We start from the raw sequence: 72,089 nt of genomic DNA on the forward strand, positions 1-72,089 counted from the left end.
AATTGACAAATCAATTTTTACATTACAGCTGGTAGCCCGGTCTGATGGATTGAGGTGATCACTGCTAGTAATCTTGCCCTTGGTCCTACTAATATATTATTTTCTGATGTGGTCACTATTTTAACACTAATAATATTAGTAGCTTGCAATGATTTTTATTGAGCATAGGTAACTCATATTACAAAAAGTTTGGGAGCCCCTGGTTTAATCCAAGAAACCAGTGGCCGAAGAGGACTGACATTCTCCCTTTTTTCTGTGTAGATCAAATTAGCTTTGCTAGATAGCTGTTTCTGTTTAGCCTAATAGTGTGGCCACTTTGTATACTACGTACCTAATAATCGATTTGCAGCATATATTATCTTTCGATTTTTTTAAATGTTCTGTGCTTGGTGGACTGGACATATTCCTCACTACAACCTTACCAGCCAATTGAATGTTTGTGCAATAATTGCCTCTGGAATGGCATCAGAATAAGAAACATTTGTGATTTGAATAGACATATCATTAACCTATAGGTTGATTTATTAGTACAAATATCACAAAATCGTCTCCTGGAAGTCTGCAATTTTAACAAACAAGCAACCTGGAAACAAGAGTGGCACTAGCCTGCTCAGTGAAAATTAGCAGAAAATGCAAAGGTATGCATTTGTGTATCACTCTACAGGCATGACTTGTAGGAAATAAAGTAAACTTATGCAAGGCAAGTTCTGACTTGTGTCAGAGAAATGGAATACATATACATACTAACTGGCAGCTAAATGTTTCAGGGTAATCCCAAACCTGTTCCTGCCCTAATTTGTGGCTTTGGTACCATCTCAGTTTCTTTATATCTCTATGTGGTGGTCCAAAACTCTACCTCAATAAAGGTATAACAGAGCAAAAATACAAACTCAGGCGTAATTGAACGTTTATGTTAAGTAATGCAGATTTTTAGGGCATGCATATCATCCGGGAGGGTATCCTGTAGCCAAAGAAGAAGAACTGGACCTCTCTGAGGAGGACCTACTGGAAAAGAGTTTTTAAATTTTTTTCCTTCAGAATGTAGGATTGTATTCTGATATGGTAGGTCAATTCGTTCCAAGATTTCAGAATGAAGTAGGAGAAGGTGAGGCCCCCTGGTGTGGCTCACTGTATGTGAGGGATGTGGGCAAGGAGTAGGCTAGCTGATCTGAGCTATCAGGGTGGGGTGTGATTGTGTAAAGCTTGGTTGGTGTGTGTGGAGTTTTAGTGGCGAAAGTTTGTGGATTGTGAGTCAGTGCAGTTTTTGAAATATTTGAATTGCAGTGGGGTATGTTGATTGCGATTCTGGTGGCTGGGTTCTATCTTAATTGTAGTCTTCTGGCAAATTGGTCAGTAATGCCTAAAAAGAGAGCATTGCTGTAGTCAAGCCTGCTTGTGATAAACAATTGCATGATGGATCTGCGGGTGTCCAAAGGGAGCCAATTGAAGATTTTTCTGAGCAATTTGAGAATGTGGAAGCAAGAAGAAGCCACTGCATTGACCTAGTTGGACATAAAGATCACAATGCCCAAGTTCCATGAGGAATTGTAGGGGCAAAGGAGTCGGTTCAACTTCTGAAGTCCTGTAGGACGAGGACCAGAGATTAACACTTTAGTTTTGCCACTGTTCAGTTTGAGGAAATTACTGCTCAACTAGTCAGCTATCAAAGACATTTTCTGATAGGGAGAGGATGAGCTGTGTGTCATCAACGTAGGAGATGATGCTCGATCTGTGAGAGTAGATGATGGTGGGGGGGGCCATATAGACTTTGAACGGGATTCCAGAGATCCAATTGACAGCATTGGATCGGTAAGGAGTTAGGGTGACTGACTCGGTGTGTCAGGAGAGGAAGGAGATTATTCATCATAGGACTGAACCCCAAATGTTGTAAAATATGGCCAGAGGTCAAGTTGAATGGAGGACTACTGTGTGAACTTTGTCCATGATGAAACAAATGCCTCTGCTGTCTCTATGCTGTGGTTGTGTCTGAAGCTAGATTGTGAAGGGCCTACTCAGTGGTTTGCGTTGAGGTGGTTCGCTAGGTAAGTGTTGATGAGCTACTCCAGGACTTTGGCTGAGTAAGGGAGAAGGGAGATGGTTGGTTTGTTAGCCATGGACAAACGATCAGCTGAAGATTTTGAGGAGTGGTAGGATAGTGGTGTGTTTCCAAGAGTCCTGGTAGGTGGCATTAGAGAGAGATATAGAGAGTAGGTTGAGTATCTAAGTGAAAGCTGGGCAGATAGGGTTGAGGCTTTTGGCGAAGTAGCAGTGCGGGCATCAGTCGGAGGGGACTCCTGAGTGGATGAAGGGCATGGTGTTATTGATTTCCATGGAGGTGATATCTGCCCAGGACTTAAAGGTGCTTTCAATGGTGTTGCTGTCTACGGAGTAGAGGTAATCAAGAGTGGAGATGACTGTTTGGAGAGCAAGGTTACCATGGACGATTTTTATTTTTTCAGAGATGTAACCGGCCAGTTAAGTGTAGCATTTCTGGGAGGGGGACATGGTAATTCACAACAAGGAACCTTCTTTGGTGGCATGGGAACTGTGGCAAATCCATTTTGCGAGTAATAACCGCATTAAAGTATTGAGGGTTGTTGGAGTAGCACCACTGTTACTGCAGCTGTTCATGGTTCTTGAGTCAGAGGTCCTCAGTGTTCCAGCTCGCCTGCAACTAGGAGTGAGGAGTGGGTGAAAGTTTCAGAAAGGCCAATGTATCTGCACAGGAGGCAATCCAAGCATTAATGTTCATGATGGCATTCATAATGTCGGTGTTTTGGGGGATCAAGTTTGAAGCTTGAAGATCCAAATGTCCTCAGGGATTTTATTACACTGGTGTTAGGCAGTCTAGGTTGAGGCAGTTCTGGGTTGAATTGGTAGGTGCAGACTGAAGTAGATCAGGGAGTAGTCCATGCAGGTTAGAGAAAAGTGGGACTTGGTGGTCAGTCAGTTCCTCTAGGTAGATGTTGAGGCCACAGAGTAGGATGAAGGAGTTTGAAGCAAGGGTAAGAGGGGCAATACCTTCTGTGAGTGTGATGCTAAAACTGGATTTGGTCCATTGGTAGTGGTCCTCCTAGTACTGGGTGTGCAAGATGTCAAGGTGGTGTTGAAGGCCATGTATTCCAGCCAGATGATTGCGGTGGCCTAGGAGATTGGCAGTTTATATTCTTGTGGTAGATGATGGCAAGTCTGCCTCAGGCCTTGTTGGTTCTGTCTTGTCATGTGATTTTGTACCCAGGCGAGGTTGATATGTCTCATTAATACTGCTGCAATGATATGGTTGCTGTTTGTATATACAAGAATGATACGAACTAAGTGCAACATTGAGAACTGTTTGGTTGGGTGCACTATGCAAAATTTTCAGAATCTCTGTTACGGTGCTAAACCTAAGGGATGATACTTGTTTCCCTGTTTTAAACATGGGAATAGCCACCCAACTCAATTAAAGATGGCTGCCCTAGCTTCCTGATGTTTTCTTCTACGACTGTTAGAGGCCACAAACCCCGGATGAACTGATTGGTTTAAAGGCAGAGCTCTCCACCACATATATGTCACGCCAAATCTCTGGTTAGGCAACTCAGTGTTCAATTTGGAGTGTTCATGTGGGAGTCAACGAGATAACTGTTGACTCCCACAGTTCGGGCTGTACTGTTCCCATGAGGCACAGGGTCAGACTGATTTGCATATAGCCATGTCTGAAATGGGGTGGCTGAGTGGGCTAAAGAATGGTGGTGGATTAAACCCAGATCAGTTGACTGGGGGTGAGTGTTTGATTTGCTCAAACGCTCCGTCCATCATCCCCTTTTGTTTCGGTTTGTTCGCCCTAAGTGTGGCAGGGTATGCTCAGACGTGAGTCCCTTGCTCACTTGGCCACTGGATTCAAGATAGCCTGGCTGATGAGGATTATGAATCCGAAACCGGTCCCAGGATGCTTGTTTCCGGTCCATGGAAGACATGGCTTGGCAGTTCGGGCTGTACTGTTCCCATGAGGCACAGGGTCAGACTGATTTGCATATAGCCATGTCTGAAATGGGGTGGCTGAGTGGGCTAAAGAATGGTGGTGGATTAAACCCAGATCAGTTGACTGGGGGTGAGTGTTTGATTTGCTCAAACGCTCCGTCCATCATCCCCTTTTGTTTCGCTTTGTTCGCCCTAAGTGTGGCAGGGTATGCTCAGACGTGAGTCCCTTGCTCACTTGGCCACTGGATTCAAGATAGCCTGGCTGATGAGGATTATGAATCCGAAACCGGTCCCAGGATGCTTGTTTCCGGTCCATGGAAGACATGGCTTGGCAGTTCGGGCTGTACTGTTCCCATGAGGCACAGGGTCAGACTGATTTGCATATAGCCATGTCTGAAATGGGGTGGCTGAGTGGGCTAAAGAATGGTGGTGGATTAAACCCAGATCAGTTGACTGGGGGTGAGTGTTTGATTTGCTCAAACGCTCCGTCCATCATCCCCTTTTGTTTCGCTTTGTTCGCCCTAAGTGTGGCAGGGTATGCTCAGACGTGAGTCCCTTGCTCACTTGGCCACTGGATTCAAGATAGCCTGGCTGATGAGGATTATGAATCCGAAACCGGTCCCAGGATGCTTGTTTCCGGTCCATGGAAGACATGGCTTGGCAGTTCGGGCTGTACTGTTCCCATGAGGCACAGGGTCAGACTGATTTGCATATAGCCATGTCTGAAATGGGGTGGCTGAGTGGGCTAAAGAATGGTGGTGGATTAAACCCAGATCAGTTGACTGGGGGTGAGTGTTTGATTTGCTCAAACGCTCCGTCCATCATCCCCTTTTGTTTCGCTTTGTTCGCCCTAAGTGTGGCAGGGTATGCTCAGACGTGAGTCCCTTGCTCACTTGGCCACTGGATTCAAGATAGCCTGGCTGATGAGGATTATGAATCCGAAACCGGTCCCAGGATGCTTGTTTCCGGTCCATGGAAGACATGGCTTGGCAGTTCGGGCTGTACTGTTCCCATGAGGCACAGGGTCAGACTGATTTGCATATAGCCATGTCTGAAATGGGGTGGCTGAGTGGGCTAAAGAATGGTGGTGGATTAAACCCAGATCAGTTGACTGGGGGTGAGTGTTTGATTTGCTCAAACGCTCCGTCCATCATCCCCTTTTGTTTCGCTTTGTTCGCCCTAAGTGTGGCAGGGTATGCTCAGACATGAGTCCCTTGCTCACTTGGCTACTGGATTCAAGATAGCCTGGCTGATGAGGATTATGAATCCGAAACCGGTCCCAGGATGCTTGTTTCCGGTCCATGGAAGACATGGCTTGGCAGTTCGGGCTGTACTGTTCCCATGAGGCACAGGGTCAGACTGATTTGCATATAGCCATGTCTGAAATGGGGTGGCTGAGTGGGCTAAAGAATGGTGGTGGATTAAACCCAGATAAGTTGACTGGGGGTGAGTGTTTGATTTGCTCAAACGCTCCGTCCATCATCCCCTTTTGTTTCGCTTTGATCGCCCTAAGTGTGGCAGGGTATGCTCAGACGTGAGTCCCTTGCTCACTTGGCCACTGGATTCAAGATAGCCTGGCTGATGAGGATTATGAATCCGAAACCGGTCCCAGGATGCTTGTTTCCGGTCCATGGAAGACATGGCTTGGCAGTTCGGGCTGTACTGTTCCCATGAGGCACAGGGTCAGACTGATTTGCATATAGCCATGTCTGAAATGGGGTGGCTGAGTGGGCTAAAGAATGGTGGTGGATTAAACCCAGATCAGTTGACTGGGGGTGAGTGTTTGATTTGCTCAAACGCTCCGTCCATCATCCCCTTTTGTTTCGCCTTGACTCCCACATGTTTGGCATACCTAGATTTTGACCAGGCTGCTTGCCACTTGGCTGGTGGATAGTTGATAGTGGCACCTTTGGACCAGTTGGTAAGAATGATGCCAGAATGCCCCTCGCCAGTGGGTTATGGGGACAATTGCTAGTTTTTTTACTTTGTCTACCACTGAGGTTTGACTAGCAGATACAGCTTAACTACTATTCTAATCCTGTTAATTCGCGCATCAACTCTGCAGTGCAGGTCAGTGGTTTTAGAAACATGGCTAGAAGCATGGCTAGAAACAGGGTTTCACTTATGCATGCTAGGTGATAGTGGCATCTCCTTCACAATTGCATGATCATTTGAACCCTCACATCTAGATCATTGTGTTAGTCTCTCTTTTTACCTTGTGGTAACATGGAGTGGGTAAAGGTAACATGGCACAACTTAAATCAACCAGTCCAGTGTAAATTGCTGCACTGCACTATCTGACAGTAAAGTGTTTGTATGACATTATGTACTAAATGTATGTTTGTTCTGTAGGACAAATCGCTCACAAAGGGAAATGCCAAAAGCTGAGTCCTCATCAATGAAGTCCCTGTGATTAGATGGTATTAAACTACCTTATGGTGGATTATGGGCTAACTATCATCATAAACACTCATTGCGTATTTAATGTCCAAAGGACAAGGAATTTGGGATTTAAAATTAAGAAATAATCTGGACTACACAATAAATGAGAAATGTGTTTGTATTTCTGTATGTCTTGGTTTGTTTTGTCTTACGTAACAACTAAATACATTATGAAATATCTGAATGGATCCGGTGTAAGTGGTTTAAGCAAACAAATCTGTTGATTTTACGGGAGGGCTAATTTAATAAGCATTGTAGTGATAAATTATAACTTCATTGAGGAAGAATGTTGTTATGTCAGTAGTCATCCTTATAGAGAATCAATTTTGTTTCAAATATATTAATGCCCAGGTTCTTCAGGGTATTTCAGTCAACCCCAATTATGTTTATGACCAGTACAACTTGGAGATCATTGTGCGGCCAAGTGAGAACTAGGTACTGTGACATTTGTTTCTAGCTTCGGCTAAGCCTGAGAGGTGGAAGATACCGGAAACCTACAAGGAGAGGACTGAGGCACAAGAAGAGTCCCGGAGACCCACGCCACGCCGCATTACCTACCCGCTGTGACCGCTACCACCAGACTCGCCGCCGCCGCTCCGGGACCACAAATCCCGGCAGCCCCTGCGGCGGCGCGTTCCCTGACGCGCTAGACGCGCCAGGAGGGGCCATATTTACAGCAAGCCCTCAGCGTCGCGGGACGCGAGCGGGACGCCCGGGGCTAAGCCCGGGCAAAGGGCGGGCTCTCTGTGGCCCTCCGAGGCCTGAGGAGCCTGGCCTGGCCCATAACCCCTGGCCGGATTCCCTTAGATTCCTTTGTTACCACTGTAAGTCAGCACTGGCCATGAACCATCGGGAAACCAGAAGCATGGCTGCCGCAGGAGCTAAAAAACTCACTGGCACACTGGATGACTTTATTATTCGCACTAATGCATTAATTGATGAGGGAATTATACTAATGGATAGGAGAGTCTCCCAAGACCTGGCAACGGCCAAGCGATCCTCCCTGGGCCTTATCGCCCAGGCACAGACGCCAAATACCGATTCCCGATTGAATATCCAGGCTCTTGTACATAACATCAGGACGACTGGGGTTCCGGATGTTACAGATACCCTTCAGGACCTGGAGGCCTCTCCGAACCTTAACCTCTTAACAGAGAGTGGAGTTGATCAAAGTGAGTTGAACTCAACTAACACGGAAAATGCTATTAATGAAAGGGGCCGGATAGAAGGGGCAATCCCTAAACATAAACGAGAGGCTAACAAACCATCCAATCCTAAAGGGAAGAAGGCCCAAATTGCCCTTAACGACCAAAAGGCCGCTTCCGACCCCCCTATCATGGATAACCCATTAGTAGATCTATCTACTCCCATGGGAGGATCGCATTCCACCAAGAATCGCCTATCCTTGAGCCTCCCAGATGATACTATCATCGATCAGAGCCTAGAGGAAATTCTGGAGCTGAGTGGGGAAGTTGGTAATCCAGAAAATTCATCACAGGAGGGGAACGGTGTAAGTACAGACAATATTACTATTTTTAATATGTTAAAAGCACTGCTGGAACCAATAGAGATGAGACTACGCTGCCTGGAGACTATCCTAATGAACATACACAAGGATATAAGTGCTCCTAGTTTCACTATGAATAATAAACCAGCCCAGGTCATCAATCAACCCAAAATGGCCAACAAGCCGTCTGTGGTGGTTAAAAGAGTTCTCGAGACGAAAAGTGCTGATCCTGTGAATTTAAGTAACACTCCTAAACAGGACTGTACTAAACCTAAGACTTCTGTAATAGTTCAAACCCACACAAATGATCAAACTCAGAAAACGACAAAAACTAATCCAACCCCTCAGGCCTCACTGAGCAATCGCACACCACAGCACTTGAACTCTGATGTTTCCGCCAGAGGCAAAGGCACGGCTCGTAGAAATATCCATCTTCCTCCGGATGCTTGTCCCTACGTGGTTATTCTTACCGGCATTACTGAAATTTCCCCATCAGAAGTAGAGGTGTATCAGGCTCTAAAAAATAAAGTTTGCCATTGGCTATCTAAAAACTATCCTCTCCCCCCAAACATACCGAGTAACATCTTAATGGTAGAGAGAACACCGTGGGTGGGAGGTAATAGGAAAAAATTGCAAGGGGACTGCGTAGTGGTCACCTTTGAGAATACGGAGGCCGTAGAATTTATATGCAATAGTGGACCTCCTAGACACCATGAAAGTACTGTGACTGCTAGACCGCTTTCCTATTTTTATCTGCCAGAAAATCAAGCCGATAACCGATGGAGCTGGCTAAAGGGACCACATGACTTTAACCTAGACAGAGATTTACCCCCCCATGGGAATTACAACACCATGGATGGGAGGAGGGGGGGATGTGGGTTGGAATATGGTAAGGAGACGAAGAGGTAGACCGCATCAAGGTGTCCCCTTTGTTGGTCCACATCACACTCAGCCCTACAATTACCATCCCTTTGTAAACGGGCTAAACAATCCTTTTCATTTCCCAACGGCAAACCGTTTTGATTGTTTGTCAACTACAGACTGGGTCGATTGACAAATACAGGACTCCCCATTAGGACGGAATCATCAGAGCACTCCTATTCAACTTCGTATGGCCACTACTACGAGGGATCGGGATAATTTAAACTTATCTACAATGTCTGACAAAGCCCCAATGTCTGACAGAGCCCCTGTTGTTGGCGAGATCCGGGAGTCGCGTTTCATGCCTAACCATGATCCATTACACTGTAAAATTCTTACCTGGAACGTGGCGGGCTTAAATGCAAAGGCGTTAGACCCCATATGGCAAGGGTTTGTTACACATTATGATATCCTGGCACTCCAAGAAACCTGGGACACTACAACAAGTTTTTCAATAGATGGCTATTGTAGCTTTTTTACACCAGCTGTGTCGGGTTTAAGAGGGAGAGCCAAGGGTGGCCTACTTACATTGTGCTCCCTGAACCTGGTGGGTCTTTTTAAAAAACTAGATTCTGCACCCACGAATTCGCTAGTGGTGGAGTGGACTTTGCCAGACTCACATACTTTTCTGCTTATTAATTTCTATAACTCCAAAGAGGTTTCCTGTGAGAACGAGCATTTGAATTATTTGCTAGACTTTTTGTCAGTCTATAAACAAGATTGCATTTCGGTCCCAGAGATGGTAATTCTGGGTGATTTTAATATTCACCCCTGCGAGGGGGGTTGTTACAACGATAGATATGGAGGATTACCGACCGAGGGCATCCCCCATTTTGAACATACGAAGGAGGGTGAGGGCCTTGAAACTTTCCTTGCGAACTTAAACCTATTTGAACCAGACCAGGGTAAAATCGAGCCTAGAGCACCTACCTTCATCGGGAGAGACGCTAACACCGTCATAGACTATATCTTTGTATCAACCGGGGCTCTGGCAAAGGCATTCGAGTATAGGGTTGTAACTGCTAGCTTTAGTGATCATCATCCTGTCCTCCTAAAGTTGGACTTAGATTGCTTCCGGACTGGAAGAACAACTGGTGTGGCGGGTTCAAGAGTCCTGACGACTAAGGATCAGGGAAGGCGGCTAAAATGGGAGAAGATTGTTCCTGAGCAATTCTTTCAAATATTAGCCCAAGAGACTGAGGATAATATGGCAGTTTGCCTAGACTCAACTGCCTTGGGCTCTGATGTAGTGGCCGCCTATGTGGAAATATGTGCGAGTATCGCCAAGAATTTGGAGTTAAGTTCGGGCACGCAAGGAAGTAAGAAAATTCATAAATGGTTTAATAAGGAATGCTCGCAAAAGCACTCTGCCCTGTTGAAGGCACTAAAACATAAACCCAGAGACAGGTCATTAGTGGCAAACTTAAGGAAAGAATACAAAATTGCAGTTGGTAAACGCAAGAACCAAATCAAGGAGGAAGCCTGGGACAGCTTATTAGACATTGATGTACTGAGAGACAGTAAAAAGTTTTGGCCCATTGTGAATCAGCCTTTTTTCTCCGAGGATGGGAAGACTGACATGGAATGTGTGATTGATGATGATAGATGGCTTTGTCACTTCAAACAGATTTATGAAGCCACGGTACCAACTTCACCGGTCAGGGTCCACGGTCCATCTAAATTGGCCATGGAATTCAATACAACGGAGGTTGAAAGGGAGATTAAAAATACTAGTAAACACAAGGCCCCTGGACCTGACGGGCTCCCTGCTGATCTCTACATTCAGTATCCGCAATTTTGGTCAAAAATACTCACTAATGTCTTTAATGCGATACCTGCAGCTGGTTTCCCGTCTTCCTGGTCAACCTCTATTATTGTTCCCATATTCAAGAAGGGGAACAGGGGGGATCCTGCCTGCTACAGGCCAATCTCCCTGCTGGACTCTGCTGTCAAGATCTTGGGCAGAGTCATTCTGCAAAGACTCGGGGATTGGCTGGAGGAGAGCGGGATCCTCTCTGATTTGCAGTATGGTTTTAGAGCACATAGGGGGACTATGGATCAATGTCTAAACCTTCACCTTATTATTAGCAAATACACCGTGGTGAAGGGGGGGCTTCTTTATTTGGGTTTTATGGAATTATCTTCTGCTTTCGACTTGGTTAACCGTACAAAACTGTGGATTATTTTACGAGATTTGGGTTAGGACATTACCTTGGTTAATTTTTTGCACAACCTTCACCAAAATTTGTTTGCCTCCGTAAGGGTAACAAGGGAGGGAAGATGCACAGAGAAGTTTAGATGAGGGAGAGGGGTCAGACAAGGCTGCATTCTTGCCCCTCTCCTTTTTACCTTGTACATTAACTCCCTGGGGAAATCCCTGAACTCAGCTACCTTGGACATGCCGCGTATAGGGGGGTCACCCATTCCGGTACTCCTATACGCGGACGATGCCGTCCTTATAGCCCGTACAGGTGTGGGCCTGCAAAGATTACTGGATCACTTTGGTGGTTTTATGGAAGCCCTGGACCTAAAGATTAACACAGCTAAATCCCATGTCATGGTTACAGGCTCACGAAAGAAAAACATGAAGCTCAGGACGTTCAGCTGTAATAACTCTCCAATCTCGAGGGTACCCTTTTTTTGCTATTTAGGCGTCACCTTTGACGAGAAAGGAGCTTGGGGTGCCCAACTGAAACTAAAAGAGAATGGAGTTAGTAGGTCCACTGCAGCACTTATACATTTCTCCAAAAGGCTTGGTTCAAGACCCATGGAGGCCATGACTCGCATCTATAGATCCAAATGCTTGGCAATCGCCTCTTACGGGGCAGATATCTGGGGTTATGTTTCAGCCCCAGGCATACAAGTTGTAGAAAATAAATTTATACGTACCTTGTTGTCACTCCCCAAATCATCTCCTACATATTCAATCCATAATGAAATAGGCTTGGGATACGCTACTGATCTCTTAAAAATGTCTCCACTGTTATGCTGGATTAAAACTTGGACAAATGAGGAGATCACACTGAATCATTGCATTCTCAAAGACTGTATGGCCTTGGATAAAGCAGACAGCATACCCTGGCTGGCGTATGTTAGAGCGGCATGCGCGAGGCTAGGGCGCTCGGACATGTACTCTTTACCACAGAGCCTCAAGAAAGAGGATGCAAGGTGGGTCAAGCAGCATTTTCGGAATTTGCTGGAGACAGAGAGGGAAGCGGCTGAGCTTTGTAAGCCAATGGTAAGGACATTATATCAACTCTCGTCGTCCATGGCTATGGAACCTTATTTAAAATACGTTACCAAACCATACCACCGTTTTTTATTAATAAGGTTCAGGTTCAACCAGATACATCTTGTGCTTGGCTCATATACAAAATGGGGTACCCCAGAAAATACCCCACCTTGTTCTTGTGACTGCTTCTCCATGCAGGTTACCCTTCATCTTGTTATGCTTTGCGATCATTACCTGGTGGCTCGTAAAAAATGTCTTTTTCCAATTTTGAAAGACCCAAACTTCGCCCAGGTACGGCCGGCCCTCTTATACCTACAGATGTTGAATTCGGTCAAGGTTACATATAGTGTAGCTTGTTTTTTGGTAGCAGCCGTCAGACAAAACAGAACTAAACTCCCTCCGATAAACAACCTCCAAACCTGAAACTTTGTTGTAAAATATGTTCGGGGGGAAGGTGCAAAATTTACTAGAAAGTGTATTCCCCACATCTACTTTTTATATTTGTTTTCATTTAATAATTTTCTTTCACTTTTAAGCATTTTTAATGCATTTTACAGGATTTGCAATCACCCTTGAAACCTGTTTAATTGTATTTTTAATGGTATTTTATTGTTTATGAATTATGTACTGCTTTTATGGTTTTAATTAACCGAATAAAGTTATTTGACTGACTGACTGACTGACATTAAGATTATGAGAGTGGCTCTGAACAGATATGCTATGCACGCAAAGTGTAAAGGGTCTGTGCAAAGTGAAGCATGATTATTGGCTCTGTGATATGGGACTTACCTAGAGACAGCATATCCTTAGATATCTTCAGTTTCATGTTGCAGTCTGTCACTCACTGTCTACATAGCCACAACCATGACATCTATGCTCTATTACAGCCAGGCACAAATAATAATTTATTATGAAATAAATATAACATATTTAACACATATATTAGTGTGTGTTTTATGTATGAGTTTCAGGGATATTTGTATTTACATTTACATTTTGAAAAAATATCATAGTCTTATATGTGCTTAATATTAGAGTGACATGATTTGACTCCCCAAATCTATGTTCTTTCCTCAATGTTTGACTGTGTGATTTAGTATTCTTACTGGAGTACCGATACTAAATCACACATTCCCCCAGGCATGCACTTCCCCATTGTTCCATAGACTGGAGTTGAAGTAGTAAATGTGAGTCACCATACACTCAATGTATGAATTTTCCACAATATCCGCACATTGTAGTTACAGTAGTGTTTTTAATAGTCTTTAATATTTTTATCATTTTAATGTTTTTAGATTGGGGTTTTTTGTATTATTAACATATTTATAAGATGTTTTGAAGGTATTTCAATCAACAGGTTTTTTTTGCTTTTGATAAATATCTTAAGTAATGGATTCATAAATATAAAACGTATTTGAATATTTTTAAAACGTAATTGTAATTAACAAATATTGTGTTTTGATTTATTATAAAACAATGTACTTTCTATTTACACGCTATTGAATAATCATTTATTTTCAATGCATCATTTTATTCATATAAACTGTTAAAATTATATTAAAGTTACATTTTTAAGATTCACTGTTTTCAAGCTTATAAGGTATTGACTATATAGTATTTTCAAGGAACTTAATTTATGTATTACTATAAAAAACGATGCAACATCTTTTTAGTTTATAATAATGTTCATTATATTAAAAACATGCATTGCATTGCAATGGAAGAGTGATATTTTGGCATTCAATATTTTTGTGGTCGATATACTTGTATTTGCACTTGCACTTATAGTACGTATAAGAGTTGATATATTGGTTATCAATATTTTGACAACAATATTTTTGTATTTTGTGTATGTAGCCCTCAGTTAGTCAGAACATTTCACTTGTTTAGTTTCTTTTGTCTTCCGCATCATTTCAGTCACCTTATAAAACAAATTATAAGTGTAACTAACTTTTTTATAACTCCTGCCTTACTCATGAATTGCAGGAGTAAGCCAAGAATATACCTATCTTAGTTTTGGAATTCAGAAATACAGTAATATTCAGTCACAACAAAATATTTACAAATCGATCCAAGGGGTGTAGGCCCATTATTCCAATAAATTTTATTCAATGAAGCCTATCAATACGGGAGTGATGTTAGGATTATTAGCACCCCGATCAAAATAGAATTTTCCTAGTGCTTAATTTATACAAGAATGAGTGCCGGTCTGTAAAGCTCTGCTCAGAACCCCATGGCTGGGGCAATGAAATGCCAGCATGCTGAGTACCAAGATTGAAATCTTGAATTCACCTCATGCCTCTTTAATACACTACCAGACATTATCTGACCCTTAATCTCACTCTTGCAGGTTCCTGCTTTCTCCATTTATGACGGTTTTTCCATCTTTATCTTCATCCTCTTTTCTGCTTTATCAGTTTTGTTCCTCCTTTGCTTACAGTAATTATCTTGGGCTTACTTATGAGAGCCCTGCATCATTTTTGTACCACGTAAATTGGTATATGCATGACGCAGAACTCTCATAAAGATTTATGAGGCCACGCAAAGCCACCCAGAGTGTCTTTGAGTGGTCATAAATAATGAGTAGGGCGATGCAGCACAAATCTCTTCATTGCATTACTCTGCGCCCAGGAGGCCTTCAATGGGTGTTGCAGCGGGTTTTCCCGCACAACACCAATGGAATTTGAGGCTACCCCAGATTTACGAGGTGATGTAAACCTGGGGAAGCATCAAATCCGGACACCTCCTAAGGAGAAATATGTTTATATCTCCTCATGTGGACAGGGGACAGTGGCAGTGTTCCAGGTCCGCTCGCGGTGCAGTCCGTGAACAGTACGATTTTTAATTGTGTTTTAAATTACTGCTCTGGCTCTTTTTACTTTGGAGAAAACACTGTATGAGAAGAATTGTGTAATCACCACTTACCTGTACTCGATCTTTGGGTCTCCCTGCCTCGGTCCGACGCGGTGTTTACCGTTGCGCGGAGGGTGGGGGAGACAGAGACAGGTACTTCCGGGAGGGCAGCTGTCTAGTTGTAGGGAGGGCTCTGCTTAAAATCAGCTTGGCAGAGCGGCCGCGCTGTGGACAGGGGACAGTGGCAGTGTTCCAGGTCCGCTCGCGGTGCTCTCTGTGAACAGTACGATTTTAAATTGTGTTTTAACTTACTGCTCTGGCTCTTTTTACTTTGGAGAAAACACAGTATGGGAATAATTGTGTAATCACCACTTACCTGTACTCGATCTTTGGGTCTCCCTGCCTCGGTCCGACGTGGTGTTTACCGTTGCGCGGAGGGCAGGGGAGACAGAGACAGGTACTTCTGGGAGGGCACCGGTCTAGTTGTGGGGAGGGCTCTGCTTAAAAACATCATGACACCGCGACGCACAGCGGAAGAGCGCAGCGGGCGCGCCGCTGGTGCGCCAAAGGCGCACCAAAGGCAAGCCCGTATGCGCCCGTCCGCGGCCGACCAGGGTTAGGGGCCAGAACCCCTGCCAGATTCGGCCTGAGACGCCATTACAGCCCGGAGAGGCTCCGCGCTCTTTGCCCAACCTTGGATAAAAAATGTAAGCATAGCATTAATGTTGAGGGGGAGAGTTGGCAATGCAGTCACTGCTCTTTTGGGGCAGAAGCACAAGCAGAGATTAAAGAAGGCGGCTATGCACTCAGGCTACCGCTTATCAATTGTAGATCCTTAAGGAAGCATAGATTTGAAATATGTGACCTACTTTTAGAAGATCAAACTGATGTTCTGTTTCTCACGGAGATATGGCTGGATGCTGACTCTGCGCCTGACATCTTGGAGGCACTCCCTAATGGCTATGGGATCGTGAGAATTGACAGAGTAGCAGGATGGGGGGGAGGCACCGCAATTATTTACAAACATGCCATCCGATGCTCGCTGGTACCTGCTAACACAGTAGATGGGGAGGCAGGCCTGTTTACTATCAGTTTAGCCACTAATTACGTTGTGAAGGGGCTACTGATATACAGACCCCCTGGACCACATCTGCGTTTTACGCCCAGCCTGATTGACTACCTCATTCAACCAGCCATACGGTTTGAAAAACTATTGGTGCTGGGAGACATGAATTTGCATCTTGATGATGCACTCAGCTTTAGGGCACAATATTTACACCAGGAACTTGAAGTACTACAGATAGTCTTAAAATCTGAACTCCCAACCCATAAACTAGGGCATTTGCTTGACCCTATTTTTGCCAACTGGGATGCGCTGGAAACAGAGCTTCCACTTCCGGTGCTGTGGTCTGATCATTTTCTGATCCCGTTTAGGATCAAGCTGCCCATTTAAAAAACTCAGGAGGGAGCCAAGCCCGGAATAAAAAGAAGAAAGTGGTTTGGTTTCTCACAGGGTTCTTTTGACCTGGCCTTTTTGAGGGAGGGCCCTCCCTCCGGGCAGGATGCAAATGGGGTCTGCAAAGCTCTCGAGAGACGTATTATTGCTGCTCTTGACTGTACCGCACCTTGGTCTTCTAAAATGTCCACGAATAGACGTAAAATGGCACCTTGGTTTAGCGAAGAGTTACGTTGCGCTAAAACCACTTGTAAACAGTTGGAAAGGCGATGGAGGAAGGCTTTCTCTGCTCGCCTGAAAGTAGACTACAAACCTAGCCTTAAGAACTACCATTCATTCATTAGAAAGGCGAAGGCAGCCTATTTTAATGATAGAATTCAAACAGCAGAGTACTCTACTAAAGAGATGTTTAAGATCTTTACAGAGATTTCTTCCTTGGCATCCGCTGCAGCACCTTGCGCTGGCTCTGAGGAGTCATGCAACCACATAGCGGAATATTTTGCGGATAAGGTGGAGAGGATTTACTCTTCCTTTCCTAATTCTGCTCGTGATGGGAAAAGAGTGGAAATGGAAGTAGTGGATGTGTCTGAAATGCAGGGTCTTTTTGAATTTGATGTACCGCCTCAGGACATCCTTAAGAAAATTGCCATTGGTTTTAAATCAGGCTCACCTAGGGACCCGGCTACCCCAAAGGTGTTGAGGAGTAGTATGGATGCACTAGAGCCTTTTCTGAGACACCTTTTAGAACTGTCTTTTATTTCAGGGGTGGTCCCAGAAATGTGGAAGGAGGCTGTGGTGCTTCGCCTACAGAAAAAGCCTCATATTAGTGCTGACCAGCTTGACAATCTACGCCCCATCTCTCTGCTCCCGTATTTTGCAAAGGTTGCGGAAAAGATTGTGAATTTTCAGCTTACTGCCCACATTTGCACCAATAACCTTCTTCTCCACTCCCAGTCCGGCTTTTGGGCTTTGCACTCCAGGGAATCGGCCCTGCTGTACTCCACTGAGACCATCCGGAAGTATGTGGACGAAGGACAGACTGCGGCCTTGATTCTCTTAGACTTAAGTGCCGCATTCGACACTGTCGCCCACCATACTTTGCTCTACGATCTGGAGAGAGGGGGTGTAGCTGGCAGAGCATTAAAATGGATGGAGTCATTTTTATCCGAGCTTTCGAGTTATGCAGGGAAACCATTACTCTAGAAACATCAAGCCGGCCAAGGGGGTGCCCCAGGGTTCTGTACTGAGCAATACACTGTTCAATCTTTATGTCGTACCCCTGGCTAAAATCTCGGATAAATATGGAATTAGCGCCTTGTCCTATGCTGATGATACCCAGCTAGTAGTTTCTCTGACCCAAGCTCGGGCAGATGCTGCTCCAACTTTGCAGCTTTCCTCCAAGAACTGGCTGATTGGATGGCAAATAATTGCTTACGGTTGAACGGCAGCAAGACCGAGGTGTTGGTGATTGGGAAGGTTCCTTCTGTTTGGTCTTCGGCATGGTGGCCCCAGTCTCTGGGCTCGACTCCCATACCTTGTGAGCGTGCTAAGAATCTTGTGGTCTGGGTGGATAATAAGCTGTCTTTCGACTACCACACCAGGCTGGTGGCAGGTGCATGTTTTGGCATATTGAAGAGACTGCGGAAAACCCTTGACGCACTTCCCACTGCATCTAGAAAGATCCTGGTCCACGCCATGGTAACATCTCGCCTGGACTATGGCAACTTTTTATATTTGGGCGCAACTGCAAGATGCCTGCAGCGTCTACAGTGCATTCAGAATGCAGCTGCAAGACTAGTTCTCAGGCTCTCTAAAAGGGCCTCAGCGACTGGTGCGATGGCTTCTCTGCACTGGCTCCCCATTAGGGAGAGGGTTAAGTGTAAGGCCTTGGGCGTGAGTCATCGGATCTTACAAAGAAAGGGCCCTTCATATCTTCACAATTTTCTAATACCCTATGTACCGACCAGACTTTTAAGGTCCGGCGGGAAAGGTACTGTACAGGTCCCCATAATTATGAGAGCCAGGATGGGTGGGCGATCGTTTCGATACTTGGCTGCCCAATTGTGGAACTCGCTCCCGCAGACACTCTGTTTGGAGCACTCCAAAACTATTTTTCGGAAAGGTTTGAAGACCTACCTTTTCCCTGCGTCCTAATCCTGTGTGATAGGTGCTACTGTTCTTTACTGCCACTGCAGCGCGGGGACACACTGGCTCAGTGTAACCAGGCACTTTATAAATGTAACTATTATTATTATTATTATTATTATTATTATGTTTTCTTCTTTCCATGTGAGAATGCAGCACACAAAGAACGAGAAAAACGACTCATAGGACTGTTTTTGTACAGGAAGGTGTCCCTTCCTGCACAAACACAACCCTGTACCCAAAGTGCAAGGGTGCCTACGTTGACGCTGCTAGGTTGCCAAAACGGCAGCAGCACAGGCAGAAAAGACAAGAATGCATGCACCTTATTGTGTACATACAGTGGGGCAGATTTATGATGGTAATGCGCCATGTTTACGTCACGCAACTGCGGCGTAAACGTGGCGCATCCCTACGACCCATTTACAACGTGACGCATCTAGGCAGATGCGTCACGTTGTAAAGCCCTGCGCCACTTGTGGGCGTTCCGGCGCAGGGTGGGCGTTCCGGGGCAGGTGCCCTACGCCAAAATGTCATAAATGAGGCTCATAGTGCAGAAAAATAAGTTCTGATGGCCACCACAGGCAACAACTGGGTCAAATCAAGCTCTGAATGTTTCCTCCTTACACACAATGACGGTCTTGGTTCATTAGTTTGGCACCACTTCTACGTTACGCCAAAAGCCAGCTTTGAATCGAAAATATGTAATGTTTCACAAATAAAATAATATTTTTCGAATATAAACAATTACATCGAATAGAAATGTACAGCGTGAAAAACAAGGACGTTTTGTAAAGCATTTTGATTGACTTTGCAAAAGTAGAGCAGCAGATGCACTCGGCATATTGCAAGACAATGCTGAAAGAAGTGTTCTCTTGAAAAAACTTGTGAGGAGCAGTTTTGCTGATATTCTACTTGAAGCAAAAGAGTTTCAAGCGTTCTTCTGATTAAAGTGAAAACCAGATTGTATTCCAAATAATAACCCAAGTTGCAAAAACTTTGAGTCAACCTAGTTACCTAACTTGAAAAGGGAATATTTGTGCACAGAATTCAATTTTGCTACTCGTGAAGAGGAAATGCACAGCTTTCTTAAACATCTTAAATTGTTTTTTTAAGTTTGTAAGTTGTCTATGATAAATGTATCATACTAGGCAAAAAAAAAAAAATGTACCAGCAGGAACATTTTTTATAGAAGGAATCGTTTAAATGTAAACATAAGGTTAATACAGTTTTTCCAAACAAATAAAATACATAGAGAAATAAAAAAAGAATTGCTACTTTAACTCTAATCCCTGTCATATTTCCTTAATTATCTGTAATGCACGGGCACAATTTCGAAAAATAGAAGAAACGTAAGAACGCAGGGGCATATTACCAACAACTAGCGATAATTATCGCTATGTTGGCTTAGCGGCAATATTTTTATCGCCGAGCTGCCGCGATTTTTATCGCTTAGGAACCTTGCTATTATCAAGGTTTATCTCCTAAGCGATAAAAATCGTCCGAAATGCACGAATATCGCTGAAAAGTCAGCGATATTCATGCATTACTGAGCTAATGCTCTTAGCCATGTTATCCACCTACCATTGGATAAAATGGCTAAGAACTGCTCAGGGGCAGGTGTTAGCTTTTGGAGATATTCGCGCTTAGCGCGAATATCTCCAAAAGTTGGTAATAGGAGATAGCGATGTTAGCGATTGTTTCCAGTCGCTAACATCTTGGCACACCCACTTTGCATGTCATTAGTGATACATTTCACTGACATGCAAAGTGGGGCCCAAGATGGTCGCTATCTCCTACTAGCTGTCGCTAACTGGTGTTAGCGACAGCTAGGTAATAGGGAGATAATTTATCTCCGCTTTCTTTGCTTTTAAAGCCAAAAAAGCGGAGATGAACCCCCTTGATAATATGCCACGCAGAGACCAGCTAAAAAGAGCAAAGGAGCAGCATTAGTGTTGTGTGTGTGTATGTGTTTGTGTGTGTGGGTGGGTTGAATCGGGGGAATATCCATACGCTTTGGGGTATATTCACAAGAACGTGTGATAACTACCGCAAGTGTAGCGTAACGTAACTTTCAACATCGCAGCCCATCACGTGAAAATAACCCTGTGTCAACGTGGAATTCACAACAAGGCGGTAGCATGCGATAGACACCATGTAACGCAGCAAATGTCCGAGTGAAAATCAATGCCACGCCGCTACACGAACGCTTTAGAACATGCAATGAGGCCAAACGTGGTGCAGAAAGTTGTGAAAATCAGCCACAGGCCTGAAAATCCCATGCATCTGGTGGGACAATGCACCATAAAAACCACAGAAAAAAGACATCAGAAACAATGCAAAGCACGTAGCACAAGGATACACCCTGACCCAGCGCAGAGGCCAACTCGAACCCCACAACCCCCACAGACTACCAACAAGGAACAACGGGGTCAGGGAAGGCCAAGGTGGAGAGGGAGAGGAAGACAGGGTGCAGACCGCAGGAAAACCGGAGGTGACAGAACACTACCAGCAACTGACACACTAGCCGACCACCTGGATTACAGTCGGAGGGCTGAGGAGGCCAATAGACGCCCGCATGACTACCTAAATCAGGCACCAACCCGCTGCCAACAGGAAGGCAGCAACGGCGACAGGAGGAGACAGTCCAACGCCCACGGAGGAGTTGGAGGAAGCCCAGGCCACCGTCATCAGTGTGGAGACAGTGCAAGGAGTAGGGAGTACGGAGAAGCTCAAGTGGACTTGATAATACATCAACAGGGAGTGCCAAGAACAGGGACTGGGTGGACGAGGGGAGATGGGCACAATGGCATACATGCACAACGAGGCGTAGCACACCACACCCACAAACACCCAAGATCATGTCCCAGATCCCCTCGGCACACACATAGCATGAACAGCACACCCACATTGACGACAACGTGGAACAATGCGCGTAGCAAACACTGCAGAACAGAGGACACAACTGGCTCAACACAGCACAGTACCACGGTCAGGGGCATGCAAATAGCTGTCACACACCCATGTTGGCTGTACATACGATGGCCCTGGCCACTCCGCTTACGAATTGAGTGGGTGACGACAAAGCTACATGTTTAAGCTCCAACCCACTGCCTGCGGTGACATGTCTGCATCTGAGGTACACATCATAATGTTATGTCATAGGGCCCAGGGCCCACATACATACTACAAGACCACAGGGACAAACGTAGGTATCATGGTGAACTGGCTACGGGCACATGCGCCCGGCCCCTTTATTGGCAGGGCCACATGCACAGTGACACCTGTGCTGAATGTTTGTGGGGTGAGTGTAAGCCATTCCGCACGGAATGTCTGGTGCTGGTAACCACTTGAACATAGGACACCGGTGCAACTGAAAGAGAAAACACATGCAATCCAGAGTCAACTGCTGAGTAACATGGAGTGACCCGGAGAAAGTCCAGAGGACAGCCAACATTCAAACAGAAGTGTCCGTGAGCTGCAGCGCACTGGGCTTTGGACACTGGAGATGAGCGCGCTCATGTGCATAAAAAGGCTATTACTGATGTAGATGCAGTGGGGTGTGTTAGACCTGCATCATCTTCCCCATCAACATCACAGGACCCCCACACTGTTTGATGTGCCACAACTGCACAACCGCTCCCCAGCACAAAACTCAATCAGCAACAGAAAATGGCCTGCAGTGCACTGAGCCACTGGCACCTGGAGTGCTGAACAGGGTATCAGGCCGATGATGGCATCCCCGACAGGCCTGAGCAAGTCCAAAGTCTGTCAGTAACACCGCTTCAACGTCTTGCAGATGGCAGTTGGAGGCGGTCCTTGCGGTGGTGGTGTGTTCCTCCTGTAGTGATGCGTCGTCCGGGCCGGTCTGGACTCGCTTTGCTGTGTGAGGCCTGGTGGGATACATTTAGGCCCGGAGCCCGTGTACAGTGCAAGGACAAAGAGTAATGGCGTTGATGACGCCAAGGCCTACGCCTCAGGGGCCAGTCAATGTCTCCGGAGAAGGGGCCCCGGACAAGACTATAACCGAGTTAGTGGCACCGGATGCACTGCGGCTGGCACAGGCACCCAGCCATGGGATGGGTCATGGAACCTAAGTGGGTCACCATCACTGTCCGAGGTGTATGTTTCAAAGTGTTTCGGGGGACAGTGGAAGGTGTCCTCCGGTGCAAGACGCCGAAAGGTTTGATTTTATCCTGAAAGAGCAAATGGAGGAGTGGAATGCGACATCCCCGTTGCCACCACCAATTCCGTTTCAACTACATGTGGATGAAAACTGCCCCCTAGTCCATAGGCTCAGACGCCACCACAGTCCGACCAGAGAGTGTCCACTGTTCATGAATGTCAGGGAACAGACTTAGTGGCACCAAGGCTGAGTGGAGGTGCAGTCTGGGATGATGGCGGTACACTGATATGAACTCCGCCATTGCTGAATCATAACTCTGTGACCTACTGTACCGCAGTGTAGGCCGGAGGCAGCGGTCAGCACGGGCCATTCACCGAGTGTCGCCGACATAGGTTGGTGGCCCCAACGGCCTGCGTAGTTCAGGTTCAGTGGCGCCACCTATTCGGTCACCTCCATGACTGTGACCCGGCTTTTGTCCGGCCTGGGCCGCATCTTCCACTTACTCCTTTCTGTGCGACCACTGGTGTGGACTCTGCCATTCGGAATCGCGACTAGGTGCTGGATGTGACACCTACTAGTCCGCATGGTAGTCCTGGTCCCTCATCCACGTGTCCCTGGATGGCGTTGAACAGGGTTTGTGGCAGCACGTGTCGCTGGATGGCGTTGAACAGGGTTTGTGGCAGCACGTGTCGCCGGATGGCGTTGAACAGGGTTTGTGGCAGCACGTGTCGCCATATGGCATTGAACAGGGATTGTGGCAGCACATGGCGCAAGATGCGCATATGGAACAATGCCTCACGGATGAAAGGGAGTCTGGTGCTGTGGCTGCTGTCCAGGATTTGGGGTCACTGCCATTCAGGGGCCAGGACACAGAATCACATATGGGACCCACTGGGCCGCAGAGGATGCTGGTAGGATCTGTCAACGAGGAAGGAGTAATGTGAGCCAGCATCGGGGGGACAGCGGTTGTCTGAAAGGCTAGCCTGGTCACGGGCCTCTGGCTTGGAGCTTGCATTGGCACTTGGTGGGCCCTCTATGTCACACGCCAGTGTCCGATGCAGATCAGTGTGGCCTGGATGCGCAGGGTCTGCCCTGAGGGGTTTGTGCTCAAGCAGGCCTGAGTACGGCAGGCGCACAGGATCTCAGGCAACTCCACTAATGAGGACAGCGTCGGCCTGGTGGTGGGGTGGAAGGTGCCGCCCTGGCAGAGATGTTGTTCTTTTCAGAAGAGGACCACACCCAGGGCTATGTGCTTTTTATTCACACCCCTATGTCGGCCTGGCGTACGCCGGCCCATCCCACTCTACTCATGCTTACGGGGGCGTGACAGGCAACTTTTCCGCAAGGACCCCCACCGGCTGGGGTGACATGGTTGCGTCCACTGTCCACTACAGTCCATACACCAGAGGTGTATGTCGCAATGGATATGGATGTGTTCTGGATACTAAAGTCTGTCCAGCACTTCGCCGCTGCTCTTGGTATAGTGTACTTTTCCAATCATGGTTCTACTGCATCCTGCTTGCCTCCTCTCCCCACTTTCATCTATTGTGTGGCAGAGGTGCCATGACATTGATTGGTCATGTCCACGGCTTGCCTAGGTTATCATTGTAAGTTGTTCAATCGTGTCTTGTGGGTGGGCATGTTGTTGTACATGTTGGTTGTTAACTTGCGACATGTGCATTGCCAGATTTGTGGATTACATGGTTGTGAAGTTGAGGTGAGTGGGGTGTTCATTGGGAACTTGCCAAGGAGCTGTGCATTTCCCTGGGTGCCATCCTGGGAAGGCTGGTTGCTGATGGAATGTCAGAGGGTGAAGGGGTCATGCACACTGGCTGTGTATTTGGATGCAACATTGGTGAAGGACCCACTGTGTTCTGTTGTAGCCTGCACATAGATGTGTGATGTGTGCTCCATGTTGCACTATTTGTGTGCTGTGTCACCAGGAGGCACAGGTGGGACATGTGTGCAGTGGATTCCCCCCAACACAAGCGTGCATCCGGCTATGGCATATGGTCCTTGCTTGCTCTTCAGCAGTTCATGCGCATTGTATTGGCCGTACGGGGCCTGGGGTGCCATGGTGATGGCGATGTCGGATCACTGAAACAATATCGAGGACAAAAGTATAGAACTACCATAATATCGAGTAAAAAATATAGAATGCCAAAATATCGAATTCTTATCTCCAAACAGTAAGTGCAAAAATATTGAATCAAAAATATTGTGGTAAAAAATATAGTTAGTCAAAATATCGAATTTTTTAAAATGCTTTAAAGTAATTAAAAATTAATGAAATAATAAATATAATTAACTTAAACATACTTAAAATACTCTTTAAATTAATAAATAATTAATGTAAGTTAAAAAAACATACACATTTATTTGTTAATACATATATATATATGTGATCAAGTCTGGGTTTCCCGGACGAAACGCCTCATGCTGCTGGCCGTTACGGAATAAAGCACTTATTTTGCAACTTGACTTGAAGTGGTCTGTACCTGTTCATCGTCCGTCCCTGTGAACTTCAGGATTGTGATATATATATATATATATATATATATATATATATATATATATATATATATATATATATATATATATATATATATATATACATATATATATATATATATATTCACTGAAAAAACCATAGGTTATAGACCATATATAGTTAGGAATTAGCATTTAGAAAACCTTATTTTACTCACACAAAACCATTGAAATTCCATATATAGTTAGTTGCACTAACTATATATCGCGCACCCGCAATCCACTGCTGATGATGTCACATATTACATCATTCATGACATGGTCAGTGACATCACTGATGACATCACTGATGACATCATCTAGTGTCTGTGTGTTTTTGTAAAGTTTAAATACGTTTTACATATTGAAGAATGACTGGATGGATGGAAGACTGAGTGTGTGTGTGGCTGGCTGGGAGGTGTGTGACGCTCTGCATATCAATGTGTACTTGTATCAGTGATTGTATAAGAGAGTAAGTATGTGTTAGTATATGTGTGAAAAGTATGGTGTTCTGTGTTTAACTATAGATGAGGAAATCGAAGTGTGATTGATTCTTCACAGGACTGACTAGGTGTATGAGTGCATATGATAGTGTTCTAATAATAACTGACTGTATGTATGAGTAATTGTATGGGTGAATGAGTGAATGTGTGTGTAGACGTACGAATCAGTGAGTGCGTATGTAGTAACTGGTATTGGTGTGTCATGATGTCATCAGTGATGTCATTTGAGATGTCATCAGTGATGTCATTTCAGATGTCATTAGTGATGTCATCAGTGATGTCACTGAAGTATGGTGTTCTGTGTTTAACTGTATAGATGAAGAAATGGAAGTGTGATTGATTCTTTACAGGACTGACTTGGTGTGTGAGTAACTCCATGGATGAGTGGCAGTGTGTGACTGTCTGCATAGGTGTATGAGTGCATATGATAGTGTTGTAATAATGAGTGACTGTATGTATGAGTGATTGTATGGGTGAATGAGTGAATGTGTGTGTAGACGTAGGAATCAGTGAGTGCGTATGTAGTAACTGGTATTGGTGTGTCATGATGTCATCAGTGATGTCATTTGAGATGTCATCAGTGATGTCATCAGTGATGTCATTTGAGATGTCATCAGTGATGTCATCAGTGATGTCACTGACCATGTCATGAATGATGTAATATGTGACATCATCAGCAGTGGATTGCGGGTGCGCGATATATAGTTAGTGCAACTAACTATATATGGAATTTCAATGGTTTTGTGTGAGTAAAATAAGGTTTTCTAAATGCTAATTCCTAACTATATATGGTCTATAACCTATGGTTTTTTCAGTGAATTTTCAAGGTTTTGTAAATGCTAATTCCTAACTATATATGGTCTATAACCTATGGTTTTTTCAGTGAATTTCATTGGTTTTTTAACAGCTAATATCTGTAGCTGTAAAATGTATTCTTCTTTAAATCCAAAAATATATTTTATATGTTTATTAATAATTATTTTTTTAAATATTTTTTTTTCTTCGTTCCCGCTTCGCGAATCGGGAAGCTTCCCGTTAGCTGACCTTGATGCCGCGAAATAGACCGCGAGCCGGTAAACGTTTCTTTACCGCAACTGCCGCGTTAGAAAACAACATCGTGACGCCTCCCGTCCGCATGACGTTTCGCGTTGTCGCGTGATACGTCATATGACGTGCTACGTTAGCGAACTGGTACGCTTACCGGGTCGCAAAGCACAGGTTTCTGGAAGCAAACCGGGAGGCCCTGCAAAGTGCTTAACGTAAACACAGCAGGTCATGTGACTTGGTAATAACACTTTTCATTGGTTCATTTCACTTTTGGTTTCCTAATGATGTAAGACTAGGTCATATAATCTAAAATGAACACTTTTCATTGGTTGAGAACTATTGTTTTTCCCAAATGATGAAAATCCCTCCTTCTTTCCTCACTCTGACTTTCATCATTGTGAGAGAAAGACCCTTTGTTACCAGTGAGCAATGGCTTCTTTAGTAGCTTCAGCTGGTGCTTCCCCACCACCTCCACCACATCCAAGGAAGAGTGGACCACCTGCTCAAGTTATAATTCAGCAAGAAGAGGAAGAAGAGGAACAGGACGACGAGCACGAAGAGAGGCACTTTTTGCCTGAGGAGCCCAGGACGTCTCACCAGAAAGAAAACTTCATTTGGCAATTTTTTTAAATTCCCAAAGGTCAGAAAAAAGTAAATGCAAGATACGTAACTTGCCTTATATGTCAAGATAGACTGTCCAGAGGGACCGACAAAAAATACAGTTTCGGAAACTACACAATGCATCGCCATATGACTAGGTGGCATCCTAACAACTACAGTGCTGCACAGTTTCGTAACGACCTAGATAATCTCCCTATTATGGCCAGAAGATCTGTTGTACCGGAAGTAACGGGACCAGAGGGCAGGGAGATGGTGCAAAATATTCAAACGAGATTTCATGAAGTAAAACACGTCTGCGTACATTGCAATGGATTCATTTGCTACGGAGAAAGAAGCATCACTCTGATCAACAGAGCTATTGACTATCATATGCAAGTTTGTACGAAACGCCCCAAATAATAAATACTTTTTTTTTGTTTTGTTGCTCCTGTTGAGCCCTTTACAATGAATCGTTTTCATTGCCCCCTGCAAGAAAAACCCCCAAAAATATAAAACTGTTCAGAAAAATTCAAAAAAAGTAAAAAAATAATCAGAAAAATAATAAAAAAAATATAAAACAACAAAAACAATAAAAAAAAAAGTTCTTTTCAGAACTACCTCCCCATTATTAAAAAATTGGTACAATATTTGGAACTGTGCCAACCTCTATTTCTCGTAGTTCGCTTCCCAGTTCGCTCACCGGTACGCGAACCGGAAGTGAACCAAAAATTTTTTTTAAAAAAAAGAACAGTAAGTATAAGGGAAGGAAACAGACACTTATGTTAAAAGAAAGACAGCTATAGGGGAGTAAACTAGAGATACTATTACCCGTAATCCACTGCTGATGATGTCACATATTACATCATTCATGACATGCTCAGTGACATCATCAGCAGAGGATTGCGGGTTTTTTGGCAACGTGCCTTATCCACGGTTTAATAACGCTGCCTTTTGCTTTATATAAGTTTTCAAATTGTATGAAATATATACCAATAGGTCGTTATGAACCTTTAGGTAGTGCTTTTCTTCATGAGGTCTGGTCGCTTCCATACACATACAGATGTTTCAAAGATGATCAAGAAGTTTATCTGAATGGAGAGGAATGCACTGAGACGCCAGATCATTCACTAATGTGTAGGCACATACAGTTACACGGTTCATGCAACAAACACCGACCAAATATGGCTTGCGTGTTGCAAGGCACGCCAGTTCCTGCTATCATCCCCACGTTCAAGTTGTTGGAAAATGGTAGTTATTTGATGCTCAATAATGAAGATTGTTCTGGGTTAATTAAAAGTATTCCTTTTATCGTAACAGTAAGTGAACGGGTTATTTGCTGCAGAAATGTTCTATTTCCTCCCACACATGAACATAGGGAGTTTTCAATCTGGCCACAAATACCAACCTTGGGAGCAGATTTCAACGGCATGGCAAGAATAAGAGCTCTTTTGTCTCAGAGAGAGGTGGCCTTGAGTTCGGCCCGTGAAACTTTCGTGCTTCACATAGCGAACACCCGTACAGAGGTGCAGACCCTTTTCAATACAGATTCGCCTTTCCATTTCAGCAAGATGGTTCGGACTATCTTTAACGCGTCCTCCACAAAGGGCCTGGCGCACTTTTTTAAAGTTGGTACCAGTGGTCTCGTGACTTCATTTGAGAAAATCTTTGGAGTCATCCCTGCTTTCTTTCATTCTATTTTTTTCCACTGTGCTTCGTGGATTCCCATTTTTACTTGCATTACCAGCGGACGCTCTTGTGCTTTTTTACATTTTTAAATATGGATGTCCCTCCTGTGCAAGCTCCCGCCCTGCAGCTGCTGACACTGTTCCGCAATCGCATGCTAGAATATTATGGCACAATGCCGTTGGCGATATTAAGCACGGCATATGGATTATCTTTTCGATTCTCCTACTTCACCTGTGTCCAGCCTGTATTTCACTGCCTGACCTGTGATTTCGATTGGGCCATTGATTTGTGTCTCTGCGGACCGGTTTCTCCTGACGTCGACTTTAATCAGCTGATGACTCCTATCATTACTCACGAGTTGGTTTGTCCTGGCGAAAGGATTATGGCTGTGGCATTGATGCATGGACTAATTGGTCCCTGGAATTTACTGGCGGCAACACAGTCTTTCTTGGAACAGAGCTTTCTTGAAAACCCACCGAGCTGTCCTCTGATGGTGATAGAGGATCCGGTGCTGGGAGAGCACGTATGTTCTTTTCTGCTTTTAAATTGGATGGCTGAACTCTTTTCGGATGAAGACGGTGACTTCCTATTGGAGGCTGTTGCAGCTTATTTTGCATACACAGTTATGTCATAGACCTTTTTCATGTTTGATATGCTGAGTACTAGCATTTCATTGACAATTCATTGACTTATTTGTCAAGTTTTTATTATTTAGCTTGCCTATTGGCTTAAGACTCGATAAAGTACTTGGCTGTTTTATTTTTCTTTAGCATTAAATTTTCCTAGTTTTTAATGTTTTACCTTGCGGACCGTCCACATATAAAGTTGCAATCTGCTCTCATGAGATGGCACTTCTATTATCTTATTCAGTTCGTTTCCGGATCATGGGGAGGTGTCATCTAGGTCCTGGATATCTTTACACCGTGTTAAGTTAGCATGGGCTCATTACCGGTTTAAACGCCATTTTTCCTTTTTTGCAACTTCTGCACACGACACTTAGTTGTTGCTTTAGCTTTCAACCTAGTAGTTCATCGTGGTTTACATGAGAATAATATGTTATTGCTCTACTATCTGCTTTGCTTGTTAAACTATATCTGTACAGCGAGTGCTGAAGTTTCAAGAACAACACGATACAGAATTGTTATGAGGTCTGATCTCCACGACTTCATACTCATAACATAAGTGCAGCTTCTGCCAATTCTGGGCATGAGGCGGGTTTTATATTGCTTTGCCGAACACACATACACAACAGTTGATGCAGTTCACATGAAGAGAGAGCTGGTGTATGCTGATGTGATTCCTTCAAATCTAAGACACTAAAGTATGGGCACGCCCTAAACCAACACAAACAGACCTTCTTAGCAAATAATATAATATGTGTATTAGGGAGGGTGAGATATAAGCAGCCGCGGGCCGTGGAGGGAGTTACGGTGGGGCAGGGAGGCGGGGAGGGGGAGGGGCAGGGTGGAGCCCTCTCCACCCTGCCCCTCCCCCTCCCCGCCTCCCTGCCCCACCGTAACTCCCTCCACGGCCCGTGGCTGCTTATAAGTGTTGCTAACTCTTATTCATTTACAGCATGTTAACATACTGTCACCATTCGCTTTTTATGTACTAGTAACTATGCTGGTAATTTTGCTACTGATAATATGTGTACTTGTATTATCTAAGATACTACGCCTGAGAAGACGGCATTAGTAAATAAACATTTCAAATACACATGTGTTCTTCTTAACTCCATGTTCTGGTTTCTAAGAAATATATAACGACCGACTGTTCATGAGTTCCACGTATCCTGAGGTACTATAAGTTCATATTCTGGATTGTCTAAACATTGAGAGTTTGTTATATCCAATGTGACACTGTACCTAGCTTGCTAAGGGGTTTTTGATTACTAAGGTGAGTTTTGGGGCACCCTAATTCGCCGAGGTTCCAATCCTCTGTCCACAGTTCTGTGTGAGAACAGAAACCCTGCGACAGGGGCACCCCCGACCCTTGCTGGAGCTTCATCACACTTGCGATACAACTCCAGCAATGCGCCACCTTTACGGCACAGATACATCACGCATCTGTGCTGTTTTTGCCCCATGATGCGCCGCATTGTAAATGCAGCACACCATAGGTGACGGAACAGCGGCACAGAATGACTAACACATCCCTGGTGATGCGCCAGTCATCATAAATCTATCCCTATGCTTCTTATCTTGTTAGAGATGAACCGCCATATGTATCATCAAAGTTTTTTGCATTTCCTAAATAGCGAACTTTAAGGAATAAATAGCGATTCTTTACCATTCCTAGTTTGCGATGAGCTATTTGCTAATTACAAATTACCCATTCATTTCCTTCATTTCCATAGGGCGGTTGGACTCACTTTTAGCTCGAACGGCTGAATGGATTTCCACGAAACTTGGCAAAATTGTAGGGACTGGTAGCCCGATGTGCCTTTGCTATGTCTCAAGATATATGCTCCAGTGGTTTTTACGAAAATTAACTTTGAAAAATATATATTGGGCTACATTGGCCTATATATATGTTGGAGCCCAAATGTAGCCCAATGTAGCCCAATGAAGCCCAATGAAGCCCAATGTAGCCCAATGTAGCCCAAAGATGGCCGCCAGAGACAAAAAAAACAAATGTAGCCCATATATCAGCCAGATGTAGCCCAACTATAGCCCAGTGACAGAATGACCAATCAGCTTCGCAAACCTCCGTTACGCGAAGCGGAGCGCTGTTACAGATATATATCTTTTTTTGAACGTTAATTTCTCAAAATCCACTGGAGCACATATATTGAGACCTAGCAAAGGCACATCGGGCTACCAGTCCCTAATATTTTACCAAGTTTCGTGCAAATCCATTCAGCCGTTCGATTATTATTATTATTTATTTTTTTGCCCCGCGGGGCCCTTTTAAAACCTCCACATCAAACCTAGGGGGTCAGCGAGGATCTACTATGCCCCCTTATGGTCATTTGCCCCTTCGCTTTGGCCTCCTCTTGTCTCTCGATCCTACCGAGAGACAAGATGGCGGCCGCTACGGACTGTTTGGAATGTTTACAGACGCCGGAGAACCAATCAGCTTCGCTTCACAAAGCTCCGTTGCGCGAAAAGTACGCGTACTGGAGCGCTGCCCGGTCCGCTGTTACAGATATATATCTTTTTTTAAACGTTAATTTCTCAAAATCCACTGTAGCACATATATTGAGACCTACAAAAGGCACATCGGGCTACCAGTCCCTACAATTTTGCCAAGTTTCGTGCAAATCCATTCAGCCGTTCGGGCTAAAAGTGAGGCCAACCGCCCTATGGAAAGCTCAATGTTAAAAACACGTTTTGGGACCCCCCTTTTTTCTCGACCCCCCCCTGGACGAACCCCCCCCCAATTTTCAGGGGCTGCTCAGAAACAAAATGTGCCATTTTCCTGAAAATTTCAGCCAATTCCGTCCACAAACGCCAAAGTTATTTGACATAGAATTTTCAAAAATCCCATAGAGAAAAAATCCTAACTATATATACCTACTGGCGACCGCCAGTAGGTAATATATTCACTGAAAAAACCATAGGTTATAGACCATATATAGTTAGGAATTAGCATTTACAAAACCTTGAAAATTCACTGAAAAAAACATAGGTTATAGACCATATATAGTTAGGAATTAGCATTTACAAAACCTTGAAAATTCACTGAAAAAACCATAGGTTATAGACCATATATAGTTAGGAATTAGCATTTAAAAAACCTTATTTTACTCACACAAAACCATTGAAATTCCATATATAGTTAGTTGCACTAACTATATATCGCGCACCCGCAATCCACTGCTGATCATGTCACATATTACATCATTCATGACATGGTCAGTGACATCACTGATGACATCTCAAATGACATCACTGATGACATCACTGATGACAACATCCAGTGACTGTATGTTTCTGTAAAGTTAAAATATGTCTTACATATTGAAGAATGAGTGGATGTATAAGTGTCTGGATGAAGGATTTAGTAGGTGCGTGACTGACTGTATGAGTGAGTGATTAAATGTGTCTCACTGAATGCATGGGTTAGTGACTAAACTGTCTTAATTTGTGCATCATAATGTCTGTTGTGATGTAAACTGCTGCATGTGTTGATCATTAGCTATACGAGAGGCTATATGTGTTATTGATTGGTTGCCCAAATATTTGTATGGGAGATTGAGTTTATGTAGGGGTGGCTGGGAGGTGTGTGACTCTGTGCATAGATGTGTGAGCAGTTGATTCACTAGGTGTTTGAGTTCAAGAGTGCATGTGGAAACAGCTACATGGGCAGTTGACTGTGTGCATGAGTGTATTGATGAGTGAATGGATATCTCAATGCTACATGTCATAGTAAGTACATATGTAAAACACAGTACATGTGAGAGTTGGCATATATAAATAACTGTGCATGAGAGCCACTGAATGTGTGAGTGGTTGTATGGATCATTGTGAACTTGTATCAGGGATTGTATAAGAGAGTAAATATGTGTTAGTATATGTTTGAATAAGTAAGGTGTGTATAACTGTATAGTTGAAGAAATGGAGGTGAGATTGTTTATTTGCATGACTGACTAGGTGTGTGAGTAACTCCATGGATGAGTGACAGTGTGTGAGTGTCTGTATACACTGAGTGTATCTAAGGTTATATTAGAGTCTGAAGAGGTTTATCGTATTAGCACAAGAATGATGTCAAATGAGATGTCATCATTGATGTCATCAGTGATGTCATTTGAGATGTCATCAGTGATGTCATCAGTGATGTCACTGACCATGTCATGAATGATGTAATATGTGACATGATCAGCAGTGGATTGCGGGTGCGCGATATATAGTTAGTGCAACTAACTATATATGGAATTTCAATGGTTTTGTGTGAGTAAAATAAGGTTTTTTAAATGCTAATTCCTAACTATATATGGTCTATAACCTATGGTTTTTTCAGTGAATTTTCAAGGTTTTGTAAATGCTAATTCCTAACTATATATGGTCTATAACCTATGGTTTTTTCAGTGAATTTTCAAGGTTTTGTAAATGCTAATTCCTAACTATATATGGTCTATAACCTATGGTTTTTTCAGTGAATTTTCAAGGTTTTGTAAATGCTAATTCCTAACTATATATGGTCTATAACCTATGGTTTTTTCAGTGAATTTCAATGGTTTTTTAATAGCAAATATCATACACTGTCGAATGTCAAGTACGTGGTAAGTAAAACATTTTCGTGTTTATGCACACTGATCTGCTTTGAATGCTGCCCCCCACCCCTCATTTCTATTAGGAGTACTCTCTCTTTGCAGATAGTGAAGGGTAGTTAACGCAGGCCTTTGCCCCCGTTGTAATCCGTCGTGCCTGCTTCTCTCTCCATTTGATTGATTGTTCTCTTTGGTTCATTCTCTATTTACAAACAAGCACAGAGTCGCAATACTCTGTTTAGTCTTTGCAGATAGCGAAAAATCGTGTAAAAAAACAAAAGGAATCGAGCAAAATCAGTAGGCCACTAATGGGATCTCTTTTTGACCTCGCTAAAATAGAAACATTAGGAACAACCTGTTGAAAATAGCAATGTGTATGTACATAAGCGGCGTTCATTTGTGTTCACAGTACCCCTTGTTGATTGTTTGAATCGAGCATTGAATTGTTCGAAGTTGGTTCTCTTAAGGATCTTCTCTGCCTGCAAACGAGGAAGAATAGGAATATTCTCTCTCCCTTTGCAGATAGTGAAGGGTAGGTAACGCAAGCCTTTAACACGTCGTACCTATTTCATTCCTCATTGATTGATTGATTGTCCGAACATTGACTGTTTGGGAATTAGTTCTTTTTGGAGGTATTCCCTGTTTGCAAATAAACGTAGGAAAATCTTTGCAAGTAGTGAAAGGGTACGTAATGCGGACCTTTCTCCCCCGTTGTAATCTGTCATGCCTATCTACTCCCCACTGATTGATGCACCTGTTTCACCCGGACCATTTACTAGAGATAGGTCATCTGGCCCGACCAGAGAGCACCCCTAGTGAAAAGGACATATGCAATAATAACGAAGTGATCACTGTATCCTGTTAACAGAAACTTTAGCATGAAACAACCTGGAAAGAAAAGAATAGGAAAACGAAAATCAGTAGGCCACTGATGAACTTTTTATTAAATAACAAACAAAGAAACGATAACAATACGTAATGATAAAACCTATTATTGTCCTAGAAACAAGAAACGTTAGAAGTAAGCCCGTAATAAGAAACCTGAAAACATCGCCCCTCACTGCCCCAAAACGTGTCTGTCCCACCGCCTGCCACGGCCAAATAATGGCAAACTGGGAAAGATAGAAGTCAGCAGACATCCGCCCCATTCTAGAAACTTCCAAAGGGCAACAGGTTTTCGGCTACGCCCAGCCGGAAGCAACACATATAAGGCGGGTCCTGCTGCCACGCCTCGGCCAGGAGATCATCATGTAGGGTGTAGCCGGAGGAGAGGCCGAGGCCAGCGGGACCCGGCCAGGGGGATTGACAACACTGGAGAGTTTCAGGGGGGGGAATGTCCCTGTCCTCGACCCTCCCCTCTCTCTCCCAGTCCGGCCGCGGTGGCCCTTGAGAGTTGCAGGTTGTCCCTCCACACTCTCTCCCGGTCCGGCCACCAACGGCCGGGGGCTGGGGCCGACGGGATCCGGCTGCAGCCGATGAGCCAAGGAACCCATTCATGGGGCCAGAGCAAAGGGCGTCCGGCCGCCATCCACCGGAGGTGCGGCCCAAAGACGGACGGGACATTTCTTCTTTCTTTTATAATGGCTGCGACAACACTTGGGGGGGGATGTCTTGCACATGCCTCCGACCCCCCCCCCCTCATTCTCATCGCCTGGTCCTACCATAACAAATGTCAAGCGAGACGCCGTGGGGTGCACTGGGAGGGAGAGACGATGCGAACAGGCCTCTCCCGCCTCCCCCGGTGGAGCCTTCCCAGCTGCACCCTCAGCTCCTCGGGCCCCGGAAAAGGGTTCTTCCACTGTGGCAATGTTGCAACGTCTCGCCCGGCAGGGTGGAGCCCGTCCGCTCATTTGACCCCGCGATCGCCAGTAGCTACCGAACTCTCAAAATGGCGGTCGACCTGGCAAGAGCGGGCCCAGCATAAAGAAATGGCCCGGTCACTGGTTGACTCCACCACCGTAGTCCTCCACGACCTTGAAGATTCTAGAGGAGCCGCGGGAGTCTCCGACCCCCGCAGACACCCCCGATGGGGAATGACTGCCATGATCGCCCGTGGAGTGACGAAACTGTATCCGCGGGACGTCGGCGCTCCCATGCTGCCACCAGCCTCAGTTTGAATGACTAGAATCCTGCAGACCTCAGTTCCGGTGAAAGCACAGTGTGACCCGGTAGGAAAAATTGTTGCACCCCCTCCCCTTTTTGACTGATAGTTCAAACCACCGATCCTTTCCTTTGCCCTTTTACCGGAACTATGGACTGCCTCCCCCTCTTTTACATTTTCTAGAGAAAACAAAACATTAACCACTACATTAGCATAGCAGTTGACACCAGAACTGTTTTCAAATTGAAAACCAACAACATCTTCAACAGAATCCTTTTTGTTTCTGCTGTGACCCTGCTACAGCACAGGCATTGTCCCCAGCAGTAATTCTGCAATGCCGAAAAGTATAGCTGTGGTGCCTACTGGACTCACTCACCCCCGCGGCGCCCCACGCCGTTATTTGCTGGGCGGCAACTTACTAGACATCACCTTCGTGACATCCAGATTTCAGCGCTTTCTGCTGCCTTGGAACTATTCGCACAACAGACCGCTACTGACAATCCACCCCCCGGGACGCCCCACACCGGATACCCAAATCAGTGCGGCACCCAGGAAACATCTTCTGAATTTTCATAATTTGAAAGAACTAGTAACATGTCCTCATCAGGAATTTCCTCATGAAAAGTCTGCAATGATGATTCTTGTAACTCTATGGTCTCCAAACATTCGATAAATTCGCCATCAAGAGATTGATCAAAAAAATCATTCAAGTCGTCTCCTCCTTGTGAGAATATTTCATTATTGGTGCTGTCAATTTCAATAAATGTATTGGATAATTCAAAAGAAATTGCCACGGTCTCTTCGTTGTTTAAATGTTTTTACTGTTTTTGTTTTGTTGTATATATTTATAAGATATTAAAGTTTTATAATCCTACTACTTTGTTGGAGTGCTATATATTTTTAATATGACACATAATTGTAAAAACTTTGATGTACAAAGAGTCATCCCTGGAATCTTCCGCTTCAGGCTCGGTCCCCTCCCCAATCACAATACAGGATGGTTTTCAGATAGTAGGAACACGTGTGGTGTGACGGATCTCATCGGGTGTGGGCCTTGATCTACTATAACTCCTTTGAAGAGGGGTGATTCTTTACAGCTGGGGCCATAAACTACATCTGCAGGGCTAGCTGATAGCCTGGACAATCGGACACAGAGGAAGAGGAGTGTCAGAGGGTGCGGTAGTGAATAGGGCGAAAGGGAGGTGTCGGGCGGGCACAGAGTGTGATTCTCAAGGAAGAGCAGCGCAGATGGGGGGAGGTTTATTGCCCATGCATAACACAGAGAGCGGGGGTGACCAGTGCCTGGGGAAGATGCTTGCGAAGGTGGGGAGCCATGCTAAGGATCGACAGCGTGCAGAGAGTGGGTCTGGTCAAGGCATCTAAAATGGCTGCCGTGCACGACAAAAGTGTGGCATTTCAAAAAAGGCAAGATGGCGCAGACAATGTTTTTCAACACTTCCTCATTTCCTTCGAATCGAACGTTAACAGACGTTGGTGCATATTACCAAAGTTAAGCGATATTTATCGCTAACGATGCTTAGCAACGAATTTTTTACCGCTAAGCATCGTCAGAAATTATCGAAGATAAACCTTGCTATTATCAAGGTTTATCGCAAATGCGATAAAAAACGGCCGCAATGCATGAATATCGCTAAAAAGTCAGCGATATTCATGCATTACCGAGCTAATGCTCTTAGCCATGTTATCCACCTCCCATTGGATAACATGGCTAAGAACTGCTCAGGGCAGGTGTTAGTTTTTGGAGATATTCGCGCTTAGCGCGAATATCTCCAAAAGTTGGTAATAGGAGATAGATATCTTGCATGTTGTAATGCAAGTTATTGTGGTATATGGAACTCATACCATAATCTCTCAGGAAAGCAGAAACTGATCCTTTTGGGACCGCCTGAGAAGGCCTAGGAGGTGAGGGGTACTCTACTTTGCCCCCTTTTCACGTTCCGAACTATTTTTTTTTACTGTCTTCTGTAATTACACAAAATGGCAGCGATAAGATGCATCAGAGACAGACAGTGAGAGAAAGGAGGCCGGAGATGAAGAAGAGATGTCAAATACACATTGGAGATAATATAGTGGGAGAAGGGAAGTAAATATGAGTAAACTTACCATGTAACATAAAAATGTTGCACTCTATACTATAAGTCTCATTTTATACTACAATCACTTCGCTACAACCTCATAAATTAAAAATAAAAATGAATAATGTCTCAAACAATTTTTGATTTCTAAATATAAATTTATTCTTCTGAATTTTCAAAATTTGAAAGAACTAGTAACATGTCCTCATCAGGAATTTCCTCTTCAATCATCTCATCTGGAATCTCCTCATGAAAAGTCTGCAATGATGATTCTTCTAACTCTATGGTCTCCAAACATTCGATAAATTCGCCATCAACAAATTGATCAAAAAAATCATTCAAGTCATCTCCTCCTTGTGACAATATTTCATTATTGGTGCTCTCAATTTCAATACATGTAGTGGATAATTCAAAAGAAATTGCCACGGTCTCTTCATTGTGAGCCATTTTATTTTGAAATTGCTTGCTGTAAATTGCAGAAAAAAATAATCACTTTCATTTATCGTTTTTAGTAATACATAATATAAAACTAACTTTATCAAGTATTTAGTATAACAGAAGGACTGTAAATAAATAACAGAAAACATTTTTCAAATTATCTTCAAGTGTACAACATAGTTCCCCTTACAAATTAACAACTCACCTTTTTAAAAGTAGGAGAAGTGTTAGTACTGTGTAAATCAAACACCAGCAATTGACCACCAAAAATTCCTCACAAATGTACCTCAGACAGTAGTATCACAAAATGGCTGTGGTTTCCTCTCATTTTAGATATATACATAACCAATTAACTTTCATCACACACAAATACAAAACCAAAGTAACATTTTAATTGGTTCTAAATTTCAACACTTTCAAATGTGTTTTCCCCATGCAATTTTCCATAGGACATTTAGATACGTCTACAGCCTGAATGGCTGAACGGAATTACACCAAACTTGGCAAAATGGTACATCAAACCTAAGAGGTCAGGGAGGATCTACTATGCCCCCTTATGGTCATTTGCCCCTTCGCTTTGGCCTCCTCTTGTCTCTCGATCCTACCGAGAGACAAGATGGCGGCCGCTACGGACTGTTTGGAATGTTTACAGACGCCGGAGAACCAATCAGCTTCGCAAAGCTCCGTAACGCGAAAAGTACGCGAAGCGGAGGGCTGTTACAGATATATATCTTTTTTTGAACGTTAATTTCTCAAAATCCACTGGAGCACATATATTGAGACCTAGCAAAGGCACATCGGGCTACCAGTCCCTAAAATTTTGCCAAGTTTCGTGCAAATCCATTCAGCCGTTCGATTATTATTATTATTTTTTTTTTTGCCCCGCGGGGCCCTTTTAAAACCTCCACATCAAACCTAGAGGGTCAGGGAGGATCTACTATGCCCCCTTATGGTCATTTGCCCCTTCGCTTTGGCCTCCTCTTGTCTCTCGATCCTACCGAGAGACAAGATGGCGGCCACTACGGACTGTTTGGAATGTTTACAGACGCCGGAGAACCAATCAGCTTCGCTTCACAAAGCTCCGTAACGCGTAAAGTCCGCGAACCGGAGCGCTGCCTGGTCCGCTGTTACAGATATATATCTTTTTTTGAACGTTAATTTCTCAAAATCCACTGGAGCACATATATTGAGACCTAGCAAAGGCACATCGGGCTACCAGTCCCTACAATTTTGCCAAGTTTCGTGCAAATCCATTCAGCCGTTCGGGCTAAAAGTGAGGCCAACCGCCCTATGGAAAACTCAATGTTAAAAACACGCTTTGGGACCCCCCTTTTTTCTCGGCCCCTCCTTGACGAACCCCCCCCAAATTTTCAGGGGCTGCTCAGAAACAAAATGTTCCATTTTCCTGAACATTTCAGCCAATTCCGTCCACAAACGCCAAAGTTATTAGACATTGAATTTTCAAAAATCCCATAGAGAAAAAATCCTAACTATATATACCTACTGGCGACCGCCAGTAGGTATATATAGTTAGGATTTTTTTGAATAGGGATTTCTGAAAATTCTATGTTGAATAACTTTGGCGTTGATGGACAGAATTGGCTGAAAGTTTCAGGAAAATGGCACATTTTGTTTCTGAGCGTCCCCTGAAAGTTTGGGGGCGTTTCGTGAAGCAGGGGCCGAGAAAAAAGGGGGGTCCCAAAACATGTTTTTAACATTGAGATTTCCATAGGGCGGTTGGCCTCACTTTTAGCCCGAACGGCTGAATGGATTTGCACGAAACTTGGCAAAATTGTAGGGACTGGTAGCCCGATGTGCCTTTGCTAGGTCTCAAGATGTGTGCTCAAGTGGATTTTGAGAAATTAACGTTCAAAAAAATATATATATCTGTGACAGCGTCCCGGTTAGCGTCCCGGTTCGCATACCAGACGCGCAACGGAACTTCGCGAGGAGAAGCGGATTGGCTCTCCGGTGCCTGTCAATATTCCAAACAGTCCGGAGCGGCCGCCATCTTGTCTCTCGGTAAGATCAAGAGACAAGAGGTGGCAATAACGAAAGGGGAAATGAATAAAAGGGGGCAGGGTAGACACCCCCTGACCCCCTAGATTTGAAGTGGGTGGCTGAAAAGGCCCATATAAAGCAACAACATTTTTTTTTTTTTTCGCGGGTTAAGCGCCTGGTTCGCGCACCAGATAGCGAACCGGGAAGCGGGACCGGCATCGCTACAGGAGTCCACCATCTTGTGTTTCGATAGTATTTATACACAAGATGGAGGGCAAAGAATGTTGGGAATGGGTAAAAGGGGGCATGGTAGACACCTTCTGACCCCCTAGGTTTACTGAGGGTGGTTGAAAGGGCCCATATAAATTTTCACGGGTTAAGCGCCCGGTACGCGAACCGGGCAGCGCTCCGGGAAGCGCAACAAAGAGAAAAAAAGAAAGACAGGGTATAAAATTTTTAGCAATTTTGTTATAAATGGAAGGTAGTTCCGAAAAGAACTGTTTTTTTATTCTTTTTCTTTTTTTAAATTTTTTTAATTAATTTTCTGAACAATTTTTTGATGTTTTAGGATTTTTGAAAACTATTTTGTGTTTTTTTAGTGTTTTTTTAGGGGAAATAACAAAAAAGCAGGGTTTGAACATGTCTCAACAGGAGCAAAAAAAAATAAAAAGGATTCATTGTTTTCTCTTCTTGTTGCATTAATCATTTTCTCCAGCTCGGTTAATCAAAGTAATACTCTTCTCGCCATAACAAATAGTTCCTCCACAATATATACAAACTATTTTGTAGTTTTCAAAAGGAGTTTGAACATTGTGGATCATTTCTCGGCCTTCTGGTCCGGCGAATGAGCTTTGTCCACTGGAGGAGCTGAGGATGACATTTGGGGGGTTGGCAGCAAGATCCCTTACTTGTGCTTGGGAAAGATTATTAGGATGCCACCGCTCCATGTGGCGAATCATTGTATGATTCCCAAAGCTGTATTTCTTGTTGGGGTTGCCACGAGAAAGTACATGTTTACATATCAAACAAGACACCTGGGGTGCATTGACCTTCTTTTGTCCAGGTGGAATTTTAAAAAATTGCCATATGTAGTGGTCTTTAATATGGCTCTGCCTTGGTGTTTCTGGCAGGAACTGCCTAACTTGTTCTTCCTCCTCCTCCTCCTCTTCGTCCTCATTATCTTCCTCTCCACCAAAGTCCTGTGTTGGAGGTGGTCCTTTTGGTGGTGGTGGTGGTGGTGGTTGCTGAGAAGCACAAGCTGCAGCTATTACAGAAGCCATTATCAAAAACAGGTCTTGCTCTCTGGAAGTAGAAAGTAAGAATGAGGTAAAAAGGTGGGGGCTTTCATCATTTTGAAAAAAAAAATGTCTGAACCAATTAAAAGTGTTATTTTCAGGTCACATGACCTGTTACGCTTATGTTACGCGCCCCGGAGCGCTTCCGGGGCGCTGCGCGTCGCGCTCTGTAGCGCTCCGGAGCGCTTCCGGGTGCGCTAACGCAGCGCGTCATAAGACGCATCACGCGGCTACGCGATAGGTCACACGTACGCGACGCGTCACGATGTTGTTTTCGATCGCATCAGTTGCGCTAATGGAACATTTCCAGGGGCGCGAACCGGGGCGCGATCCAAAGTTACGCTAACGGGGCGCACCCCGGGGAGCGCACCGGAAGCGTACCAAAGCAAAAAAAATAAAAAAAATAAAATACTTTCATACATCCCAAAAAAAATATTAAATACATAGAAAAAATAGTAATCACACAGTTTAGTCACTATCCAATATATTTAGTGACACACTACAAATTAGTCAAGTAAACAGTCAATCACACTGCTACTAAATCCTCCATCCAGACACTTATACATCCACTTATTCTTCGATGCGGATTGCTATATATATATATATATATTCAACGAAAAAAAACATAGGTTTTAGACCATATATAGTTAGGAATTAGCATTTAGAAAACCTTTAAAGTTGATATTTTACTCACACAAAACCATTGAAACATGCATAGAAAATATAGTCTTCATTTTAAAGAAGAATATATTTTACAGCTATAGATATTTGCTATTAAAAAACCATTGAAATTCACTGAAAAAACCATAGGTTTGAGACCATATATAGTTAGGAATTTGCATTTACAAAACCTTGAAAATTCACTGAAAAAACCATAGGTTTGAAACCATATATAGTTAGCTGGATAATTTAATCATACAAAACCATTGAAATTCCCATATATAGTTAGTTGCACTAACTATATATTTCGTGCACCCGAAATCCACTGCTGATGATGTCACTTATTACATCATTTATGACATGGTCAGTGACATCACTGATGATATCACTGATGACATCTCAAATGACATTTTTTCAGTGAATATATATATATATATATATATATATATATATATATATATATATATATATTACCTACTGGCGGTCGCCAGTAGGTAGTTATAGTTAGGACCTAGTTTCCATAGGAAATCCGCAACATTCTATTGGGAATAACTTTGGCCCTGGTGGACGAATGTTTGCGAATTTCTCAAAGAAGGTGGCTAGGTCCGCTGCGCTCATTCTGTGAAAGTTTTGGGGGGATTGGTGAAGTGGGGGCTGAGATAAAAGGGGGGTCCCAAAACGTGTTTTTCCCATGTTATTTTCCATAGGACGTTTAGACACGGCTACAGCTCGAACGGCTGAATGGATTTATAAGAAATTTGGTAGAAAGGTAGAGTGTGGGTCGCAGATCACGCTTTTGTTTAAATGATGTAAATCTGTTCAGTAGTTGCTGAGAAAATTAAAGTTGAAATCAGTTATATATCTGTAAGCGAGCACGGGTGCGCGCACCTATGCGGGTGTGCGCGAGCGGCATTGTGATTTGCTGTTTAACGTCTGTCAACATTCGATTCGGAGGAAATCAGGAAGTGTTGTCCGCCATTTTGTTAGTGCGAGTGAATATATAATACAGAACAAAGGGTTAGTACATGGAAAGGGGAGAAGGTAGAGATTGTCTGGCTGGGTAGGTTTTCTAAGGGGGTACAGTATGGACCCTGAACGCGAAAATACTATTTTTTTTTGGGAGAAAACATTTGCGGGGTGCATGCATTCGGTCGCGCACCCCTATTTACAAGACTGTGAAAAACTATAGTGGTGAGAATGGAAAGGGAGCAGGGTGGAGAGTGTTTGATTTCTTAGGTTTCTTAAGGGGTTTATAAAGGATGACGAAAGTGTAAAAGTAGCTTTTTTTCACAAATAAGTTACGAGGTGCGCGCACTCGGTCGCGCACGGCGATCAAAAAACATAAGGAAAGATGGAGATAAATTACAAGTTTGAGTGTTTAGATCTAAGGTGGCTCTTAAAAGAGCCCTTGTGTTAATTGAGTTTTTGCTGAACTTATAAGTAAGTTCCGATGCAGAGTCTCATGTTACAGAGGAAAATTCTATTTCCCTCATCCGTGAAATGAACACCATCTCTCCGATAGATGCCTTCCATGTTGAAACGTAGGTTGTTGTTGTATATAGAACCCATGTTATATTCTCTGAGGAAAGCAGAAACAGATTTATTTACATGTTTCCTTGCTTTCTCAATCTGTGGACAACGTTCATTGGACCAATTCCATTTTTGTCTTTGGCATATATTTGAATACACCAAGACAGTTCGAGGAAAAAGTGACATCAATTGACGAAAGGTGTCTTTTAGAAGCATTTCCAGACCTACCCCTGTTAATGTGCCTAGATCATTGCCACCACAGTGCACAATTATCAGGTTAGGTTCAGGGAGATGCATAAAAGTTTTCACCAATGGTATCAATTGGTGACATCTTAATCCTCTTTGGCCAATCCACGTAATCTGCACATTTGGTAACTCAAGGTTACAAATTCGTCTGTTTGCAGCATATTTTTCACTCCAGTGAATATAACTGTGTCCTACAAGCCAAACCTTCATTTTCAAGGTAGATGCAGTAGTACTCCGATGGGTTCGTGAAGTGGAATGGCAAGTAGATGGTGAAAGTCACAATAAAAAAAGTGTGTGAGGTTTGGTGTTAAAGGAAAACTGAACATGATTGGTTAATTGATATACTTCAAGATTGAAGACTACGCTGTATGTTATAGTTTTATTATAAACAAACCATCTATTGGTCGTGGAAAATAAAGTAATGTAAAACAAGAGTGGATAGGCAGGTGTGTTTGGAGGGAAATTATCCTTTTTGCTTGGATTTAGAACGTTGAGATATGAACTTTTGACCTGTGCCTTCAGCTAGGTGCAGATTGAGCTATTACCATGGTAACAGCCAGAGAAGGCAGAGGGTGAAGGGTGACCGTTATGTGACTTATAAAATATTGAAAGGATAACCAAATGAAATGTTAATTTGATTATGAAATTGTGCGGGAACAAATATGATTGGTTGGAGAGACATATATGAGTGTGTATTGACAGGAAATCTATGCCATTATTCAAGGCTAAGTAACTAGAACGTCATAAGGAGTTGCAAGTCGCTCCCATATTGGCGCCATTTTGGTCGAGGCCAGGCAGGTCCAGAGTATAGTCCAATGTCTCCAATAACTAGCGGCAGGACCAGAATCCCTTTCGGCAGTTCAAAAGTTCGTTAGCGCCAGCAGAAAGAACAGGTAGCATGAACCATGACTCAAAGGCGAGGTAGGCAAAATCTTCCCTACCGGGTCAAGCTGAGGTCCCACCGGAGCTGATCAAGTTGGCAGTCTACAGTGTCTCTTAGTAATTCGGACAAAAACTGGCGTCAGCATGAGAGCACTACTATCCTGTGACAATGTTGTGGCCACTTCCGGAGAGCGGGACAGCAGGCGTATCCCTCCGCCGATGCACTGAATCAGCCTCCCTCACGGCACCAGATGTGGATAAGGCGGCGGACACCCGTGGCAGCGGTATATCCATGGGGGATAGTCGAGCAACAGTGGCGGTTGCCCCCATCGGAAGCCCGCGGGAGTCGAGGGCCAACGACTCTCGTAGAACCTTTAAAACTGAGAGGACGTCTTCAAGAGTGGGGCTCATGCCCGAGCAGGCAAGCATTCGAGTTCCATGGGAAGTCCAGAGCCGTTCTAGTGGACCAGGCCCAAATCCGGGGAGTCGGCCACCATTTTGAGCATTCCGCAGCAACAGCCGCTCTTCACCCCGGCCACCGGAGCGGGTCTCCGGCCATCCAACCAAGTGGAACGCCAATGGCAGTCCTGGTGCAGCCGTCCGGCAGGTGAAACGCTAAGCGTCGCCCTGCTGCAGCTGACCGCGGGGACGTGCCTTGGCGCGTGGTGTCGCCCCCGGGCTATTTGCACAACAGTCCTCCACCCCAAGGCCGCCACCTATGCTACCTCGACAGGAACAGCGTCATGCATTTGGATTGATGTTGCAGCAGGCTGCCATGTAAATAGTTATTTAATAAAACGTTTTACCCTGTTACTTTGCTGGTGTGTTGTATATATTTATAATATTTGCATAGGGTTTGTCGTTATTTTGGGCGGGGTGGGCGGCGGAGCCGAGCTAACTTCTCCTATTTAGTCAGCACATAAATTGACTTACTGGTGCGCATTATTTTGGGTGTACATTTGGGATATCGGTTGGGGTCGGGTTCGTCGTACTGAAATAACCCTTCAAGTTTCTTGTGTAGGCTACTCTCCCATTCACTAGCTCCAGAGAGAGTCGTTCCTAAGTAAGGAAAGTGCTATATTCTTTTTCGTCCTTCACATGCGGATACCATGTTCGGGCTTATTTTTCTCATTCCATTAACCGTTCGATCAACGCCTCAGTCATACAAAAAGCATTCTTTTATTGACCCAGTCGTGCACCACACATACGCATTCATACCGTACAAATCAGGGCCCATGCGCACATTCATACCATACAATCTTTCACGCTCCCAGAGATAGCTCGTACATATAATGTACCGTCTCACAGAGATAGCCTATGTTTACTCGCGTGGAACACGGTGCGGTTTAGGTCTTCTCCATACTTTAGCTGAAATTCCAATGTAACCTGCAGAAAAAGAAAAGAGGGGGGGGGCAGCGTTCAAAGCACATCAGCGTGCATAAACACGAAAATGTTTTTATCTACCACGTACTTGACTTATCTCTCTGAGATGCATTCCCTTGTGTCTCGGCAATGGTAGTCTGTTCATTACATAGATCGCCCGAGGGCGGTAGTACAGACCGCGCTTAGGAAAGGGTCAAAATCCAGGGGTATAGGAGTATGTAACAAGCGAGCCATTTAATTGAAAAAAATAAACGTGACAAACGGTTGCAGGATCAGTGAAGGTTGATTTTTTATTCGAAAGTATAACAGGATCAGTTACAATAAAATCGTCCATACGCACACCAAGGGCGAGTATCATGGGTAACATTACTTCGAAGCTTAAATAATACAATAATCAATAATGAAAAACCGACATCAACAGGGTTGTCCGTATGCCCAGTCAGTACCCTTCCCCGCCCGCCATGTGCACAAAGACCGCATACATCCCCCATAACGTCAAGGCTAAGTAACTAGAACGTCATAAGGAGTTGCAAGTCGCTCCCATACTGGCGCCATTTTGGTCGAGGCCAGGCAGGTCCTTTCAAGTGGTGTGGGACCTGCCTGGCTTGGGGAATCTTTCAAGTGATGTGAATGAGGAGCAAATTGTGGACCTCTTTAAAGACTTCAACCCACTACATGTCAAGAAATGTCAAAGCGGAATGAAATGCTTTGCATTTGTAGACTTCAGTTCGGCGAAGACCCAGCAGAATGTTATAAGTAAATGTCATGGCACGAAGTTCAGTGGGCGGTCTGTCACTGTGAAAGCTTTAATTAAGTTGAATGGCAGCAAGAGCCCCGATTATACCAGCCGCCCTGTTAATATGCCAATCTTGGAAAAAGTTCCTCTGTTGGATTGCAATGGCTGCAGTGATGGTCTTGGGAAACTGCTTCCGAAAACTCTGAAGGCCACGAAAGCTTGCTATGCTGTTTCTTTGGAAATGCGGTGCTGGGAGATGGAAGTTATTGAAGAGTTGGCAGTGGTGTTTTTTGTAGATTTTGGACGCTCTGCCACAGTCCTGGCTTCGTCATTACGAGCACTTGAAAACAAGACATTCTGGGCAATACCACCCTTGACGCAGCCCTTTATGCTACAAGATGGTGTCTTCCATACAGAAAATATTGTTGGCAGCATTTTGAAAGGAAAGATAAACGGCCTTTCTCCTAGTGAGTCTCACATTCTTATGTTGAAAATCTGAAGCCATCGTTCTACAAACTCTCAACCAGCCTTGGTTGGAAAAATCCTGAAGAATGTACAAACTGAAAACCAGTTTTTGTCTGCATAGCATCAGCAGCAACACTTGAGTCAGCTTTGTGTGAAGCCGCCATCTTGATCCAATCAATACTGTCCCCCCGCACACATTCAGGGACCAGGCCGCATTGCGAGGGCACCGCAGGACGTGTCTTCAGGTCAAACGGATTGTGGGACAAGGTCCAGAATGGAAGAGTCACCAAAAGGCTAAAAGTCCCGCCGGACCCCGGGAGCCGGCCGCCTATGTCGGGGGCGATCTCAGGCCACACCAGGGCAACAAGACTTGGGGAGGGGGCAGGAGCCAAGCGCCCCCTCCGAGTCCGCGCCACCACACCGCCCCTCGGGGGCCTCCGTCAAGCGGCTCAGGGAGGCACCGCAGGCAGCGGTTCTTCAGATCAGTGGCTCTCACCGGCAAGGCTCCCCTCCAACAGCAGCGATCGTTGGCGCTGTGGTTGCGGCCGGAGGCGGATGAGACGCTGTAGCCGCAAGAGCAGGCGAAACTCAACCGGCCGAGTGAGGCACTGTGCCGCAAGAGCGGGTGAGACTCAGCTGGCCGAGCGAGGCACTGTGCCGCAAGAGCGGGTGCAACTCAGCTGGCCGAGGGAGGCACTGTGCCGCAAGAGCGGGCGCAACTCAGCTGGCCGAGTGAAGCGCTGGGGTGCAGCTGAGGAACCTCCACCTGGGGAGGTGGGGGAGGCTCGTTCGTGCCGCCTTTCCCTCCCAGTGCACCCCACGCCGTCTCCTGGCGCAGGTATATGTGATGGTCGGACCAGGCAATAAGAGGGGGGGGGTCATCAGCAAGGCATTCACCCCCCCCACCCGTGGCTCGCTGGATGCCACCTCAGGGTGGATGAATGGGAAGGCCAGTATAACAACATCGTGGCCGTGGTGCTTCCGGGCCATCCACCCAACGACCTCTTCAGCCGATGGCTGCCAGCAAGACCCCGCCCTATACGTGCCTGGGCCTCGTCTTCCGGATGGGCATAGCCGCGGACCTGCTGCACAAGGAGGGACAGGAATAGCATCATGCATTTGGATCGATGTTGCAGCAGGCTGCCATGTAAATAGTTATTTAATAAAACGTTTTACCCTGTTACTTTGCTGGTGTGTTGTATATATTTATAATATTTGCATAGGGTTTGTCGTTATTTTGGGCGGGGTGGGCGGCGGAGCCGAGCTGTCTTGCAGACATCATGGCGTCGAGCTCGGTTCCTCTCACTAGTTTCATATTTCTCATGAGGGGTTGTTCCTAATGTTTCTATTTTAGCGAGGTCAAAAAGAGATCCCATCAGTGGCCTACTGATTTTGCTTGATTCCTTTTGTTTTTTCTAACGATTTTTATGTTATAGTTTGCTTGCACGATACAGCGGCTAGTCCGCATTTTATATATATGTCCTTTTTATTAGGGGTGTCCTCCGGTGGAGTCGGATGATCTACCTCTAATAAACGGTACGGGCTGAACCAACTACCAACAAACGGGGCAAAGATAGGCATGACGGATTACAAAGGGGACAAAAGTCTGCACTACCTATCCTTCACTATCCGCAAAGACTAAACAGAGTATTGCGACTCTGTGCTTATTTGTGAATAGAGAATCACCCAAAGAGAACCAATTCTGAACGATCAATGTTCGACCAAACAATCAATCAAATGAGGGATAAAAATAGGCACAACGGATTACAACGGGGGCTAAAGCCTGCGTTACCTATCCTTCACTATCTGCAAAGACTAAACAGAGTATTGCGACTCTGTGCTTGTTTGTAAATAGAGAATGAACCAACGAGAACCAATTCCAAAACAGTAAATGCTTGGATAACAATCAATCAAATGGAGAGGGAAGCAGGCACGACGGATTACAACGGGGGCAAAGGCCTGCGTTACGTACCCTTCACTATCTGCAAATAGAGAATACTCCTAAAAGAAAAGAGGGGGGGCAGCGTTCAAAGCACATCAGCGTGCATAAACACGAAAATGTTTTTACCTACCACGTACTTGACATTTTAAAGCTTTTGATATTTGCTATTAAAAAACCATTGAAATTCACTGAAAAAACCATAGGTTATAGACCATATATAGTTAGGAATTAGCATTTACAAAACCTTGAAAATTCACTGAAAAAACCATAGGTTTTACACACGTTATAGTTACGAAGTAGCATTTAAAAAACCTATGAAATTCACTGAAAAAACCATAGGTTTTACACACGTTATAGTTAGGAGGTAGCATTTAAAAAAACCTATGAAATTCACCGAAAAAACCATAGGTTTTACACCAGTTATAGTTACCAGGAAATTTTACTCGCATAAAACCATTGAATTTCCCACGTTATAGTTAGTTGGACTCACTATAACTTGCGCGTGCAATGCACTGCTGATGACGTCACATATTACATCACTCATGACGTGGTCAGTGACATCACTCATGACATCACTGATGACACCATCCTTGCGACAGAGTGACAGACCTCTTTTCACTGTAATGTAACCCTTGAAACACATATTCAAAAATAGAAACTAAAATTTTCAAAAAAATGGAGATACCCATACCAGTTACAACAACCAATTCAGTAAATCCACCATCTATATACACATCCACTCTTTCACCAACAGTTCTATGTAGTCACTCATACATATACTCACTCATCATATATAGTGATACACCTATATATCCTGTTACACAACGACAGTCATCCAAAAGATACTCTCACACATACTCACACATGCAAATAAACTATTAAACATCCATTTATTTGCATATACAGCTATACCCACACTACCACTTTACTTCTAAGGAAACTTACACATACTTACTCTCTTAAACAATCACTTATAGAAACACATACTAATTTACACATATACTCACTTATATACATCAATATTCACATATACTAGATTAAAACATATGTAGTTACAGATAAAGACACTAGTGAGACAGTGATTCACTCACTAACATACATATATACACACTCATCCACCCATACAGTCCTGCACATATGCTGTATTCAAAACACATACAAACAGAGAATCAGTCATTCATGCATCTATGTGCTAAGTAACACCCCCACCAAACATATAGACACTCATATTGATATTAAAAAAAATCTAATAACGCATATACCTACACATGTAGCTACTCACCAACCCATGCAGCCACTTATACACAAAGTGAAACATTAATACATATGTTTAAAAATTTAAACTTTACTCACTAATATTTATTTTTCAGAAAGACACACATTCACTGGATGGTGTCATCAGTGATGTCATGAGTGATGTCACTGACCACGTCATGAGTGATGTAATATGTGACGTCATCAGCAGTGCATTGCACGCGCAAGTTATAGTGAGTCCAACTAACTATAACGTGGGAATTTCAATGGTTTTATGCGAGTAAAATTTCCTGGTAACTATAACTGGTGTAAAACCTATGGTTTTTTCGGTGAATTTCATAGGTTTTTTAAATGCTACTTCCTAACTATAACGTGTGTAAAACCTATGGTTTTTTCAGTGAATTTATATATATATATATATATATATATATATATATATACGTAATATTAATAAAAATTATCCAATTTTTTTACCGTAGGATAGCGAAGGGGTAAAAATTACTATTCCCACTCCAGAGAGTGCAACAGTAGGGAAAGCATTGGATAGCGGGAGGGTAAACATGACTATTCCCACTCCAGAGAGTGCAACAGTAGGAAAAGCTGTGGATAGCGTAGGGGGGAAAATTACTCTTTCCACTCCAGAGAGTGAACAGTAGGGAACACGTTGGATAGCGTAGGGGTCAAAATTACTATTCCCACTCCAGAGAGTGCAACAGTAGGGAAAGCGTTGGATAGCGTAGGGGTACAAATTACTATTCCCACTCCAGAGAGTGCAACAGTAGGGAATGTGTTGGATAGTGGGAAGGTAAAAATTACTATTCCCACTCCAGTGAGTGCAACAGTAGGGAAAGCGTTGGATAGCGTAGGGGTAGAAATTACTATTCCAACCCCAGAGAGTGCAGCAGTAGGGAAACTGTTGGATAGCGTAGGGGTAAAAATTACTATTCCCACTCCAGAGAGTGCAACAGTAGAGAAAGCGTTGGATAGCGTAGGGGTAAAAATTACTATTCCCACTCCAGAGAGTGCAACAGTAGGGAAAGCGTTGGATAGCGTAGAGGTAAAAATAACTATTCCCACTCCAGAGAGTGCAACAGAAGGGAAAGCATTGGATAGCGTAGGGGTAAAAATTACTATTCCCACTCCAGAGAGTGCAACAGTAGGGAAAGCGTTGAACAGCGTAGGGGTAAAAATTACTATTCCCACTCCAGAGAGTGCAACAGTAGGGAAACGTTGGATAGTGTAGGGGTAAAAATTACTATTCCCACTCCAATGAGTGCAACACTAGGGAAAGTCAATACTTCTTTTATTAATTAAAAAAATATATATATTAATACCAATTACAAATTAATTAAAAATAATTAATTATTATATTATATTAAATTGGTAATCAATTAAAAATACAAATAAAAAGTATTTATTAAAAATCATTACCTATTAATACAAAATAATTGTCATTTCACAATTAATTACTTAGCAATTTAAAAATAATTATTAATTAATTAAAAATAAATACCAATAAATAAATGTAAAAATGTATTTAAATACAATTAAATTACTTCCCACCCTATTCCCCTTTAAACCCACAACCAGCTGCAGTAAATAAATTAACAAAATTAACATAATTATCAATTAATCAATTGATAATCAATCAAACATCATACAGCAACTACATGCCTGTATGTGTACATCCCTAACTGGGAACACTCATGATAGTTGCATATCAACACATCTAACACAGCAATGACCTACTCCATGGAGAATGGTATCCTGTCACACACTGGGTGACACACCACATGTGGGTGTATTGTCAGATCCCTCATGTATATCCACCCGTCTAGTTCACTGGCACACACCGCTCCATCATGACTCTATAGTGTGTAGTCATTAACAGATCACCAAACAAATGAAGCAAAAATGGAATAATAAAGTGTACATCCCGGACATGATGTGAATGTCCAGGTGGTGCAACATGCACTCCCTCATGGATGTAACAGGGTAGAAATCCCCTAGATACAAAGAACCAAAATTTATTTTGTGTGTCCAAATATGAAAAATGTACAATCTGAATCATAACGTCAAGGCTGATAACATTGTCATGCATAGTGTGATAAAGTATGATGGTCTCCCTGAAGGCATTACTACATACTACAAACCCAAGCACAGTGAGTAGCATGGATGGCGCTGACCAATTATCTGAATTCATTTGTGAGCAGGCATGGCCAATGCTGAAGGGAAGGTACAAATCTATATGGAATCAACACAAACGTCATCACAACAATTGTGCAACTGTCCGTAGTGAAGATCACATGTGTCACTGAGGAAGGGACACTTTTTGGGACAATATCTGCATGTAAACTGCACGCACACCAATCTAGATATTTTGCTGCAACATTGGGATAGCACAAACATACCATGGTCCACCTCATTACCATCAGGAAAAAGACATATGTTATAATACCCAAAAATGAACATTACACCAACTCGTAGGCACACAGCAGCTATAGCAATTTCCTGAAATGCAAAAGTTCAGAATGAAAAATGAAAAGCTTTATTCACCGCCATAATCAAAATTACAAAAATAATGAGTCCAGGCTCACAGAAGGCCAATGGCCAGTCCAAATAAATGTCCTCAACAGTGGTGGCGTTGTGGTCACACCCAAACTTGCCTGCACATGGATTTCAGATGTCTGTGGACACATGGGGGGGCATGATCGGGGTAAGTGTCCGGCACAGCAGGGACAGGAGAGGGAAGGGCAGGTGTAGTGGGTGCAGGTGGGGTGGATTCCTCCACAGTGGCCGGTGCAGCGCAAAAGGATGGCAAATATTCAGCGCTGCACACTGTTGCCAGTTCAGAGACATACTGCCACCTGAACCCGGGGACACAATGGGGGTGGAGGTAGAGGGCTGTGAGTCAGGTGTCGTGTGTCTGTGGATGCGTGTGTGACGTCTGTCCCCTCTCCCTGTGGGTGTGCCTACATCCCCTTGAGATTGGGTGTGTAGAGATTTGCGTTTCGACTGCCGCGTGGGTGTGCTGGGTATGTCTGTTGTAGTGTCTGACCAGTGGCGTCTGCGTGTAAGTTGGACAGGTATGGGAGAGGGTGATGTGGATGGGTCTGAGGAGTGGGGGGGCTGATGCTGCAGGATGGACAGTGCTGCCATCAGTGAAGACTCTATGGCGGCCAAACTCCGACTTTGGCCAGACATGGCTGATGACATGCCCTCCATGTATGACAACAAGTGTGTCATGATGTGTGTTTGGCCATGGAGGACAGTCAGCATTGATGTCTGACCAACTTGGATCTGCTGGAGCAGGTCCACAGACTCAGCACTGCAAGGGACAAAGGAGACACGGGGGTAGCATGGACCCTAGGGACCCTAACAACTCAGAGGGTGGGGATGGGTCTGGAGGAGGAGGGGACAGGCATAGTTGGTGTAGATGCCATAGCTGCATATTCCCCCTCCTCCTGGGTGTTCGAATCCGAGCCGTCCGCATGGTATGAGGTGTCGTGCTCATGAGGTCCGGCCGCCTGACTCCCCTCACCCTCTGTGCCACTGCCTCCTTCCGACTCCTCAAAGCTGGTGGCAATGTTGCTGGGTCCCTCTGTCTGGTCCGTGCCTGTGTCTCCTACAGATTGGGTGATGATGCTGTTGGCAAGGAGAAAATGAAAAATATATCAGTCACCTGTACACATCAGACTTATCAGCAACAAATCATTTGGGGACATTTCTAATCATGGCATGCATCATGAGTCACATGCCACATAACTCTGCACATATATAAGTCTAGTAATGCACAATTGTAATAGACACAATGCTCATTGTGTACAAAGATACAAGTAACAGACTAGGCCACAACTTGGATGAGAGTCACAATGATGAGCCACTACCTGTCAACAGGATAGGTGTTGATCAATCACCGTTCAGTTGCCCACTCTGCCACCCACGTCCAGACATGGTCATGTTTAAATCTGTTTGACCCTGTGCCACATGGGAACAGTCCTGCCCGAACTGCCATGTGATGCCATCCCTGGACCTGAAACAAGTTTTTCATCACCTCTCACTGGCATCACAGCTGTCTACAGCCAGGCTTGTGTGAAACACAGATGTGTATACAAACAAGCATGGCTGAAGACGGCTGTAATGCCAGAAAGTGGTTCCAAGAACCTTGTTCCCAGTCCAGGGAAGGCATGGCTTGGCAATTATGGCTGGACTGTTCCCATGAGGCACATGGACAGACAGATGTGCACATGACCATGTTTGAACTTGGAGGGCAGTGTGTGCAACAGAGAGGTGATGGATAAAACCCTAACCTGTTGACTGGGTGTGAGTATATGATTGGTACAGAGGCTCCCTCCATCACCGCACACTTTAGTGACACTCCTCACAGGGGCATCTATCACCAGAACATACAGTTGCTAGCGCATAACACACACTGGCTGTCAAGTTAAGTGGCACACATGTCCAAAATCCAGAAAAGACAAAGCTAATGTTCCTACAATTGTGAATGTGAAAAACATTGATACATTCTTGACACACCCGTAACCACATGGGAATTGTGAATACAGTAGTGTGCACACCAAGACAAAACTGCGTGGCACCACCAATCCATACATGTAGCAAAAAACGATGTGGAACAATCATCTCTGTGAGCCAATAACATCGCCTGTAAATCCAACAATGACTGCATTGTACAGCAGCACAGGCTGAGTGCATTGTGACAAGTTCACATTTGAAATAACATACACAGCACACCACTGACAAGGCTAAACAGGCAGGCCCATCACACCTCCCATGCACAACACCCCAATCACTCCGTCAATGTGAGTGATACAGCTCAAGTAGTGGAAACTCAGAATCTGGGTATCAATAACTGGGCAGCTATATTAAGTAAGCTAAGGTCACATTGTGTGGCTGCCCATCAATATTAGTCCCAAACAACCTGCAACATTTCTTGTGAATATGCACACACGCACTGCCCAGTGTGAGTATGCACAAGCCAAATTTTGTATACATGGACAGTGAGCACATGTAGCTAACACATGAGAAATACAAAGTATACCAGGGACAAAGGCCACTGAGGCAGACCCGTGCTGAACTCCATGTTGAGACTCATGATCAGTGCCAAAAACCATGAAGGGCAAACACAGAGCACAGGTCGTGGAACAGGTAAGGTACCAACACGTGTCACAGACCTCCCTCCTACACGATGATGTGCTAAGCCATATGCATACTAATACATTGTACCCTAGGAGGACATGCGCAAAAATGAAATACCCAAAGCAGGGGACGAATGTGGAGGAGGGGAAAGGGATGTAAAAGAGCATCTTCTGAATATGGAACATTGAAATGACAATGCATAAAGTGCCTGTCTGACCAGACCACCCCAACTGTGGGAGTGTTACCAGGCTTCGGAGCACTACAGGTAGCATGTGACACACATGACAACAAACACACATGTACCTACCCCCTCCTTGCTGCTGTCCCTCCTGCAACTGCCTATGGAGGTCCGGAAAAACGACGGCCAGGACCCGGAGCAGGGGGGGGTGAGGTGACGTGTGCCGCCATGCCGGCGTGGAGCTTCAAGCTTCAGCTGCACCCGGGTGATACGGCGGCTCCAGCACATGATGTCCTGCCACCTCTTGCGGATGTTCCGGATCTTGCAGTGAGGGCCCCCCCACAGACCTGACACCCCTGACAGCCCTGGCTATGGCCAGCCAGATCTCCCCCTTCTCATAGGCAGATACCTGTCAGGAAGACAAAGTGAAAAAACATCAGCACACCTGCTCCATGTCCTAAAGACACACACTTGCACCACATTGACAATGACAACAGGGAATAGGATGCTGACAGGACTTGCATCATTGTCCATGTGAATGTGGCCTGTGAGCAAACACCAATGCACTACATGCCTTTGAAAGGCAACAGATGCCCTAAGAGGTGCAAACCACTCACTGACCATGGCTAACACTGAACAAGATATGCAACTTCAGGGTGGTAGACAGCACGTGACATGCTGTCACATATCCCACTACACCTAAGAACTCTCAGCAGACCACACATGCACGCCCTGGCACAGATCACTTGCTTATCAGTGTCAACAGTGTATACAACCTCACTTTGCACATGTCACACTTTACAAAGATGTGAAACAGGCCTCATGCTAACTGTCCAAGTTATGCACACAGCACTGCATTCTTGTCTCATCAGATGGGTACAGCTGTGGCATACACCATGCATCAGTGTTTCTAAACATCACATACACAATTAGCCTGGTGACAAGGAACATACACACTCTTCAATGTCCATGACTTCAAAGCATGCATTTGTCAAACATCCACACAGGTCTCGAGAACCAATTGACAACAGTGAGTACATGCATCTGTCACTTTAGGGGGGAACACTGTTACACCTCAGTAAAAAACATGCAAGGTGTGGCACAGCAGAAAGAGTGATTCGCATTGCATTGAAGGTCACAGTTAGCACAATGCCGGTAAGCAGTAAACACTATTTAGCTACATCATTCACTGCATGGTAGATACCACAATGGCAGAGTGGGCTAAAGAACGGTGATGGATTAAACCCAGATCTGTTGACTGGGTGTGAGTGTTTGATTGGTTCAGATGCTCCGTCCATCACCACCCCCTTTTGTACCACTTTGTTCGCCATAAGTTGGCAGGGTATGCTCAGACGTGAGTCCCTTGCTCACTTTGCCACTGGATTCAAGCAAGCCGGGCTGAAGACGGCTGAAATGCCAGAAACCGGTCCTCGAAGCTTGTTTCCGGTCCAGGAAAGGCATGGCTTGGCAGTTCGGGCTGGACTGTTCCCATGAGGCACAGGGTCAGACTGATTTGCATATGGCCATGTCTGAACTGGGGTGGCAGAGTGGGCTAAAGAACGGTGATGGATTAAACCCAGATTCGTTGACTGGGTGTGAGTATTTGATTGGTTCAGATGCTCCGTCCATCACCACCCCCTTTTGTACCACTTTGTTCACCATAAGTTGGCAGGGTATGCTCAGATGTGAGTCCCTTGCTCACTTTGCCATGGGATTCAAGCGAGGCGGGCTGAAGACGGCTGAAATGCCAGAAATCAGTCCTCGGAAGCTTGTTTCCAGTCCAGGGAAGGCATGGCTTGGCAGTTCGGGCTGGACTGTTCCCATGAGACACAGGGTCAGACTGATTTGCATATGGCCATGTCTGAACTGGGGTGGCAGAGTGGGCTAAAGAATGGTGATGGATTAAACCCAGATCTGTTGACTGGGTGTGAGTGTTAGATTCGTTCAGATGCTCCGTTCATCACCACCCCCTTTTGTAACACTTTGTTCGCCATAAGTTGGCAGGGTATGCTCAGACGTGAGTCCCTTGCTCACTTTGCCACTGGATTCAAGCAAGCCGGGCTGAAGACGGCTGAAATGTCAGAAACCGGTCCTCGGAAGCTTGTTTCCAGTCCAGGGAAGGCATGGCTATTCGGGCTGGACTGTTCCCATGAGGCACAGGGTCAGACTGATTTGCATATGGCCATGTCCGAACTGGGGTGGCAGAGTAGGCTAAAGAACGGTGATGGATTAAACCCAGATCTGTTGACTGGGTGTGAGTGTTTGATTGGTTCAGATGCTCCGTTCATCATCACCCCCTTTTGTACCACAATGTACAAACCCGGCACTCACTCCAAACTACATTGCAACTCTCTGTCCCATAAATACACAATGGCTGTAGTGACACTCACACATTCATCACTCACCTGATCCCCTGGTTTCCCATACAGCTTGCTGTAGTTAGGTAGGAGGGCATCCAGCAGGGCCTGGTTCTCCTCATCACTGAATGTAGGTGCCCTCTCCATGGGCAGCAAAATCAGGGTACAGGAAAAACAGAGACAGCAGCAGTGTAGTCCACTCCAATGTTGTGCAGGCAAGTGCCCTCTCACAGCCACATGCAGCCTTAAATCAATGCTGCTGAGGGGCTGTCAGTCTCAGGAAGACAGTGTGATAGGGCAGATTACTTTGAATCCTATGTTTCATCCAATCCTATTCCACATAAGGCCCTGACACACATTTGCATGGTTTGAAATTTGAGCTCTAGCTACACAACAAATATTGCAACATTGTATAGTTTTGGCCAACTGAACCTGTAGCACACTCAAATCTCTGTTTCCTTGACAACTAGCCTGCATTTTGGGCATTCTACTCGCCCCCTAGGTGTTCCCTATGTATTTATCGGGCTCCACACACAAGTACGGTGCGTTTTTCGTTGCAAACGCCAGTTTTCCGATTTTGAAACGTTCCTCATTCATACACGCACCGGTTTGCTCCACACCCGTACGGCTACAATGCAATAGTGAGATGACCCGTACACATGCACGCACCAGTGGGGTACGTTCCACATGGGTATGGCTACAATGCAATAGTGAGACGACCTGTACACACGCACGCACCAGTGGGGTACGCTCCGCACGCTTATGGCTACAATGCAATAGTGAGATGACCGGTACACATGCACGCACCCCTGGGGTATGCTCCGCACGCGTATGGCTACAATGCAATAGTGAGACGACCCGTACACACGCACGCACTAGTGGGGTACGCTCCGCACGCGTGTGGCTACAATGCAATAGTGAGACGACCCGTACACACGTACACACCAGTGGGGTACGCTCCACATGGGTATGGCTACAATGCAATAGTGAGACGACCCGTACACACGCACGCACCAGTGGGGTACGCTCCGGATGCGTATTGCTACAATGCAATAGATAGTGAGACGACCCGTACACATGCACGCACCAGTGGGGTACGCTCCGCACGCGTATGGCTACAATGCAATAGTGAGATGACCCGCACATACGCACGCACCAGTGGGGTACTGGGCGTTACACACGCTCTAGTGAATGCATGTGTACAGTGCGTTCAACGAGCTCACACATGGAACCATTACTATAGTGATAATAGGAAAACACATGGCAGGGATGTGGGTGTGAGGTCATTACCAGGATGTCCATGTATGTGTTGGCATGGCATACTTACATGAGCAGGCCCTCGGTGTGTCACACAGTTATATAGCAGAGTGCATGTGATCTAGTGGCACAGTTGATGTGTGATGTGCTGTGGTGACATGACATTTGTGATGGGCCACTATGTGGTTTACATTACCTTGACACTTGTCACATAAGTAACATCATGAACATGTTGTTATTCACATGAACACTGGGAGGGCACACTCTTCAGTATGGGCATCTGTCACATGATGCCAGGGACAGGGGCACTGTCTCACTTGACCAATTGACGCTCAGCATGACCCTGTGTGACAATGTAATGTGTGTGCCATGTAATAGATTGGACATGCTGTTTGTATCCGGTACACGTAATCCTCTTTAGGTGCATCTATGATGGTCTATGTCGTGATTGCAAGTGTCTCACATGTACGCACACCATGCCACAGGGGCATTTCTACAGCTCATGTGTGTGATGGCATCATAGGGCATTTGTCCACAGACATACAGATCTGCATTCTGAGGATGGCTGTGGTGTAGTTTTATCAAATGTACAACTCATGCACAATATCACAGAAATGTGAAATATATAGCCCATGTGATGTGGGTGAGTTCCTTGCAGTCAGCTGTCTGGATGTGTTGACCACCTTCTCATGCAGGTCACGTGACTTGTGTCACTGACGTGATACATTGTTCTGCTAACTCAGACCAGCCCAGCTGATCATTTGTGTGCATATTGTGTCCATTTCACAGGCAACAGGTGAATCAGTTTTGTTGTAGGAGGGCCAACTAGCTGGTATAAGTGTCCATGATGTATAGCCCACGGCAGAATCATAAGTGATTTCATGTGTTGAAGCAGTGTTGATTGTGCTATGTACATTGTAATTGTTGTTTGCTGATAGTTGTCCACCTTTTTACCCAAACATGTCGTGCAGGGCACCCCTTCTGCCAAGGCCGTTGCCTGACTTGGATGCCATTTGGGAACGGGATTGCATCCGCCGCTACAGATTCACTCAAGAGTTGATTCAGAAGTTGACGGACAGGCTGGAACCACATCTCCAACCACGACACAGGTATCCAACTGCGCTGACACCCAAGGTAAAGGTGATGGCAGCCCTATATTTCTTTGCCACAGGTACGTTCCAATTCACCATAGGTGATGTGGGGGGGGGGGTGTCTCAGACCATGTTCAGCCGTGTACTACGTGATGTCTTAGCTGCTATGTTGGAGCACATTGATTAATTCATTAACAGCCTGATTCATCAAGCCGAATTGCGCTCGCAAAGGGCCAGATTCTGAGAATCTGGCCCTTTGCAAGCGCAATTTTTGCATTTGGGATTCATCATCCCAAATGCAAAAATCGGTAATTGCTAATTCGCTAAATTGCGAGGAATTACATTTAAGGAATCTCTATTTGAGATTCCTTAAATGCAATTCATGAAGCATTTGAAAATTGCGAAAATGCAATTTTGGGCCGCTATTTACCGAGAGGTCAGACCTCTCGGTAAATAGCAAAAACTTAGAAAAATGCTTTTAAAAGCATTTTTCTAAGTTGCATGTTGCGCACACACATGTCCTTTGGACATGTGTGTGCGCAACACCTGTTTCAATTTGCATTTAAGGGGTGCTACAGGGTGTCCTTTGGACACCCCTGGCACCCTTTAAATCGCTATCTTATTTGCGATTAGCTAATTGCTAATCGCAAATAAGGAATACTCCCCATTCATTCCTATGGGCCTTTTGTCCCATAGGAATGAATGGGGAGTTATTCCTTATTTGCGATTAGCAATTTGCTACTCGCAAATATGGAATGTGTAGGAATCGCTATTTATTTAGCAATTCCTACATGAATACCGTTTTGCGAGTCCTTAATAGCGATTCGCTATGAATCGCTATTAGGGACTCGCAAAACGGCCCGTTGATGAATAAGGCTGTAAGTTCCCTACTACAGAAGAGTTGACCGATGTCAAGGGTGAATTCTATGCCCTGGGACACATGCCACATGTAATTGGGTCCATTGATGGGACACATGTTGGACTGGTGCCACCACAGGCTCAGGAGCAGGCCTTCCGCAACAGGAAACATTACCACTCCATATATGCCCTGGTGGTGTGTCCTGCTAACATGATGATTTCCCATGTTTGTGCACGTTATCCAGGATCATGACACGATGCATTCATCATGAGGCGGAGCAGGGTACCACAGATGATTCTGCAGCTGCGCAACCATCTGGCATGTCTTGTTGGTGGATAAACACTGTTTCTCATGCATGTCTCAATGTAATTTATTTCTCTCACAGCTTCTCATTACACACTCATTGCCATGATGTATTTTTGTAGGAGACGCCGGATATCCAAACATGTCGTGGCCCATGACTCCACTACGCAACCCCAGAACTGTTGCAGACCAATGGTACAATAATGCACACGGGCAGACCAGGCTTGTGATAGAGCGTACATTTGGACTCCTGAAGAGCCAGTTCAGGTGTCTCGACAAGACAGGCGGATCCCTACCATACGCCCCGCTCAAGGTGTGTAACATCTTCATTGTGTGCTGCATGCTGCACAACATGGCAGCGGAGAAGGACGTGCCACTCATCCTGGATCTTGATGAGGAGGAACATCCACCCGTTGAGGATGAAGGCTTTGGCCAGGATGCTAGCAATGATGAGGATGATGATGATATCCGGAGTCAGCTCATACGCAACTTCTTCTCATTATGGTGGGTACCTGTAAAATAGTGTGCAAGCTACTACCATAGAGTGACATGTGTAGCATACTGTGTGTCCAGCAAACTGTATACAATGTCACTTTGATGTTTGTGGTGTAGTGTCACACAAGTGCCGATGTCATGCCACACACATGAGCGCAATGAGTGAACTTTGAATGTACAAGTGTACTACATTGTTAGTGTATTGTACATGACCATGTCTGAATGAATATATTCAGTAGGTGACCCCTTGTGTGCCTGTCCTTTCCAGGTCGCCCTGCCTGTTGTCTGTTCGTGTCATCTTGGTCCTCCTGCAATTCCTCTTGATAATAGCAACGTCAGATGAATCTGCGTTCTCTGCACGGACATGTGGAAATGTCAGTTTGGGTAAGGATTCCAAACAGGCAGTTTATTGTTGGTATGGTTTTTAAATGTGTGGAAACTGTTCATGCGCATGTTGTAGGCCCATACATACATGTCATATTACCATGTATCAAATTTCATGTTGCGCCACTCCCATGACAAGACAGTCACCTTTCTTGACAGTCATCTGTAGTTGAGTTTTGACTTTGGTGAATGCATCAATGTGTGTTAACATTGACCCTGACACATTGTGGATACCACGGGTTGCCATTGTGTGTGACATCACAAACACAGGCTCTGTGGAGAATTGCAGCCTCACTGTGTGCAGCAGGATGTGTTTGTATCATCCACTCAACCTTGTGGGCCAGTACAGTTTGATTTCCTGAAAACCATGTTGTGTTGGTGTGGGCCAGTGTATGTCCCACATGTTCTGTCAACTGTCCTGTGAGTCTGTTTGCATGGATGCATAGCCCCTTGTGGCAGTATGTCATGTCACTGTCATGTCGTTACCTCAGTGCAGGTGGAGAACACTGCTTTGCTAGCCTTCTCAGTGAGTTGATGTTAACTTTCCATTCTCATGATGCCAGGTATGTTGGGCTGATTACATCACAACGTTTGGCTGTAGCAAATGTTCACACTTACGTGGCACCAGTCGGGTGAGGTCATTGCCCGAAATCTCTTGTGCCGTGCAGCATATCCTGGTCATGGTAGGGTTGTTTTTGTGGATATGTTCCTATTTACTCGCTGTTGAGTTTGGTTACACATGCTTGTCATGTTTAGCATAGTAAGGCACAGTTGCAAGAGGTAATGACTGGCCCCTATGGGGCTTCCTGGTGTTTAGGTGATTTCCTTCCTCATTTGAGGAGATGCTTACGGCTCTTGAGGGTGATGTCTACTTTCCCTTCATGACCGTTACTGATTCACAGGCCTAACTACGGATTGTTGGCTTTGTGTCAGTTGCACTGCTATACGTCACAATTACTGAGATAGCAAGCATCAATCATACACTGTGACGTAGTTGATGACTGCATGGATCTAATTGCATTTAGCAGCCTAGTGAGCGTTATACATGCACCACTTTGGTGACAACCTCTACTAACTTTTATGTGTCCGTGTTCAAGCATCTGATCTTGTTTCATTGCAAGATCTGTGATCAGTAATAGGAAACAGTGGCAGGGGTTACACTACACAGGTGTGACTGGTACAGTCTAGGTGCCGAGGTAATCAGTGAATCTGTAACAAAAAGTATGGAATCATTATGCTTATTTTCCTTTGTTTCATATCTCCCTCCCTGCAGTTCCCATCCTCCCCTTCCCTCGCCTGATAGCCCTAATGTGTCTGTCATTTGTAGTCAGATCAAGGGAATATTAGGAGATGGAACACTTCCAGAATCACACCACTCTGAGGATCACATGTACGGACAGTCCCTGGCAGTCGTGTGGAGAGTGTTTCACCAGCATTACAGGTAGCATCACTGCATGAGTGATATTGTCGTCAGAGCAATGCCACTGGGCATGTAAATTGGTTGAGGCAGCATGGCCTTGCACAAACTCCATCCTATTGTGTAGGAACTGTGTTTCACACAGTACATTGTGCCTCATTGCTGTCACCGCCGATGTCTTTCCAGTCTGCATGCGTTTAATATGGCATTGTTTACAATGATTGTTGATATGTGGTTATGTGTACAGTGACAACAAGCATGCTGTTCGTAATGGCTAATGTACCATATTGTGCATGATGTACATAGTTGTGTATGTGTTGTGTAGCTTGCTACACACAACGTGCAGGCTACAGCTGCTGACGCAGTGTGTCCTGTGCCCCGCTTGGCATGATCTTTGGTGAATGTTCACACATTTTCACGCAGTGACCCATGGGTAACCAGCCACTCCTGCCTTCACATACACATGTCACTTATTGCCTAGCAAGAATCCTTGGGTTGTGTGCTTGTTTAGCATGTTCTATAGCCCCTTCTGCCGTCATGTGTTCACTCATCCCGGCTGCTGCATCCCCAGCCATAACGCTGCACCGCGTGGCCCAATGCAGCAACACAAATGCCTATATGATACTCCTGTAGTACGCAACCTCAGCACACCACTTCTGCCTAGCCATCACAGACGGATTGTCAAAATCCCACAGGGACCACACACCCAATCCAGGATTATGATTGGTCAAACTTAACGGGGTACACCCTCAGAGTCACATCCAACACCATGGACACACTCTGCATTGTCAAACATCTGCACATCCAGTTTCACACCAGCATCCTGACCAGCCGCATTGTAACTATCATCTACAGCTCTCCTATCCAACACACACAATTTGGCTAAGCCATCTATCAATCAATCTATTCATTTGTTAAACGCACTACCTACCCGTGACGGTCTCAATGCGCTGGGGGGCTGCTACTGATCAAAACACCCTGGGCTTGAGAAGTCTTGTGAAGGGCAGCAGGTCCTGGGTCTGTCATAGACTTGTAGGGAGGTTGTTCCAGGTCTTTGAGTCGAGGTAGGAGAAGGATCTGTCACTGGCGGTGTTTTTCAGGATGTGAGGGACAGTGGCGAGAGCAAGGTGGGTAGAGCAGAGGCTGCGGGTGGGTATGTAGAAGCTGAGTCTGTTGTTGTGGAATGCTGGTCCTGCGTGGTATAGAGCTTTGTGTGTGTGAATGTGGTGTTTCAAGGTGATCCTGATGTTGACAGGGAGCCAGTGCAGGCCTCTCGGGTGTCGTGTGATGTGGCTGTGTTGTGGCAATCGAGGATCAGACGTGCCGAGGTGTTCTGGATTCATTGCAGCCGTCTCAGGAGTTTGGTTGTTGTAGCTGCGTAGATGGTGTTCCCTTACTCAAGTCAGCTGGTGGAGAGGGCCAGGGTGACTGTTCTTTGTGTATTTGAGGTGATCCATTATAAGATCCTGCAGGGCATTCAGAGGGTGTTGAAGCAGAAAGCAGAGATGGCGTTGTCCTGCTTGGTCATGGGGAGTGAGGAGCCGAGGATGCCCCCCAGGTTGTGTGCATGGTTGTTGGGTTCTGGGGCTGTTCCTAGCGATGTTGGCCACCAGGAGTCGTCACAGGCTGAGCTGGTGGGGCCGAGGATGTGTACCTCTGATTTGTCAGGATTCTGCATCAGCCTGCTGTCCTTCCTCCATTTTGCAACTGCCTTCATTCCTCTGTGGAGGTTGATTTTGGCAGTGTGTGGGTCTTTGGTGAGGGATATGATCAGCTGGGTGTAATCGGCATAGGAGATGATGCTGAGTCTATGTTGTTGTGCCACATGGGTGAGTTGTGCCATGTGGATATTTAACAACGTCGGGCTGAGGGATGATCCCTGTGGGACGCTGCGGATGGTGTCAGTGGTCTTGGAAAAGAACTGTGGGAGGCAGACTCTCTGGGTTCTGCCGGTGGCAAAGGATGTTGCCTTGACCAGGGCAATCTATTTGATTCCTGTGTCATGGATGCGTACTGTTAGGGTGCCATGGGAGACCGTGTGGAAGTCTGCTGATAGGTCCAGGAGGATGTGGGCGTCTGTTTCTCCTTTGTCCATGAGGATGCTGATGTTGTTGGTGGAGGCAATGAGGGCGGTGTCCGTGCTGTGGTTGATGCAGAATCCAGACTGGGTTGGTTCTATGATGTTGTTGTCTTTGAGGTAGCGGGTCAGCTGTCTGTTGATAATCTTCTACTTGACTTGTTCTGGGAAGGGGAGCAGGGAGATGGGCCGGAAGTTCTAGAGGTATTTGTGGTCCACCTTTGGTTTATTCAGTAAGGCATTGATCACGGCATTCTCCCAGCTCCCAGTGAAGGTTGCTGCCTCGAAGGAGATGTTGGATATTTTTACGGAGAAGGGGTGAGATGGCTTATCTGGCTTTGTTGGAAATGTGGATAGGCCATAAGTCAGATGGGGATCCAGAGTGAATGTAGTCCATGGTCATGATGGTGTCTTCATTGCTGACGTTGTAGCAGGCAATCAGGTGATTTGTGTGGGTGTTGGTCGTAGGGGGGGTTGTCTCGGTTGTGGATGTGGGGCTAGCGGAGTAGAAGCTGTTGTGGATGTCGATGATCTTACTGTGAAAGAAGTTGGCCAGTGAGTAACACAGGTCTTGTGATGGTGGAATGTCGTTGGTGCTGTATTTGGGTTTTGAGAGTTGAATTGCGATGTTGATGTGCTATTTGCTATTGTGTGCGTTGCTGTCTAGGCGGTCCTTGATGGCTGTCCTGTTGTCGGTCCTGATGAGTTGGTGGTGTCTGCGGGTGGCACTCTTGTGTGCGTTGTAGCTTTCTGGTGTTTGTTTGCAAAGCCTGCTCCTCTGCAGCTTCCGACAGGTGCACTTGGAGGTCCTGAGGTCTTTTGTGATCCATGCGGCAATGTTGTTGTTGTGATAGGTGGAAGAGGTCTTGAGTGGGGTGAAGGTGTCTGCGCAGGCGTTGATCCACTGTTTGAGGCAGATGGCAGCGGTTTGGGGGTAGTTGGGGTAGGCTTGTGGTCCCAGTGCAAGGGTGGCTGTCAGTTAGTCCTCGGTGAGCTTGCACCAGCAGCGGCGTGGCATGTTCTGTGCGCCGGGGGGTGTGGTGGGTTTCCTGAAGGTGAAGTGGATGCTTCTGTGGTCTGTCCAGTGGTGTTAGGTGGTGTGGTTGAATGAGACGTGTGGAGTTTCTGAGAAGATGGGGTCCTGTGTGTGTCTAGCGGTGTGGGTGGGTGTCATCACGAGTTGTTGTAATCCAAGGTTGACAAGGTTGTCCATCAGGGCGGTGGAGTTTGCGTCATTGTTGTTATGACGGTGGAAGTTAAGTTCCCCAAGGAGGATATAATCCGTGTAGGCAAGGGCGTGCGTGCTGATGAGGTGAGCGATGGAGTTGATGAATTGTGGTAGGACTCCAGGTGGTCTATAGATGAGTGTTCCTCTGAGGGTGCTGTTGGTGTCGGTGTGGATCTGTAAGTGCATGTGCTAGGCGGTGGGGAGGGTGTTGTTGGTGTTGGTAGTGACTCTGGGAGTGTTAATGTGGATGATGGCAATTCCTCCTACCACTCTGCTGGTGCGGTGTTTGCGGGAGATGTCATAGCCTTCTGGTATGGCTATGGCGATGTCTGTTGGCAAGGTGTTGTTCAGCCGGGTTGCCGTCAACAACACCAGCCAGCCCAACTACAGCAACAACCTCTACACAGGAACAAGTATCTGACTCCAGGAGTACTTGTGGAAATCCAGGGTGCCTGCACACACCTCATCCTCAACATCCCCTGCTACTGCCACGTGACCATCCGCCTGAGATACCTACAATATTCCCACAGTCAACTGCAGGTTCACCTTCATACTCCTCAGCCACACTCACTAGGCACTCCACAGACCGAGGCACAATAAATGATATGAACATCTACCATCCAAGACCCCGTTGCCCACAGTCTGTCTTGCCACCCTTGGCCAGGCCAACAATCTTCACATCCACAGTACAACAGCATCTGGCTGAGAGTTCTCATGCCTCATTAAACAGATCCTGGTGCTCCCTCCGTGGACACCTACATATTAGCCATGCTCTTGACACCTCGCACACTCTTCTATGACTGTCTGTCATTGCAGTATTTCAAGCAAACCCGACCTTCTGCAGTTAGTAACCATCACGGGTGAGTATTGCCATCCATGTATGTAGTTTTGGAAATCTTGTGACCTATGTGTGTCCACAGCCGGACTCAGATCCCAGTATGTGGATGGCTAGAGTTTGCAGGAGACAGTGGCATTTGAAGACATATCACCTCACAAGTGTATTTGAATCTGGGTAGATACAAATACATCAATGCATATTGTGCTAGTTAGATTTATTTTTGACTCTTGTGCGTGTAACGTGAGTAGGTGCTGTACCGCCAGGGGGGAATCCAAAGTTCACAGCGGGAGATGTGATGCCTTACAGTATGAGTCAACAGAGTCCAGGCCACAGTGCTTGGCATCATTGGGTACACTGCGACCAGCAAGTCCATGTGGGAGAGTCAGAAAGTCAATAAGGTGATGCTGTTGTACACGAAGGCAAGATGCCAGACCAGGTGACCTGGGAGTTGTGCATGGCCCTATGCCTCTCAACGTCTTGTCCATGGACGATCCACCTTCCTTGGGGGACCCTCACGTGAAGGCCTTGACGATGGCTGTGATGCTCCGTCTGACAATTCCTCCTCCTCCTCCCTCCCTGTGCCTGTTGTTGGTCTTTGCCTAGATGTTTCTGGCCTTGTGACACAATCAGATGTTGAGAGCGATCAGACGGAGTGATTGGTTAATTTCCCTATGCATCGTCATGAGCTCATTCAGTCTTGCCTCCATCCGTCCCTGGTGTCGTTCTTGACTGGCATGTAGCTGGGCCTGCTGATTTGTCATTTTGTTGAGGGCCTCCACTACCAGGCTGAACTCCCTGGTGTCCCGCTGGTTTACATCCATGATGTCTCTGAGTTCTGCCATACCGGGCCCTGCAGCTGGCTGGTCAGGTTCTCGCCTCCACCTTGCGCCACTCCCACCACCCCTGCCCACACGAGCCCGGCCTGCGTTTGTGGGCACATCAGGTCGACGGGACCCATGAGTGCTGGCAGTGGTGGTGTCGTCTGCCACCTCCTGGGTGCCCGACGAACCTTGTCCCTCATTGTCAGACTGGCTCTGTTGTGGATTATGGACAGGGCTCCGAGCTGTCTGCTGGGATGTGGCAGGAATTGGTGTGGTGGTTGGCACAGATGTATCTGGATCCAGAGGGGCCAGGTTGGTTGGGGTCATTCACAGTGTGTTGAGTGGCGGGAATGGATGTGGTGGTTGGCACAGTTGTATCTGGATCCAGAGGGGCCAGGTTGATTGGGATCATTCACAGTTTGTTGAGAGGCATCGCTGTCGGTGGGGTCAGGGCCGTGCTGAGCCTGGGACTGGGATACATCTCCCCCCTGGTTGTGGGTAGTTTCCACACGTTCCCTTGTGGGTGTGAAAGACAAACACTGTTAATGCACTATCATGCAACATCCAATTTTGATATCCATTGTCGTTAGCACTGTTCCACCTGCTTTGGATTGTTGTAATTGTTCACTTCTGTGTGGGTATGTTGTGGGATTAGATTGACATGTGCTCAGGGGTGCTTGACGTGTTGGATGCTGTTTACAATGACTGGCACAGCCATTGCTGTGGCTTGTGTCGCCAGCACCACACAGATCCAGCTGTGCTCTGTGTGGCGCAATCTGCACAATGCAGCGTCAATCCTTATGCCTGGTTCAAGCATGCACAGGGTTTTAATGCAGCATGTTTATGATGGAGACTGAGTGGAATTTTGCTGATTTCATTCAGCAACGTTTGAGAGGTGTTGCTATGCCGTGGCGGCCACCCACTGCCAACCCCTCAGGATCAGTACACCTACTTCTGGCACAGGGCTTTAGAACGTGGCACTTCTCCAAGATGCATTACCTTGTCTATACCCAGGTCCATGGTGCTACTTGAGTGGATCCACAGCGTCCCAAAGCTGTGGCAACAGCATTGTGTGAGAGGCACAATGGACTTGTGATTCAGCAATGTGCTTTATTTGCTTGGATGCGTCATCAGATCAGTATTTTTTAGGTTGTGTTACATGACGATTTTGACAGTGGTGCACTCCATTGCCTGTCCCCAGGGGCTCAGTTTCTGTAAGGAGTGTGGGTGACAGGCCATGCTAGTAGTTTCAGTGTGATTTGCAAGTGGGCATCCCTCGAGGTGTGTCTGTCCCCCCATGAAGCATGCTGCCATGATAGTGGTTGTGAGTTCTTATGCAGGATATCTGAGATTGCACTGGTGTTAGTGTTTGCACTGGTCACAGGAGGTCCTTGTGCTGCCTACAACAGGGCCCAGTGTCAGCTATCTTGTCGGTACTTTCACACTCCCTGTGCATTGAGCGTGGTGCATGGGTGTGTACCTGGGCAATATGGATTGAGTGCAACCTCCTACCCTACACCTTGCACCCACTCACCCTCCCCTTGTAGACTTCTTGCACTCCCCTTGCACCCACCCCCATACTGTTAGGCACTGCTGGGAGTCATGGCCACCCACCCCATACTGTTAGGCACTGCTGGGAGTCATAGCCATACCCCCCGCACCACCCCCATACTGTTAGGCACTGCTGGGAGTCATGGCCACGCCACCCCATACTGTTAGGTACTGCTGGGAGTCATAGCCACACCCCCCCACACCAGCCCATACTGTTAGGTACTGCTGGGAGTCATGGCCACCCCCATACTGTTAGGCACTGCTGGGAGTCATATCCACACACCCACACACCACCCCCATACTGTTAGGCACTGCTGGGAGTCATAGCCACAAACCCCCACACCACCCCCATACTGTTAGGCACTGCTGGGAGTCATGGCCACCCCCCATACTGTTAGACACTGCTGGGAGTCATGGCCACCCCCATACTATTAGGCACTGCTGGGAGTCATAGCCACACACCCCCACACCACCCCTCATACTGTTAGGCACTGCTGGGAGTCATAGCCACAGACTCCCACATCACGCCCATATTGTTAGGCACTGCTGGGAGTCATGGCCACCCCCCATACAGTTAGGCACTGCTGGTAGTCCCCCCATGTTACATGAGTTGTTTGTATACTCACCAGGCTCCACGACTCCTTCGATTCCGTGAACTCCCACCAGTGGTAGCAGGGCCATGACTTTCTCCTCCCAGGGATGGTACTGTGCAGGTCTGCGGGGACCGCCACCTCCAGTGTGATGAGCGTTGGAGTAGTCCTCATCCATCTTGCGCTTGACCATCCTCCGCAGATCGTACCACCTGTTCTGGCAATCCCTCATGGTGCGCCT

General features: G+C 45.4%; 1 protein-coding gene across 1 annotated transcript; it reads left to right on the forward strand.

Annotated features, from left to right (window-relative positions):
- The first annotated feature begins 24,312 nt into the window (after window positions 1-24,312).
- Window positions 24,313-48,083, forward strand: LOC144820330 (tudor domain-containing protein 10-like). Its single transcript, XM_078677901.1, has 2 exons — window positions 24,313-24,356; window positions 47,414-48,083. Exons 1-2 carry the CDS (start codon window positions 24,313-24,315, stop codon window positions 48,081-48,083), a joined length of 714 nt encoding a protein of 237 aa, XP_078534027.1.
- The last annotated feature ends 24,006 nt before the right edge of the window (window positions 48,084-72,089 follow it).

This window comes from Lissotriton helveticus, chromosome 2_1 (assembly GCF_964261635.1).
Source record: "Lissotriton helveticus chromosome 2_1, aLisHel1.1, whole genome shotgun sequence".
Lineage (NCBI taxonomy): Eukaryota > Metazoa > Chordata > Amphibia > Caudata > Salamandridae > Lissotriton > Lissotriton helveticus.

What these genes read in the sequence shown, in the direction of transcription:
- LOC144820330 (XM_078677901.1), top strand. Translation starts at nt 24,313, where the DNA reads ATGTGCATTGCCAGATTTGTGGATTACATGGTTGTGAAGTTGAG. An exon ending in TACATGGTTGTGAAGTTGAG is followed by an intron (nt 24,357 to 47,413) that starts GTGAGTGGGGTG and finishes ATTTTGGTCGAG; the next exon opens with GCCAGGCAGGTCCTTTCAAG.